Genomic DNA, 65,365 nt, shown 5'->3' with positions numbered 1-65,365 from the left:
GAAATTACAAATTACCCTAAAGCTTGAGTAACCACTCAAAAACAATTTCCAAATCCCTTGGAACTTATGAATCGAATCCCTCGATTCAGAAACGCTCAAGATCCCCTCAAGCACGCTAGTTGAATCCCTCTACTAGCCAGATTCGAAATCCCTTCGAATCAGAACAGAACTTCCCACAGCTCTGCAACAAGCTCCCCCTTCAACAATGGCGAACCTGCAAAAATCAAGAAAGAAAGAAAGACAAGAGAGAAAAACAAGAATCTGTTTTCTCAACCAAAAATGAACAACTAACAGAGAAAAAGGGGTTAGGTTGTTAGAAAGAGATTATTATATTTATAGCAACCCTAACACCTAACAGATTAACAACACGACCAGCTAAACAGAATTAACATGTTTCCAAATATACTGACACAAGCTGACGTGTACTCATTAATCTACAGCATCGAGTAGATGAAACTCAAGACTAAGTAGAACGAACAGAGACAACATATTCACAAACAATTCAAAGACTGATCAACAAACTCTGTAGATGAAACAACATAGACATATTTTGACAACCATAACAAAAAGGCTGTTACAGTGTTTTTATTTAATTTTTTAAAATATATTTTCTTTAACAAAATAAACTTCCTTTAAAAAGAAACACTCACATCAAGGTCACTAGTCTCCACTTTGATATTTTTTGAAGTTTTAATATATATTTTTTTACAATTTAGTCCCTTTCTAAAATATTTATATTCTTACCCTTAATTAAAAAAAAAATCTCCAACGAATAGAAATTATGTATCGGCCAATAACTTTGACTAACTATTACTAAAATAAGAGAATGTCACACCATATCTTATTATATTTAATAATAATAATATTTTTTTAGAATTAAAAAAAAAATCTGTATTTTCAAACTTCATAATAAATGAAATTTTCTGTATCATAGATTTTTGGTTGAATGGTGGATAAAAATAATGTCATAAAACTGTCCACGTCAGATGGATTATGACGACTACGTCACGTCTGCTTTATAAGACAACCACTTCCTAATTTTATTGCCTTGCCACCACCGCCCTCGGGTCTCCTCTCCCCTCCCCTCACTAACTCACTCACTGCTTTATTATTTAATGTTTATTATAAAACTATTTACAGTTATTAATTAATGTTCCTGAAACTTTCAATATTACAAAAATTAATTGACAAAAAAAGTCCGTGAGACCTCCTATGGTTTTTTATTTGAGGCAAAATCTGTTACTGTTGTCTCGTGTCGTTTCATTGTATGCAAGATATCAAAGGCAGGCATGGCATGGGACTATGGGAGGGAGTGAATTAAGCTCATAATTTTGCTGGTTAAATGTACTTGGATTGGACCCTCGAGACCCGAAAGCAGAAGCCCTAGCTTCTCAACTAGGGGTATGGGTCCATGTAAGCCCATCTTTGTTTGTGTACTATTTATCTGTTGGGTTGGGTCTTCAAATGGGGAACAAGAGCGTACTTGTGTTAATTTGTGACATGAAAAATGGTCCCAAATGATACCATAATAGATGTCGCGTTTCTGATTCAAATGGATACTTTTGTATATTCTGGATATAATTTTGCTTAAAGTAATCTTACAACAATTTGTTAGAATTAATATGAAAGTAGACATATGAACAATTCTATATACATGTAGGCGGAATTAATATATGAATGAACATATGCAAAAAAGAATCGAATATTGTATACCTCCAGCCATTGCTATTGATAACCTCGATCTAGCTTTAGATCTACAAAAGAAAATAACAGAAATTAGAACGAGTACACGGGCTTCCAAGCTCTCACTAACTCTTTTAGATGGAGTTACTGAAAGTCAGAATGAGTAGCGAGCTTGGGGACCGGTACTCTATATTTATAGAGTGAGACCTACCATCAGAGTCTCTGCCACAGATTGAGATATTTCCTCAATCAGTTGGGATATGAAAAATCGGGTAACAACAAATCAGGTAACAAACAATGTTGACCATTAATTAGAATATTTTGTCAATAAATTAAATATTGACTTTAATATATTAAATCAATTAGTTGATTTTATATACCAAATAAATAATATTCTAACATTCTCCCACTTGGTCAGCATTTAAATTAATGTATTACTTAAGCCCGACGATCATCCCTGTTAGATAATAAACACATGAATCATGGCGATAGGTCCTCTTTTTATGACGAGTATTATCTTCCATGTATTACAATATATTTATTACATAACAATGTAATTTATGTGGTTATGTACTTAAACGAATAAACCTTATGTTTATTCAGGTCCTATGAAAGTAAAATTTTACCTTATGTTTATTCAGGTCCTATGAAAGTAAAATTTTCTCAAATAAAATTAAGATGCGCATAAATATGAGAAAATATCAAAAATGAGAGTTTCATTGATAATAACTTCAGTTTGTACAATAAATTTACATAAGGGAACCAAGTCCCATGTTCACTACATGATCCTTGAATTTATGAGGTGGCAAGCCTTTCGTCATAGGATCAGCAATCATCAATTCAGTGCTAATGTGTTGAATGACCACTTTATTTTCTTTAACACGTTCTCTCACGGCTAAGTACTTGATGTCGATGTGCTTGCTTCGACTACCACTCTTGTTGTTCTTAGCCATGAATACAGCAGCTGAATTGTCGCAGAACATTCTCAATGGCCTAGATATTGAATCTACAACTCTAAGGCCTGAAATGAAACTCTTTAGCCATACACCATGCGATGTAGCCTCAAAACACGAAACGAACTCAGCTTCCATAGTAGAAGTAGCAGTCAAGGTCTGTTTGTTACTCCTCCATGATATAGCTCCACCGGCAAACATAAACACGTAACCAGAAGTTGATTTACGTGAATCAGTACAACCAGCAAAGTCTGAATCTGAGTAGCCAACTACTTCCAGTTTGTCGGTTCGTCTGAACATGAGTTTGTAATCCTTAGTACCCTGAAGATACCTCATAACTTTCTTTGCAGCTTTCCAGTGGTCTAATCCCGGGTTACTCTGAAATCTTCCTAGCATTCCGACAGCAAAGGCAATGTCGGGTCGTGTGCACACTTGAGCATACATCAAGCTTCCAACAGCAGAAGCATATGGGATGTTCTTCATTTCTTCCTTTTCAAAATCATTCTTTGGACACTGGCTCAAATTTAATTTATCACCCTTAACGATAGGAGCAACACTTGGTGAACAATCTTTCATCCGAAATCTCTCTAAAACTTTGTTAATGTAGGTTTCTTGAGATAGACCTAAGATACCTTTGAATCTATCTCGATGGATCTTAATGCCAATGACATAAGACGCATCACCCATATCCTTCATCTCAAAGTTCTTTGAGAGAAATTGCTTCACCTCATGTAGCATGCCCTTATCATTGGTTGCAAGAAGAATATCGTCCACATATAAAACAAGAAAACAAATCTTACTCCCACTGACCTTCTGGTATATACATTGATCCATGACATTCTCTTCAAATCCAAAAGAAGAGATGACATCATGGAATTTTAAATACCATTGGTGGGACGCTTGTTTTAAACCATAGATGGACTTCTTAAGCTTGCACACCAAATGCTCACCATTACTAGAGGAGAATCCTTCTGGTTGTTTCATGTATACCTCCTCCTCTAGGTCACCATTTAGGAAGGCAGTTTTCACATCCATCTGCTGTAGCTCTAAATCGAAATGAGCAACTAATGCCAGGATAACTCTGAGGGAATCTTTCTTAGATACCGGAGAAAAGGTCTCCGTGTAGTCAATTCCTTCTTTTTGAGTGAATCCTTTAGCAACGAGTCTCGCTTTGTGTCTCTAAATGTTGCCTAATGAGTCTTTCTTTGTTTTGAAGACCCATTTACACCCAATAGCCCTCGCCCCATTAGGCAACTCAACAAGATCCCAGACTCCGTTGCTTTTCATAGAATTCATTTCTTCATTCATGGCATTGTACCACAGTTCCGATTCTTTGCTATTCATAGCTTGTGAAAACGTTTCTGGATCATTTTCGGCTCCAATATTGTAGTCAGATTCTTGCAAATACACAATGTAGTCACTAGGTATCGCCGATTTTATTATCCTAGTGGATCTTCTTAAGGCTACACCAGCAGGCTCTTGAGGAGCGGGTGGTTCAGCTTGTTGTTCAACAATTATAGGCAACTCTTGAACAACTCGATCCATTTGAACTTCATCATTGACTTGTGGATCTTCAACAATTGGCTGTGGTGGTTCAACATCCATTTGGACTGCAGGGGTGTTATCGACCACAATCAATCTTGCTCTTGAGGTGGAGGGTTCTAAAGGATCTTTCTCAGAACCTAAGTCCTTGGATTGATCACTCCCACTAATCAAGGCATTTTCAAGAAATTTTGCATTCCTTGATTCCACAATCCTAGTGCTATGAGATGGACAATAAAACTTGTAACCTTTAGACCTTTCAGCGTAACCAATAAAGTATCCACTTATGGTCCTTGGGTCCAGTTTCTTTTCTTGTGGATTGTATACCCTAACTTCAGATGGGCATCCCCAAATGCGTACATGTTGCAAACTCGGTTTCCAACCTTTCCATAATTCAAAAGGAGTTTTGGAGACTGCCTTGGTTGGAACTCGATTTAATATGTACACGGATGTCTTTAGAGCTTCAGTCCACAAGGATTTAGGAAGTTTAGGGTTGCTGCTAAGCATACTTCGCACCATGTCCATCAATGTTCGGTTTCTCCTTTCTGCAACACCATTTTGCTCGGGTGTACCGGGCATGGTATATTGGGCAACAATCCCATTTTCTTGAAGAAACTTTGCAAAAGGACCAGGTGCTTGTCCATCTTCAGTGTATCTACCATAATATTCTCCACCTCTATCTGATCTCACTATCTTAATTTGCTTGTTGCATTGTTTCTCTACTTCAGCTTTAAATATCTTAAAGACATCTAACGCTTCGCTTTTGTTATGAAGTAAGTAGATATACATGTAGCGTGAGTAATCATCTATGAAAGAGATGAAGTATTTCTGACCATATTAGTCCATGTCTGGACTACATATATCAGTATGTATGATTTCTAATAGATCAGAACTCCTATGGACACCATTTTTCTTAGACTTGGAGGTATGCTTTCCCTTAATGCAATCCACACAAGTATCAAAATCAGTAAAATCTAAGGTATTGAGTACCCCATCATTTACTAACCTTCTAATTCTATCAATAGAGATATGTCCCAATCTCCGGTGCCATAATGTAGAGGAATTCTCATTCATAACACATCTTTTATTGCCAGCGTGAACGTGCATAGTATTATAAGCGGTATTGTTTTGTAAATTAAGGCAGTAAAGACCATCAGACAAAATACCATTTCCAACACATTCAGATTTATTATATAAATTAAAAGATTTGTCTGAAAATGTAAAGGAAAAACCAAAAGGTACAAGTCTTGAAACGGAAATCAAGTTTCTAGAGAAACTTGGTACATAAAATGTCTTTTCTAACTTTAAAACAAAACCGCTACTTAAAACTAAATGGCACGTTCCTATAGCCTCCACATGTGAGCCCATCTTGTTTCCAGATAAGATGCTTTGCTCACTTCCCACTGGCTTCCTTAGGTTTTGTAAACCCTGCAAGGAATTTGAAATGTGAATTTTTGATCCAGAATCAATCCACCATGTGTTAATATTAACATTAGCCATATTAGATTCATAACATACGAATGAAATTGGATTACCTTTGTCGTCCATCCATTTCTTGAACTTGGCGCATTCCTTTTTCGCATGTCCCTTCTTTTTGCAGAAAAAACATTTGATGGAATCCTTCTTTATATCGCCTTGGGGAGGCACTTTATTTTTCCCCTTGTCCTTCTTGGATGGTTTGCGTTTCTTGCCTTGGGTGGCCATGTGAGCACTTTCACCTTGTTCCTGCAGGAGCCTTGCTTCTTCTTGAGCACACATGGTTATCAGTTCATTGATAGTCCATTTGTCCTTATGTGTGTTGTAGGAAATTTTGAAAGGCCCATATTGAGGTGGAAGATGGTTAAGGATGTAGTGGACCAGGAAGGTTTCAGGAATGACTACATCGAGTTTCTTCAGTTGAGCAGAAATGTCCCTCATCTTTGAAATATGTTCTCTAACTCCTTTGACACCGGTGAGTTTTGTGGATGAGAACTGGTGGATGAGGTTGTTGTAAAGTGGTTTGTCCGAAGTGTCGAACTGCTCATCGATCAGTTTGATCAAGTCTTTGACTTTCTCAGGTTGCTCCACCGATCCACGCATTCCCAGAGGGATCTTGGACATGATGAACATGATGCTGAGGCGATTGGACTGCTCCCATTTCTCATATAGTGCGATCTGAGCAGCAGTGCTAGTCGCAGTGATTGCAGCAGGTTCGTCCTTCCTTATTGCGTAGTCCATGTCGGCGCAGCCTAAATGAAGAAGAACTCGTTCCTTCCAGATTTTGAAATTATCACCCCTAAGCTCAGGAATTTCGGTAAGGATTTCAGCAAAACTAGAGGATGATGAAGAAGCTGCATGAATAGGATTACAAACTTAGATTTAGAAGATTGAGGCTTAATGAAGTCATGTTTTACCAATGTATAACATGCTGAAGATTGAAATTTTATTAAACAAAAGTTGCCTGTGGGCTAAATTTTTAATTTAATAAAATTGGATGTAAATGATGATAGATTATTCAAACGAATTATTTGGGATAAAGTAAGGTTTGAAACTTCTATCTTTATTAAACTTTATGATAAAACTATTAAATTAATTATCATAACTCCTGTGGGTAAATTAAGAAAATTAATTTAATATATTATCCTAATTAATTATATAAATATAATAAAATCCCTATGGGGTAAAATTGTTATATTTATATAATCAATCACAATTTTGTCCATTATGTGATCCTTTCAAATTAATATATAATTTTATATAATTAAAGATGCTGTGGCTACTCCCTAATTATGTAAAATTATATGGTTCACTAGACATTATGTTTTAGGCTCTAGGAAGACCTAAGAACAATTTCGTTATAACATAATAGGCAATCACAGAGAGTAGTGCTCCTAGTGTGGTCGTCCGAAGATCATTAAAAACCGTTCTAGATTGAGCATTTGTCTCAGTTTCATGCGTTCTTATGTCAACCACAAAATTGTTTATGAATTATTCATAATTTTATTCACCCTAAATGTTTTATGAATATTTTATGAATAATTTATGGAGATTAATGTGCTAAATATTATTCAACCTATCTTAATGTTTTGAATATAATCTAAATATATCTAGCACAATAATGAAATATATATAATGTATTTAAAATTATAAAGGCATACATATAAAATTAAAGATAATTATACTCAAAATAAATTTTGCATGAATAAGAACAAAATAATCATACAAATTAGTATAATTAATTATATGTACGAAAATACAATAATTCCATATATATACTTAATGGTAGAAAAAATCATGCTTAATAAGACAATAACATCATTTACTGATTTCGTGAATTAATAAAATAATTGCACAAACTTAATTGTAAAAATTTCTTACATTCTTAAAATAGCACAATTATTTAATATTGCATGAATAAAAGAAATATGCCATACACCAAAATCAAGTAAGTGCACATTTTAATTAATTTCCAAATATATAATTTACCAAAATTATATGTTTTAATTAAATTGGCAAGATAAAATTTATTGTCCAAATTGGTTCGAAATTCATGTCTAAAGAGATTCATGACGTTAGATTGATTAAACAACAACAAAAAATCGAAATTTAATATCAAAATTGTTTTTGGCCATAACCGGGTACATGAAGGTTGCAAAACTGATTTTGGATTCTCAAAACTTGATTTGGAAACATAGATCATTAGAAAAAAAAATCTGAAGGATTTCTAATGGTACTTATGTGGAAAATTAGTTTTGAAACAAAAAATCAAAAAATATGAGACATTAAAACTCTCTATCAAAATAAAAATAAAAATAAAAATTATGAATATGGCCCTCAAACAATATATAAAACTATATACACGAATATATAATATATGTGTATAGATGAAGACATAGGCACATCTATAAATCATAAAAAAATATATGTGTATAATTTGTTTATATTGCCAAAATATGTTAGATATAACATATATGTAAACACAAAACAATACAAACACAATAAAATTACCAAAAGAAATTTTGTTAAATGTAGGCCAACCAAAACCGAAGATATATGTATATATATATATGAATATGAATATGAAGGCATATATAAATCAAATAAATATACATGCAGATAAAATTAGCAAGGCAGAGATGTAGACTGGCGACTGATACCAAATGTTAGAATTAATATGAAAGTAGACATATGAACAATTCTATATACATGTAGGCGGAATTAATATATGAATGAACATATGCAAAAAAGAATCGAATATTGTATACCTCCAGCCATTGCTATTGATAACCTCGATCTAGCTTTAGATCTACAAAAGAAAAGAACAGAAATTAGAACGAGTACACGGGCTTCCAAGCTCTCACTAACTCTTTTAGATGGAGTTACTGAAAGTCAGAATGAGTAGCGAGCTTGGGGACCGGTACTCTATATTTATAGAGTGAGACCTACCATCAGAGTCTCTGCCACAGATTGAGATATTTCCTCAATCAGTTGGGATATGAAAAATCGGGTAACAACAAATCAGGTAACAAACAATGTTGACCATTAATTAGAATATTTTGTCAATAAATTAAATATTGACTTTAATATATTAAATCAATTAGTTGATTTTATATACCAAATAAATAATATTCTAACACAATTTACAAATATCAGTATGAATACAGGCCCGATTATAATCGTGCACGCTTTTACGCACTATTATATAATGAATGGTATTATTTTATATAAGTATATTTTAATTTTGTTTATATGATGATGTATATTGTAGTCAAAATAAATTTTTTTAAATTTAAAAAAAATTTAAATAATTTCAAGTGTAAAAAATAAGGTCTAAAATAAAATTTACACGTGTGATGATACTAAAAGTTTATAATTCTTATTCAACATTTTATATTATTCAATTTTTTTTAAAAATTTGCAGGAAATTCATTGTGACTACAATAAATATCGTCGTGTAAAATACTGTAATTATAATTTATATATGTGTGTAAAAATATATGATTTACCTTAATAACACATAAAAAGTACATACTATTGTAGTCGTGAACTACATATAGTTCACAATTTAGTATTTGTGTGTGGAAGACTGGGATTTAAATCACTTCTTAATTTGGGGGAAATTTATCTTGAAAGCTAATCACGTAATCAGCTAAGAGAGATATTGAACATCTCTCGTCTTCACATTGCTTGAGAATTGCATTGACAAATAATATTCAAATTAACTATAGTTTTTAAGTATTTACACAAAAGTGAAAAATATTTCAAATAAACTATGCAATAGAATTTTTCAATAATTTTAAATTAAGTTTTTTTTATGCATTGATTGACATCTTTTGAAAAAGTCGCAAAGTGAGTTGTTTTTGGTCTAATAATCACCGCATATTATATTTCAGCAATAGTGAAAAAACAAAAAGTTGCAACTTTATATCAAAATTATTTTTATACGTATATTTACTTTCCCTCTGACAAAATATATAATTTAGGTAATTCTCATGTGCACTCCTTAAAAGGGATACACGGTGCACCCTTAAAATTTTTAGCTCGACAAGTATTTTCGGCGAATTTTTTTTATGACTATGTATATTATAGTTATTTAAAATATTTTACAAATTTTCAGAATATTTTGAATAATTTACAGTACCGAAAGTAAGGTTCAAACATGTTACCTTCCATGCGCATAACAAAAATTAGTCACGCATGCAAAAACATGTTTTGAACTTAATTTTCAGCACTATAAATTATTCATAGTTTTTTTTTTAATTTTCAGGATGCTCTAAATAACTACAATGTACACAGTCATAAAAAATAAATTCACCAAAAATACTTTCCAAACCAAAAATACCACGAGGTGCATCGATATGCCCTTTTTTGGAGTGCACCGGAGAATTCCACTATAATTTACTACTTTTATTATTCTTTTTTTCTTTGGTCATATATTATTCTATATTTTTTAATTTAATTCTATTAAATTTAATTTTACTTTCCAATTATAACCATATAGTATAATAATGTAGTCCTACCTAGCTATGTTTTTGTTTTTGTTTATAGCTAAAAACACAATATAAAAGTAAAAAATTTGACTTATTTATAACTATTATATAAATATATTTTTTAATGATTTTTTTTTAAGTGTTTGGATATTAATAAAAGAAAAAATATTATACGAATAAATTAGTAATTGTGAAAATTATTTTAATTTCAAAAATAGCTTCTTAAAAGTGATTTTGGAAGGAGGTAGATGATAGCTTTCCCAAAAAGAGAGTTCGTGTGCAAATGAGTATTAACATTATAAGAGCATTCCCAATAGCGACTCTATAAAGAATAATTCCCTATAATTATAATGAAAATTGTTGAAATTATCATCCAATAAATCCTTTAAACCAATTTCCTAGAATATAGTTTCTTTATATTTTTTATTTTCATCTCTACATTTATAGATTTTTAAGAGCTCATTTTCACATTCTTTTCTATTTTTTTATTCACTTTCTTTTCTTTCTCTTTCCAAATTTATCAATTTTTTTATTATTTTAATTAATAAAAATGTTTAAGGATATAATATTTAAATAATGTAAAAATATATATAAAGAAGTTGATATATGGTATACTGTAAAATTTTAATATAAAAAATAGATAAAGTAGAGTTTTAGTGGTATATTTTAAATGATAGAGTAGAGAAGTTGTTGGGAATGCTCGTTCGAATGGTGCTTTAAAGAAGCCAATATATAAAAAATAAAAAATAAAAAGCTAAATGGCTTAAAATATTTATCCTTTAAATGCTCTAAATGCAAAGCTAAATGTAGCTAAGATTCAAGGTGAATGTAAATATTTTTTTAATATTTTTTTCATCTTTTTTCCTTCCTATCCCATTAGCTATTTTTTTATTATTATTATTTCTTCTGTGATTTTAACTAATAAATAATATTTAAATAGTTTAAAAGAAAATATAGATAAGCTAATATGTGTAATATAAAAGTGTGAGGTAAAATAAAAAAAGTAAAATTTTAATGATGTATTTTGAGAGATGGAGTAGAGCACCCATTGTGAGTGTTCTAAGAGCACTGTCAATGAAGGAAGTAAAATATTTAATTATTTATAATATAGAGAAAAAATTGTTAAATAGTATTCCAATGGGTGATGTAAAGTTATATTTTTTTACCTAAATGAATAGTATTTCTCTATATGTAGTGAAACACTATTCATCAAGCTATTAATATTTTATTATTTTTTTATAAACTTTTGTATATATACGAGTGTGATATTATTATATTTAATTATTTTATTTATTAAAATGAATAAAATATTTTTTAAAAATATAATATTTAAATGATGTAGAGAAAAAATAGAGAAGCTGATGTATGGTATAATGTAAAAGCTTGAGGTAAATTATAAAAAATATATGTTTTGGTGATGTATTTTGTAATACACTTTCTCTATAATATTTAGCTAAAACTCACAAAAACATCTTCTATCAGCTTCTTTACACATTTATTTATAATAGATATGCACAAACTCCAATTAATACATACCTACAGTTACATAATATTTATATAACATTTTAATATTATTATTTTTCTTTATAAGCTTTCTCTCTCCCATTTAGTATATATATTTATTATTTATTTTTTCTTTTTCAATTATTTTATTTTACTTTAATTAATAAAATATGTTTAAAGATATAATATTTAAATGATGTAGAGAAATGTATACAGAAGTTGATGTATGGTATAATGTAAAACTTAAAGGTAAAATAGAAAAATGTGTGTTTTTTAGAGGTATTTTAAATGATGGAGTAAAGCATCCATTAGGAGTGTGAAATTAAGCAAATGTCAATGTTTTTAATTTTGTAGTAAAATAGTCTAAGCACCTTTTAATATTACATATTACCAAATATGTCATTTAGCAAATTACTATTTTATAATAAATATTTGAGAAATTTGCGGCATTAATCTTTATGTAGTTCATTTTGTTGCACTTAAATCCCTATATAAATTTTTTGGCGGCAAAAATCTCTGCCGTTGTACATTTGGTGCGGACATTGGTCCCTCAACCGCTAAGTGTGTCAAGCGGTACACGTGGCAGCACCCGATTGACGATGAAATTTGCTTTTGAGAAATTTGCATCATAAATACCTATGTAGTTCATTTTGTTACACTTTAATGCCTAAATAAATTTTTTGTTGCCAAAAATTAAATAAAATAATTTATTCACCTCAAAATGCCCTCATATTTTATTTATCCTCCCAATATTATTCGTAGCACAACATTATTAATTTGTAACGACTTGTTATTATTTCAATAATTACTCATTTTTTAGTATTATTTAAAGAGATTAATTTTAATCCTCTATAAGTATATTTGTCAAAAATATCATTATGACAATAAAATAAATATTCTTCCGTTCAACTATATTATATTTACGTATATATACTTCATTCATTATATATGATCAAAATAATATATATAATAAGGGATTATAATTATTAATTTTAATATTTTAATTTTATCACTCACAAACAAATATATATATAATCATAGGACAATTCTCTTATAGGGGCTTCATTTTAAGCCCTACCGGTGAGACTCTCAGTGTTTTCGACCCGTGAACAGTTTTCGGCGCGATTTTTTTTTATGACCATATATATTGTAGTTGTTTAGAGCATCCTGAAAATTTTTAGAAAATTCCTAATAGTTTACAGTACCAAAAACTAGGTTCAAACATATTGTTTTCTACGCACATAAAAAAAATTAGCCGCGCGTGCAACAACATGTTTGACTTAGTTTTCGGTACTGTAAACTATTCATAATTTTCTGAAAATTTGCAGGATGCTCTAAATAGCTACAATATACACGGTCATACAAAAATCACGCTGAAAACTATTCACGGATCGAGAACACTGAGAGCTCCATCAATAGGGCTTAAAGTAAAGCCGCTATAAAAAAATTATCATACTGAAATATATGATTACCGGTACTATAAAAACATGCCTTATGCCTATATCAAAATTTAAACCGTATATATATAGGACAATTCTCCTACAGGGGCTTCACTTTAAGTCCTACTGGTAGGACTCTCACTATTTCTCGACCCGTGAACAATTTTTGGCACGATTTTTTTTTTTATGACCGTGTATATTGTAGCTATTTAGAGCATCCTGCAAATTTTCAGAAAATTCCGAATAGTTTACAGTATCGAAAACTAGGTTCAAACATGTTGTTTTCCACGTGCATAAAAAAAAATTAGTCACGCGTGCAACAACATGTTTGAACCTAGTTTTCGGTATTGTAAACTATTCAGAATTTTCTGAAAATTTGCAGGATGCTCTAAATAGCTACAATATACACAGTAATAAAAAAAAATCGCGCCGAAAATTGTTCACGGGTTGTAAACACTGAGAGCCCTACCGGTAGGGCTTAAAGTGAAGACCATATAGGAGAATTATCATATATATATATGGCGAATTCTTCCGTCCCTCCCAGGACTCATTCCTTTAGTGTGGGGTCTATTTTTTTGCCAATTGTCCAAATTTTATAGGAGTAAGTCTTTTTTTCACATTTGCTTTTGACTTGCAATGACCGGTTGTGTGAACCGTTTGGAAAGTTACTGGTGATGTGGGTATAAAAAGTAGGGGCAAAAGAGTAATTCCCTGTCCAAAAATATGTACAGTTGAGGACTTGATTGTAAACTTAATATGAATTTAAGATATATTTACGATTTTGGTAACGTAAGCATTGTGCTTCCGCCAAGTGATTTATATTATTATGTTGAGTGAGACGCAACAATAACCACGTAAGTAAAACTGATATATATTTTGTAGTTGTTTTATAAGATTTTTTAAACTTTTTTCCCTGGAGAAGTTTCATTTATTCAATATTGGGATGAATGAATCATTAACTCAATTAGGTATGGAAAAATATTATTTAGATGGTTGATTAATTAGGAGAGTCAGTACTTGCTTGCTTGCTTGATGATAACTCTACAAAATAGAGTTATTTTACCACATTTTATGTGCTAATTGTTGCTTAATTCTTGAGTTTTTAATTGATTTATTAAATTTTAAAGTAATTTTGAATTTATTGGGCTTATTTTGATTTTATATATATTTGTACGTTTTTATAGTTATTATATTGTAATATGTTGTAATTTAATTATTTGAATTATTGTTGTGTGTTTAGTGGTAAAAATAAATGCATATTTATTCAACTTAAGTGTCAAAGCAAATTAAGTTTAAATTAATATTTTCTTTAAATTAATGAGATGTATTTGTATGTTGAAAATATTTATTTGAAGTTAATTTATACTATTTTATAGAAATTAATTTGCATTTTTGCATTTTTATTTAAAGGAAATCAATGATAGAAGTGGTATTTTTGAAAAGAAGGCAAAGAAAATGGCTCAGCCCAGCCATGGCCCAGGCCCAGTCCGCCTGCCCTCTGGCCCAGCCCGCCTATCCTCTGGCCCAGCCCGTCTGTCCCCTGGCCCAGTCCGCCTGCCATCTTCAGCTCTCCACATTTCCTCAGCAGCACCAAAGCCAGCATCACACAATTCCAACTCCCTGCAGCTGAGTCTCACTGCCCAGCCGCCACCTGTCCCATTTTCTCTCAACATTCGGCCTCTCCAGCACTTAGCGCCTGCCATGCCACAATTCCAACTCCCTCCAGCCTTCATTCCAAGCATATCTCCACAAATAGCATCACGGGCCTCTGCCCCATTCAGGCTCAATCTGGGCCCGTTCCCTTCCTGCCCAGCTGCCAGCCCAACCGGCCCAAGTCCCCAGCAGTCTCACTGCCCAACCGTACACTGCATTCACCAAAATCCTCTTGAGCCCATCAACATACTCTTTTGTCCCCTATGTCAAAATGCCAACATTTTTACCCTTTTGTCTACACACTTTTACCCCAAAATCTTCATCACTCCTACAATTTACCTCTATTTACCATATTATTATTAATTTAATCAATTTACTTAATTTAAATTGATTATTTTAATAATGTCATTTTGGCTATAAATAAGGGTTTTCAAGACCATTTGGGGTGCTTAATGTTTTGGTTACCATCTTTTTCTCCCATTTTCTCTCTACCATTCTCTCTTCCATTTGGGTTTTTCAAGAGCATTTTGCAAGTATGTATGTCTTTTATTTTGTAATTTCTACTCTAGTTACGTGCTTCTAATCTTTTTCATAAGATTATTAAGATCATGATGAAGCAACTTGTAACTAGATAATATTTATGTTGTATGTTGATTTCCCTTGTAATGCAACAAAGTCTATGGATTTTTCTTCTTCATATATTTCTTTCATCTTAAATATCTTGTATTTTAGATTGTTAGAACATATTTACACTTTGTTCTTCATTAGTGCATAAACATAATATTCTTTGTGTAAGATGTGTCATTAAATTGTATACATCCATGCTTAGAACAAAAATATTATGTTTTGCCTTATAAATAATGTTCATTGATTTATTTGTTATTTCATTAGATTGATTTACATTAAATGCTTTGAAATTATAATTTTGAAAAGTGAGGAAAAATCCTATCTTTTTATAAGAAATTTGTGCTTAAAATTATAAATCTTTTTGGAAAATGATAGTTTAAATTATTTTAACTATCACTAAAACTTGGGAATCAATATACTAATAAATATTATTAAACTTACATTTTGTGGATTCTAGTATCTTAATAATATTTTCTTTTAACACTTATTGTCAAATCATTATTGGTTCATTTTCATTCTCTTAAATAGCTTTATTTTTCAATCTTTTATTTTACGTTCATAATATTAAAACTCATCAATCTTTGGATCTAGGTTAGAATTTATTACTTTTGATTTAAAATAGTTTTCTTTTTTATTTTAGACAACTCCTTTGGGTTCGACCTCGTGCTTACACGAAAACTATTCTATAAATACGATTCGTGCGCTTGCGAGTATAAATATTTAAACATACCCGTTTTGGGTCTATCACTTGATTTTTGGGGAATAAATGAAACATCTTGATGGACTGTAAGTCAGACTTAAGGAGAGTGTTCTGGATGTTGGACGCATTGTATCTCCTCTCCCATTCGTTCCGCTCGGTGGCCAGCCTGACGTTGTCATGCACAATTCGGTTAATGTATTGCATTAGCTCAAGATGACTGTCATCAAACGACGGGAAGTTAACGATGTTATTCATTGGGAAAGGTGTGGAGTCCATTTTAGAGATAAAAAAAGGATAGACAAGTATACATGTAGGGTGGTGGAGATTGAATTGAGGTCAACACGATCCCTACACACATATATATACATATAGAGAACACAAGCATGGAGGAGTGGATCAAGTAAGTGTAAGGTGAGGTCTTCCTGTAAATGGTGGAGTTGTTAATGCACTGTCACTTATCAAAAATAAGGTTGCACATCAGTCAAAATTACATAAAGTATGCTATTATTAGAAACATAAGGAAGCAGTCACGTATTACGTGGGAAGAATTAGAATTTACGTTTCAGCACGTCATGGTCACGTGAGTTGTGAGTGGTATTACGTGAGAGGACCTTTGGGAGCACAGTACCTGAGAAAAATAAGAATGGAGACGGAATTGACTTCCATTTTGACGTTTTTTTTTCATGTATTTTGACTTCCATTTTGACAGAATTGCTATTATAATTTCTCTCAAACAAAAATTCAAACATGAGGTGGTCACCATTATATATGACCGGGCACTGAATACTCGAGTGCACCATTACAAAAATAATGAAGCCAAACAAGATTTGTTGCCTAAATAACTAATGCCCAAAACATATTGAGTAAATGTGCTATAAGAACTTACCCGAAGAACTCGACACAAAGATGCAGAGATTTATGCTTTACATTAGAAAAGTGGGCACTTAGTTCTTCAAATTCACGGCAAACAACATCGCATGTAGAATCAAACACCTCCAAACCACGTCGGAAAAAATTACCAAGCTCAATCGAAATCTCTACTGCTCCAAACAAAAAAAATTACCCCAAATTCGTCAGGGAGAAGAATGGACTAAATGGGAGGGAATTTTCCTTCCAAACAGTTATTGTTTGGGTTCGGAGGGACTTTTCATTTTGAAAGGAGAAGAATGGCCTAAACGGGCGAAAACACGAAATAAAAAAATAAAAAAAGTGATCGATTACTGTAATGCCCCAAATTTCCTAATAAGGTTTAGGACCTTGATTAGGAGGCCGGGAGGGCCATAATTGATTTATTATAGTATTTCATGAATATATGCATATTTACGTGGATTATATTATTATATGACGGTGAGTGCATGCGTATGGGAGAATTTATTATTGTGAGGGTATTTTGGTAATTTGGCCACTGTGGGCGTAATTGTATATCTTGGGTGCATGATTGTGATTAATTAATACAGCCACATTATAAGGTGAATTGGTTCGAGCTATCGACATGAGACGATCATGAGATGTAAGTGTTCGGTCTAGTCATAATGGGTTTAAGTCCAGGGCTCGGGGTGAGTCTCGGGGTGAATTTAATGGTTAGAGCATTACCGGGAATTAAAGGGTAATGGGATATGGATTATTGGTGTTTGAGAATATTGGGAATAGCGGGAATTGGAGGGTGTTATTTGTGATTAATGAAATAGGTGCGAAAGGACGGTTTTATTTTAGACCTAAGGGTATTTAGGTCTTTTTACCCTAAGAGATATATATCAGCCATTAAGGCTATAGAAGAGTAACAAAAACATAGCTTCTTTTCCTTCTCTCCCGATAGATTTTCTTCCTCTTTTCTCTTTGGATTTTCGAGCTCAGTTTGAGGAATCGAGCCAAGGAACCAAGCTTAGCCACGCTAGGGTTATGCTCCACCATTGAAGAGGGTGTGTTGCCAAGATTAAGGTGAGTTTCTAGCCACTAGAACTCTTGGTTTTGCTCTGTTTTCTTAGTTAAGTTTCAGCTGGTTTTTGGGTTGGAAACTTGGGAATTGGTTGGAGTTTTGGCTAGGGTTCTTGGGGTTTTGGTCCCTAGGACATGTGGGGATGGTTTTTGGGTTCATTTGGCACCAAAAATGGGATTTGGAAGCATTAGAATCGAGTTAGAATTGAGAAAGTCGAAGAAGGAAGTTTCAGGGATGGTGCTGTCTGGGGGTAGCGCTACAACGCCCATCAGAGGGCGCTATAGCGCTACACAGGGCTCAGTTGGGCGGTTTGTGACTCTGTCTTGAGCGCTGGGGCGCTAGAAGGGCAGCGCTGTAGCGCTCCCTGTTCCTTCAGAACCCTGTTTTGGGTGTTTTTAAGGGCTTTTGGCTTGGGGTTTCAATCCTTAAGGGCCGGGATCGAATCTACTCACTATGTGGGCATGTTTCGAGGTCCCGAGGGTGGGGTTTAGGTTAAGACCCTATCTTTGGTAATTTTCATTAATTGGAGATCGTTTTGGTTATGGCTAGGTGACCGTCAAAGGATTAAGGATCGATCGTTCTCAAAGGTCGTTCTTGTTTTAACTTATACTCGAACCGGAGGTAAGAAAACTGCACCCTGTGTATTTGTGACATGCATGGCTATTATTGATACATGTCGGTTGATTATTATGCATGACATGCATGACTGTTATTGATGCATGTTGGTTGACTGTTAAACGTGGCATGCATAGCTGTTATTGGTGCATGTTGGATTGTTGAATATATTGCATATGATGCATAAGAAACACGTGATTAGGACATGCTTTATATACTGAGTATGATATTGTTCAGAGCTTGAGCCTCTGTGGTTGCGCATGGTCCTAATTGTACTGGTATCTGTTAGTAAGCATGCTGAATACCTTGTTTATAGATATTGGACATGTGATATATGTTTAGTGGCATGGCTTACTTGTGTATGGCGCTGGCTTATTAGTCAGAATCGACAATAGTGTCAGATCCGTCTGTGAAGCTGTGACTTATTAGTTAAGTTCACCACGGGCTGAGCACTGGTCGTGTTTTACCGACCCAAGAGTCAGAGGTGGCAGTGCGTTGTGAACGCCGGGCCAAATAAAGATTAGATCTAATCGAGGTCGGCATTGAATGACTCATATGGGGTATTAATGCTGGACCGACCGGAAGGTCAATGAGAACTATAAGCGCTTGCCTGGTCTATGACCAGATGTTTATGGCCAAGGTATATGACCCCGGTGACTGTTTGTCACATGGCCAAGGGACGCTGTCCATAGCACGACTCTAGGGTCGGGAGGAAGGTTATGTTGGTGACTATTCACCATGCACCTGCCCTAATCAAACTTACGAAAGAATCACTTGTCAGTTAAGCCCTGGTGACCCTATCGTCACATGGCTGGAAGGAGCGATGCCCATCATTGTGGCTTTTGGCTATTGTCACCCATTTGCTTGGACTAATAGTCCTGAATGGTTATTATGATCGTTGTTGAGACTATGTCTCGCTTTATTGTGTTTTCTTGCTGGGCTTCGGCTCACGGGTGCTACGTGGTGCAGGTAAAGGCAAGAGGAAGCTGGACCATCCTTGAGTTGGAGAGCTTAGGTGATGATGTGTACATATGCAGCTGCTCGTCCGCCACGGCCGAGGTTTAAAGTGGAACTAGGGTTGAACCCTGTTTTGCCGCTTAGAACGGCCTGTTGTAAATATTTTCTGTAATAAACTCTGAAACTTTATTTTCGGGATCCCAATGTATAAGCTAAACGTTCTAGTGAAACGTTACATCTTAACCAAAGTTTTTAATCCCTAAACCGCTAATCCTACTTAGTTCACAATTTTGGCCAAATGACTCGGTTAGCGAGTTTAGCACTGTTTACAAGGCACACCGTAACGGTCCCTGAGGTTTGGGGCGTTACAACTTGGTATCAGAGCGAGCCAAGGTTTATGGTTCCTGAAGACAAGCTGGGCATGTACACTCATCACTGAAGATAGCTTCACTCAAGGAGTGGTAACTATTTCTGTAGCTATGTGCATAGCTGTTTGTATAAAATGTGAATCCTTTACCTGTACGTTGTATTAGGGAGCATGAGATTCTGATAAAGCCTGGCTCTTGACTATATGAATATATGCTCCGTGAATATATATGTGTGTATGACTGTGATCATATGGTTACCTGCTCTGTGAATATATATAATTGTGTTATTGCATGCTGGGGGTTAGAAGCATGGTCTGAGTATTGGAAGAGCAGGAGTTATGAGTATGTATGAATGCCATGGGCATGTTTGCAGCACTGCAAGTGGTATATGGTTGTGGTGTGGTAAGATTTATTCCGTGGGGAAAAGCCCTTGATATGTTTGTTGTGATTAATGGATTAAGTTATTGACTGCAGATTTAATTAGCAGGTTTATTCAAGGCAGATTATGAGGCCTGGTAATAGTTATATAGGGGCTGGGAGTTACAGCCAGGGTATCAGTTCTTCGTCTGCATCTTTGAATGTTCAGCGGACGCTTACAGATTTGCAATTAAGATTGCAGAGGCAGGAAGAAGAGATTGGGTATTTGAAACAACATCGGAGTCTGTTGGGTGGTACCCCTTCCTTTGCTTTGCCAGGGGTGGCATCAGTTTCAGCTCAGCCTAGGGTTGAGAATAGATGGGAATTTCTCTGTGGAAGATTCTTGCGGTTTTATCCTCCAATCTTTGAGGGAGGCCTAGATCCATTCAGAGCTGAGCAATGGATGAGCATGATCAGCTCCATTCTTGATAGTATGGGGTTGGTGGGTCACGATAGGGTGATCTGTGCTACATGTGTACTGCAGGATGATGCTCGGACATGGTGGGAGGTAGTATCCTAGACTCGAGACACAGCTGTGATGGATTGGAAAGAATTTAGGCAGCTGTTTAATGAGAAGTATTATTGTGATGTAGCTAAGACTACCAAGGTGAATGAGTTTCTGAATCTTGTTCAGGGTAATGCGTCAGTGACCGAGTATGTTACTAAATTGGATGAGTTGGCCAAGTTTGCCTTAGACATGGTACCCACAGATGTGGCCCGGAAGGAAAGGTTTATTCAGGGATTGAACTCTGGAATAGCTCAAAGCATTAGAGTTGCCCCAGTGTATGAAGTCTCTACCTATGCTCAGGTGGTGGAGAAGGCTCTTGCTGTTGAAAGTATAGTATTTGGGCAGCAGAGTGTTGGAGAGCATGGAGCCCAGATAGTGGTACCTCCACTTATTGGAGCAAGCAAGAAGAAAAGCTGGAAACCTTACCCAGAGTGCGCTCGGTGCAAGAGGCATCATCTGGGAGAATGTTGAGCAAGGGCATGTTTTGCTTGTGGCATGGTTGGACATTTCAAGAGGGATTGCCCAAGTCGGGGGACAGAGCGTAAGCAAAGGGGGATTCCAACTCAAGTGTTTATTCCATGGCAATCAGAGTCTGAGACCGAGACCAGTTCCTCAGGGATGACAGGTCAGTTTTCTAGTGCTGAGTTGGGAATTATGTTGTTTGGCTTTGGTGTCATGTTATTCCTTTGTTGGTATGTATATAGAGAAGGGTATATGGATGGTATATGTGGATCACATGGTTACGTTGTGATGAGAAAAGTAATACGGTATCGGCAGCTTAAGAGATAAGTTGGGTTATGGAAAGGACTTATCGTTGGTTCCATGAGTTAGTTATGACTGACTATGGTTGATCCAGGGTTTGGATTGGTTTAGTAACTAGAGAGTGGTCTTGAATGACAAGGAAAGTATGGTAATTCTTGAGCTTGTGAGCGGAAAATCTTATGACAATTGGCACTGTGCATGGATTTAATATGTTTATGATACCGGATGTGAGGGCCGAAGTTTGTGCAGGGAGGTGCACGAAACTCTTAGCCAGTGTGGTAGATACCACTGAGATTGTACCGGTGAGCTCAGGACAGACTGGATTAGTCTGTGGGTTTTGAATATGGGTTACCAGATGGTTTGTTAGGGCTTCTTGTGATAACAAGAGATTAAAAAGCTGATTGGGTTTGGCACCAGAGATGGAATCAAATGTGGATATTGTTTTGAGTGGCTTAGTGTAGTTCAGTGAAGTTATAGGAATTAAAGAGTTAGTTGCTGAGTAAGATGGAATCTTTAAAGGAGGATCTTGGATCTGGTTAAGACTAGTTAGAGATCAAAGTGAGAAAATCAAGTAAAGGGTTGTGTTGGTGTCAGATTAGAGCACTACGAGTGCTGAGCATATCTTGAGAATTGCTTGATGCTAAGTGTTTGTGAATAAGATGTATAGCGCATTCAAGGATTTATTTGAATGAGATTTGTGATCGTCTTGGACGATGGTATAGTGGTGTTTTCTCTGTGGAGAATTACCAAGAGTGAAGAGTGCCTTGGGGACAGGAGTGTCCATGGATAGTAAAGATATTTCAAGTGCCTTGGGGAGAAAGTGCTGGGTCTTTTATAGACCAGGATAAGTTTGAGGATTGTTATGACATTCTAGTGGTAGAGGAAGTGATTGCCTATGCAACATGTTGATTAAAGGATTTGGCCAGGACTGGGTAGAGTTTCTGGCGGGCCAAGCGGCCAGTTTATTGTTTGAGATTATTATCTCAAGAAGGATAAAAGGGAAGATGGTTAAGTGAGCCATCAGACGGGCAAGATTGAATGGGAAGCTTTAGCTGGACTAGCTAAAGGTTGTTAAGTGACAGACATGAATTTATGGTAATATAGAGATCGGACTTGGGATCCGATGGACATTGAGATTAACTGAGAGATTCTGGATGAATCCCATGCTATCCTTTTATTTGTTTCATTCAGGCATCATGGAAGGGTAACATGATATGGGAATTTTATAGCCTGAGATGAAGAGACATGTGCTAAGGCATGTGTAAAACTCTTAACCTGTTAACAAATTGAGACAGAATGTCAGGAAACAGCAAGGCCATTACAGCCTTTGGGTATCTCATAGTGGGAATAAGTGAGCGTCGCGATGAGTTTCGCGATGGGATTCCCAGGTTGAAGGATCGATGTGAAATGGGTATTAGTCTTTGTGGACTGGTAGTCCAAGTGAGTTTATTCTATTTGTAAGGATAGGTGAGTAGTACGGTTGATCAATATTTGAGTCTCCTTGTGAGAAAGATGGAGAGCCTTCATGGAACTCAGGGTCTATCTTATCAGATGAAGACTTTATTGTGACTTCCAGGTTCTGGAAGGGTTAGGAAGGCGATGGGTATATAAATGGAACTCAGTATAGTTTATCACTCTCTGACTGGTGGCAAATCAGAGAGAGAGGGTTATCCAATTATAATTGGAGGAACATCTTATAAGATGAGTGAGGAAATATATGCATGTGTCTGGATCCTGAGATGGTTTAGGGGAGTTATGAGATTGCTGGAGTTTGAATCTTGGATGATCACTTCTTGGAGTAAATGGGAAAAAAATATTGTTAAACTGGATAGTGGGAATGTGGAAATTTCAGGTAGGAGAATGTATCCTCTCTAAGATATCACCATGGGAAAAGGGGTGAGGAATTAAGATAAGTCAAGCCCTAGTTTGTTTCAGCAGTTGGATCCTGAATAGGTCTGAACAAGGTGGCTCTGAATCCGTTTTACTTTTAGCACTAGCAGTTGTATGCAGTGAGTTATGTGCTTCCATGCAGTGGGCATGGGCCGAAGGAACCTATAAGCTGAATTATGAAGATCTGAAGGTTAGGTTAAGTATTCCGGCAAGGAATAGCCAGTTCAGATTATGACATAAGTAATGAGGTTCTATTGAGCAAAATGCACCTTGGGTTAAGGTAAGGCAATCGAGATATAATGGTCAGGAAACGACTTAAGGAAATTTATGTCCAGTGAGTGGAATTCTGGTTTCGAGGTGTTGAATAAATTTCGAGGACGAAATTTCTGTAAGGAGGGGATAGTTGTAATGTCCCAAATTTCCTAATAAGGTTTAGGACCTTGATTAGGAGGCCGGGAGGGCCATAATTGATTTATTATAGTATTTCATGAATATATTCATATTTACGTGGATTATATTATTATATGACGGTGAGTGCATGCGTATGGGAGAATTTATTATTGTGAGGGTATTTTGGTAATTTGGCCACTGTGGGCGTAATTGTATATCTTGGGTGCATGATTGTGATTAATTAATACAGCCACATTATAAGGTGGATTGGTTCGAGCTATCGACATGAGACGATCATGAGATGTAAGTGTTCGGTCTAGTCATAATGGGTTTAAGTCCGGGGCTCGGGGTGAGTCTCGGGGTGAATTTAATGGTTAGAGCATTACCGGGAATTAAAGGGTAATGGGATATGGATTATTGGTGTTTGAGAATATTGGGAATAGCGGGAATTGGAGGGTGTTATTTGTGATTAATGAAATAGGTGCGAAAGGACGGTTTTGCCCTTGGTGGCTGCTAAGGTTTTATTTTAGACCTAAGGGTATTTAGGTCTTTTTACCCTAAGAGATATATATCAGCCATTAAGGCTATAGAAGAGTAACAAAAACATAGCTTCTTTTCCTTCTCTCCCGATAGATTTTCTTCCTCTTTTCTCTTTGGATTTTCGAGCTCAGTTTGAGGAATCGAGCCAAGGAACCAAGCTTAGCCAAGCTAGGGTTATGCTCCACCATTGAAGAGGGTGTGTTGCCAAGATTAAGGTGAGTTTCTAGCCACTAGAACTCTTGGTTTTGCTCTGTTTTCTTAGTTAAGTTTCAGCTGGTTTTTGGGTTGGAAACTTGGGAATTGGTTGGAGTTTTGGCTAGGGTTCTTGGGGTTTTGGTCCCTAGGACATGTGGGGATGGTTTTTGGGTTCATTTGGCACCAAAAATGGGATTTGGAAGCATTAGAATCGAGTTAGAATTGAGAAAGTCGAAGAAGGAAGTTTCAGGGATGGTGCTGTCTGGGGGTAGCGCTACAACGCCCATCAGAGGGCGCTATAGCGCTACACAGGGCTCAGTTGGGCGGTTTGTGACTCTGTCTTGAGCGCTGGGGCGCTAGAAGGGCAGCGCTGTAGCGCTCCCTGTTCCTTCAGAACCCTGTTTTGGGTGTTTTTAAGGGCTTTTGGCTTGGGGTTTCAATCCTTAAGGGCCGGGATCGAATCTACTCACTATGTGGGCATGTTTCGAGGTCCCGAGGGTGGGGTTTAGGTTAAGACCCTATCTTTGGTAATTTTCATTAATTGGAGATCGTTTTGGTTATGGCTAGGTGACCGTCAAAGGATTAAGGATCGATCGTTCTCAAAGGTCGTTCTTGTTTTAACTTATACTCGAACCGGAGGTAAGAAAACTGCACCCTGTGTATTTGTGACATGCATGGCTATTATTGATACATGTCGGTTGATTATTATGCATGACATGCATGACTGTTATTGATGCATGTTGGTTGACTGTTAAACGTGGCATGCATAGCTGTTATTGGTGCATGTTGGATTGTTGAATATATTGCATATGATGCATAAGAAACACGTGATTAGGACATGCTTTATATACTGAGTATGATATTGTTCAGAGCTTGAGCCTCTGTGGTTGCGCATGGTCCTAATTGTACTGGTATCTGTTAGTAAGCATGCTGAATACCTTGTTTATAGATATTGGACATGTGATATATGTTTAGTGGCATGGCTTACTTGTGTATGGCGCTGGCTTATTAGTCAGAATCGACAATAGTGTCAGATCCGTCTGTGAAGCTGTGACTTATTAGTTAAGTTCACCACGGGCTGAGCACTGGTCGTGTTTTACCGACCCAAGAGTCAGAGGTGGCAGTGCGTTGTGAACGCCGGGCCAAATAAAGATTAGATCTAATCGAGGTCGGCATTGAATGACTCATATGGGGTATTAATGCTGGACCGACCGGAAGGTCAATGAGAACTATAAGCGCTTGCCTGGTCTATGACCAGATGTTTATGGCCAAGGTATATGACCCCGGTGACTGTTTGTCACATGGCCAAGGGACGCTGTCCATAGCACGACTCTAGGGTCGGGAGGAAGGTTATGTTGGTGACTATTCACCATGCACCTGCCCTAATCAAACTTACGAAAGAATCACTTGTCAGTTAAGCCCTGGTGACCCTATCGTCACATGGCTGGAAGGAGCGATGCCCATCATTGTGGCTTTTGGTTATTGTCACCCATTTGCTTGGACTAATAGTCCTGAATGGTTATTATGATCGTTGTTGAGACTATGTCTCGCTTTATTGTGTTTTCTTGCTGGGCTTCGGCTCACGGGTGCTACGTGGTGCAGGTAAAGGCAAGAGGAAGCTGGACAATCCTTGAGTTGGAGAGCTTAGGTGATGATGTGTACATATGCAGCTGCTCGTCCGCCACGGCCGAGGTTTAAAGTGGAACTAGAGTTGAACCCTGTTTTGCCGCTTAGAACGGCCTGTTGTAAATATTTTCTGTAATAAACTCTGAAACTTTATTTTCGGGATCCCAATGTATAAGCTAAACGTTCTAGTGAAACGTTACATCTTAACCAAAGTTTTTAATCCCTAAACCGCTAATCCTACTTAGTTCACAATTTTGGCCAAATGACTCGGTTAGCGAGTTTAGCACTGTTTACAAGGCACACTGTAACGGTCCCTGGGGTTTGGGGCGTTACAATTACTAAGGGGTGACTAAGGGCATAACGGTACTTTGACACCCAATAAACTCAGCAACTAAATCTGACCATCCATTTTCTAAAACAATAAATCCAAAGACTCAAAATCAACATACGACGAAGTCCTTCAAAACAAGTAGAAGGATATCTATTTATATATATATATATATATGAAATATACCGTATATTTTTAATTTTCAATTTTTTTTGAGATAAAGGGTGTTGTGTGTAATTTTCCCAAAATGTTTGTGTGCAAATGAGCATTCACGTTATAAGATTTCTTTAGTCAAATCACTTACCCTTATACTGTCCAGTCTGTCTATAAATTTTTATTATGATATGACAAATCTAAGTATCAGTGCTCACCCTGTTATAACTTATAATAATACCAGTATCCATGTATTTAGTTCATTAAACTAACATACTAAAACAAACAGACCCTAAAACCATAAACGCGAACGGGAATATATACAAAATAGGAATAGGGACAGAGACAGGGATAGGGATAGGATTAGTGGGATAACACTAAACCATTAAAACAAACAAGACCCTAGTACTGGGGAAAAGAGAGAGAGAGAGAGAGTGAGGGCTTCTCGTGAACCACGTCCATCGGAGGAATTCACCCTTCGAATCGAATCCGATAAAAAGGAAAAATAAAAAAAATAAAAAGTAAAAACGACAATCAGTTCGCTCCGTATAATTTTCTCTCTATTCTCTTCTGTTCGCATCGGAAAAAGAAAAAATAAGAGAAAAAAGAAATAAAGAAAAGAAAAAGAATACTTATCGTCACCTTCACTCGCTTCTTCCATTGGCCTTGGTATAACTGAGCTCGAAAGAGAGAGAGATAGCGATAAAGATGGTGAGGATAATACCTATGGCTTCTTCAATCAGACCTTCTCTCTCTTCCTTAAGATTCTCTGGTGCTTCTTCTCGCTTCGGCGTTTCTCTTTCTTCCGTTAACCCTTGTCGGAGGCTCTCTTTTCTTCATCTCGGCAGTGGTAAATCTGGTCTTCTTTTTTCAAATATGGGATTCTTTAATTACAGTGGATTGGTGGTTTCAGATTGTGATTTGGTCACTTTCTCTATTAATTTCTGGTTCTTATTGAATTTTGATTAAACATTTTTGTATTACACATTGGTTTTGTTATAATTCAAATGAGCACTATTATGGATTATTGTTTAGCTGAAAGGGTTTGTTTATATAACTAGTACCTTAGTGAATTGGGGCTTATTTTTTGTGCAATTTGGAAAATTCAGCTGTTCCACAGTCACATGTATTTGGTCTCAAGGCTTCTATGCCGCTGAGAGGAGAATGCAACAGCTTGGCCGTGGCCGCCGCTGGTAATGTGGCTCAAGCAAGCACTGCTGCTGCCCCAGAAGATGTCCTAGAGTGGGTTAAAAGGGACAAAAGGCGCTTGCTTCATGTTGTTTACCGCGTTGGGGATTTGGACAGGACCATTAAGTATGTTGTTTTGTACTGCATAAATTGTTTTGTTAATTTCGTTTATGCTGTTATGTATGGAATAGTTTGGATGATTGGGTACTCAGTGATCTAATACAAATTGCTGGTGACTTTAGATTCTACACAGAGTGTTTGGGGATGAAATTACTGAGGAAACGTGACATACCGGAGGAAAGATACACAAATGCTTTTCTTGGATACGGGCCGGAAGATTCACACTTCGTTATTGAACTCACTTACAGTAAGCTGTCTAACAAATCTTTTTATAACAAATCTCTAATAGAATCTAAAACATTTTGAACTCTGTTGTGTTTCTTTTGTGGAACTGAGACACCCTCTTTCAAGAAAAATGTTCTTTACAGTGTTCTCTCACCAAGTTGCCAGTCCTTTCTCTGCACTTAAGGTACAGCTTATTGATATTTGGACTAATCTGTTGATGTTTCCAGATTATGGGGTTGACAAGTATGATATTGGATCTGGGTTTGGTCATTTTGGTGTGGCAGTTGAGGATGTAAGTTAAGACAATATATTTTTTTACTAGGTTATGTTGGCTCAGTTTTTCTTTAAGCATCCAGTAGACTTTTAACTGTACCTATAGTTTCTTATTTCTTGATTCTTTTTTGGATGGTTTGTTTCTTGAAGAGCTGAGATTTCATTTGCACTCCTCTGGTTAGGTTGCCAAGACTGTGGAACTTATAAAAGCTAAGGGAGGCAAAGTAACCCGAGAACCTGGTCCAGTCAAAGGTGGAAGTACTGTTATTGCATTTGTGGAAGATCCTGATGGCTACAAGTTTGAACTTTTGGAAAGAGGGCCTACACCTGAACCCTTTTGTCAAGTAATGCTTCGTGTTGGAGATCTTGATCGTTCCATAAACTTTTATGAGAAGGTGCGAGCATGTCCTGTGTTGAAACTTTTATTTACTGCTATGAATCCTGTGTTCTGTTCTTAGTATTTCCCATGCTGTACGTAGGCTTTTGGCATGGAGCTCCTACGGAAAAGAGACAATCCCGAGTACAAGGTAAATCCTATTTATATTATTGATTAGAAATTTGCTTTTTTAATTGTAAATTTGAAACATCTTTTGGTAGTGGGATCTGAATTGAACTGTCCAAGACAAAATTATAGGACCACTTTCATGTGATTGTGGATTAAAACATGAGGAGAGGGAGTGGCCATATCTGATTGATAAACTGAAGTTTCAATGTTCTGAATTAAATATTTTGTTATGTTTCTTCTTGCTGATTTATAACTATTTTGTGATATGTTCTAGTATACAATAGCAATGCTAGGCTATGGCCCTGAAGACAAAAATGCTGTGCTGGAGTTGACATACAACTATGGTGTTACCGATTATGATAAAGGAAATGCTTATGCTCAGGTATAAACCTGATCTTGACCCTCTTCTATCACCCCTTTTCACTGAAAGCCTTTTTCTGAGATGTGTTTATCGTAAGTTCTGCTTGATCGGCGTACATTACATTGTTTATTTTCATATTAGTTTGTTTGTACTATCTTGGTACTATCATCTGCTCCATCATTTTTTGTTCTATTGTCGCTATGTTTGTTTCTTGAGAATTTTGTTGGGGTTTTATACCAATTGTCCTCTCTTTTTTCTCATCAGTCGACTTTCAAAGTCCTTTACTGATATTTATCCCCCCTTAAATCATGACAGATAGCAATAGGCACGGATGACGTCTATAAAACTGCAGAAGCAATTAAACTTGTTGGGGGGAAGATTACCCGGGAACCTGGACCTTTACCTGGTCTTAACACCAAAATTACTGCTTGCCTTGATCCTGATGGTTGGAAGTCGGTATGGTTTATGATTCTAAATGATCTTTTGCTTTGCATTCTTGAATAAGATGATGATATTTCTACATGTATTTATTGCTTAGCTATAACAGTTAGTCAGTAGCTCGTGGAATTATGAAATAAGCATACATATATACAAAATGGTCAATTTTGGCAAGGCTTCAGTCTCATTGGATCAGTACCTTGTTTACGACTGTATACTATTTTTGACTTTATTCGGCTATAGGGTTGAGCAAATAATGGGCACCGATCAGCTTCTGTTGATTTTTCTCTCTAAACCCTTTAAGACTACATCTGGATTCAATTGGTTCTTATTCCCAGTCTTTTCTGACTCTGCAGGTTTTTGTAGATAATGTTGATTTTCTCAAGGAGTTGGAGTGATGTATAACAATGTTAAGCACAGTAAGCTTGCAATACTGAAATGGAAGCCTTTGATCAGAATAAGTTCTTTTGACGCGCTTCCCAGTTGAATCAGCAGCAGCACCCACCCATTTTGTAGATAATTATATTACAATAATAATGACTATAGCACCATTGTAAGTTGTAACAGAAATCTTGCAATAGCTTTCCAGCTGTCCTTTCATGTAGTTTGAGATAAATGACACAATCTGTTTAAATTGTTTTCAAATGAATAAATATGATTAATTTTGCACATTTTTTTCGTGAAAAATATTCTCACACAAATACAATTCAATTCTACTTATTAGGGTAAATATTAGATAGAAATATTTGTGGTATCATGTTCAATTATTTTCTTAAAAAAAGTTTTATGTTCAATTATTTATTTATTTATTTTTGGGTTTATAACATTTTGGCATTTGCACATTTACTCATTTGGATCTTGTGTTTTTTTAAATATATTTTTAGACCTCATATTTTTTCATACCCTTCACAATTGTTCCATGAACTTAATTTTGGTCATATTATTTTTCATCATATGATGAAAATACTCGTATTTCTATAAATTAGTTAATTAAACAACAATAAAAAACTTACTACTAATAAAAAATAAAAATAAAATTTTTAATTATTAAAATATATTGAAATTAATTAACACTTTAGAATCATTTTAATAAACAAAACTCAAAATTAACACATATTCGTGTTTTTAACGTACGACAACGTGGCATGAATTATCATGTCGCTTAGCCTTTTTGGGAAGTTGGAACCTAATCCATGAATGTCATTCTTATCACTCTCGGAGAGGATATTAGACTATTAATGAGTGCTACCTCCAGAGAGCCTAGTCGATAGGTGATCTTCAAAAGCTCCTCGAGGCATGAGCAACTTGCCAAAATACCATGAGTCATTCCTCCAGAGTAGGAGAACAATTGCCAAGTGTCAACTAGGGAGACATTCAGAACCATAAACACTTGTTTGACACCTAGTGGCGGCAGAGATTGTGATGTCGGTTCCATATAAGCGACAAAAATGATCTCCCATGACGTCTTCTGACATGGAAAAACATGCAACTACCATTCTGACAAGTTCAGGAGACACTATTTCAATAAAGCAGTGGGCTTGACATCCTCGTATTGGGCCTACCAAATATATAATGGGGCCCACCAACATATTTAATGTAGTAAATCTTCATTTATGTATTAACTAATCTCATAACGAGAACAATTATTGTAATCAGTTCCAATAAATGAACTTAATCCCCTCAGTTGCCTATAAATAGGGATAGGACATTACTTGTAAAATGATCCGAACATTCAGAGTGAGCAAAAACGTTGCATGAGTTAAAAGAGAACTTGGAGCTTTGCAAGTTCTTCATCTTCAATACTAGTGACTAGTGGACTAGGGCTAATTAATAACATGAACCATGAAAACCTAGTGTTTGATATTTCTTTTCTTTAAGTTTTTTATTTATTCGGTAGTTGACGAAATAGCCAATCAATAACACTAAAACCTAAAATTAAAACATTAATAAAAGTTATTCAAATCCCAATAAAAAAACAAATAAAATGAAATTTATCTTAAACCAAAAACTCAAACAAATTCTTCTTCATCATCTATTCTCATGCAATAGAGGATACTTGGTCATAGAGGGTCGTCGAAAATGCACTAGGCAATCAGATCTAGCGTCGGGAGGCAGAGCTTGGCGTAGGTAGCTGGATCAGGTATCGCTATCAGGCAGCGAATTCGACGGCGTGCAACTAAATTTGCACATACGATTCTTGGATTTGGAGGTGATGCTCAACAAACTTGGATAAAGAGGTCGTTAGACTAATTAGAGAAAGCAAAATAAGAACATGAGAGAATAGAAAATAAGAATATATATATTTTAAAATTTTGATTTTGGAAAAATAAGAAAAAGTTCTTATAATTTATTATTATTATTAGAGTTTATATCTTTTTGGACCATGTGTTTTATTCTATTACCTGTTTGTACTTTGTGCTTTGTAAAATGGTTCAAATGGATCATGAAATCCGATTTTGATGAACAAAAAATTGAATATAACAGTACAATTGTTAGACAAAATAATTGTGTTTTTGTTCTGAGTTGTTAGTTTGGTCAATTATTTATAATTTTAGTTAAAAAAACTTTGATCAAAAATGGGTTTAGGGGTCTGTTTGACCCATTTTACAAAACAAAAAGTTCAAAAAATTATTTGTCAAAACACATGGTCCAAACAACTAATGAGACAAAACACATGGTCTAAAAATGTATAATCCCATAATATTTATATAGGTTAGATTTGCTTTAGGTTTTATGTAATGGTTTACGTTTACGTTTACGTTTAATTTTGATTTTTGTTTATTTAATTTATTTTTAAGTTTTAATTTGTTGTTTTTTATTTCAATTAAGTAATATTATACCCATATTTTGAGTATATTGGATGGTTCACAAGACTAGTTCCGGCAGAACCTTTCACTGAAGGACAATACACACTAAAGAACTAAGAGTGACTAAGGTGCATGATACGTGTGAAATTGTCTATTTCAAAGTCATTATTCCTCCGTCAAAATGCACTTAATTATTTATTTACAAGTTTTAATTACTTTAGTTTATGTTTTTAAGTGAAAAATGTTAAGTTGTAAATATTTCACCCGCAACATTTAACTCAGTAATACAAGTTTGGAACTTTAAGTTCAACTTTGATATTCTTCAAACTATTTTTTAAGACTTTTAAAACATGAAATTTATAATTTTTTTTTAGTTTTTTCATAATATTTAATCATCTAATTTTGAGTTATATAGAGACTTGGGACAAAAATATTGTTAATGGGCATTGAAGAATCATGAGGTTGTGGTGATTTCGTTTTATTGTAAAATTGTATGCCATTTGGTCGAAATTCCCTAAAAGATGTCGTTTTTTAAATTATTATGTCGTTTTACTAAAAAGTTTTGGTTTCCCAATGAATGTCGTTTTCTGTTATTTATGTCGTTGTATTACAAAATTGTCGTTTTCTTTTATTGATGTCGTGTTTTATGAATAGTGTCGTTTCTAAAAATTTTGTCTTTTTTTTTTTTTTTTTTAATTATAGTATTTAAAAACCGAGCATGTGCTTTTTTATTTTTATTTTATTTTTCTAAATTTTTCAGTGAGTGACTGCCCTATATATGTATGCACACATACTGCTCAAACCCTAAACCCTATGCTCTTACTTCAATTATCTTGCCTTTTAAGCGCCGCGCACTGAAACCCTAATTTAACATTAGCTGTAACTAGTGTAATCGTCGACTCAAGTGAGTTTCTTTTCGGTGTTTTTGGGGTTCTTTTATTTAACAAAGATGGATTCAATTTTTTTTTTCGTAATCGTAGAAAACATACATCGGGTTGTTCTTTAATATGATCAAGCTTTAACTGGATTATTGTTTTTCTATTGAAATTATTGCATTTCTGTTAAACCCTACTTCATATATGACATCTCCTCCTTCCTGCGTTTGAGTTTCAGAGTCTACTTGATTTTTAGCAGTTTAGAATCGTGGAGGTTCAAATGATGAATCTTTAATTTGGATGAATGCTTAGATTATAATGTCTGGGCATTTTGAATCATTTTTTATTGAATAGGAAGATCTGATGTCTCTCCTCGATTCTTTATATCTTTGCATTACAATTTCTATATGACATTCCAAATTCCAATAGTCATTTTCAATTTTTTGGGATTTAATATCCGATAATATTTGATTTTATCTTTGAAAATCAGACTTGCTGTGGATGATGAAATCTAAAATTTACAGTTATCCCTGTCTGACTTAGTGCTGATAACTTGTAATCTGACACAGTTCTTGCTCTTTTTGCTATTAATTTTATGATGCATCTCATATGAATTCTTAGCCGTTAGATTCATTTCCCGTTTCCTTGTATATAGTATTTTCAAACCCTAATTCTTATTAGCCATTTCCTTGGTCTTCTTCTTTCTCTGTTCTTAGTTTTTTCAACATGGCCAGTGATGCGATTCTATATTGCGACTGAAAGTGCAAGGTGTCAAACTTTGTATAAATGTCGAGATTCATGAACTAGGACGGTCTGAGGCTTTTTGTTTTTTCATTTCAACTTGTTTTTTTTAGTATTTTCGTGGATTGGAATTATTTTCCAATTTTTATTTATATAAAGGAAAAAAATTGAATTGCTGTGGGTGATGAGACTATAAATTTACAGTTATCCCTGTCTGACTTAGTGCTGACAATTTGTAGTCTGACACAGTTTTGATCTAATTAATAAATATAGATTTTAGTTAGTATGATTTTCAAATTAAATTTTATGCGTCATTTATTTTCTATTAATACTTCTCTAAGAAATAGTAATTTTATGGTAAAAAGGTTTAACTGAGGATGTATCTGCTTTAGGATGAACTTAGGATCGGAGAAGACTAACCATTATAAAATTTATATTTTATAATATTAACTTTTTGATCAAAAATATTTATTGAACTAGACATTATCAACATATAAATCTTAATACGTTTGTAATACAACAGGAATTATTATTTTTAGAATGGGATTGTGTTGTTCTAAGTTGCTGTAGAAATTAAAAAGGAACGAAATTACCGAATGATTGTCTGGGTTGAGTCGCGGATTAGGTCGCTTTCTTTAAGACGTTTGCGGCACTGCCCAGAATTCGTGCAAGCAGACTATCAGCCCCGTCGTTCCCAGGATAAAACAGCCCAGTCTTCACTGTGATCGGACCTCCACTGCACTGTAGAGACCCGTCGTAAACTACACCCTTAATAAAGACGTTTTTATTAAAACGTGGGAGAGGCATGGCAGTTACAACCCTGAAAAATCTGAAGAGATTAAGTCTTCAGTTTACCACTTATTAACCATGTTTTTATTAAATAAAAAAATATTTAATAAATAATTTTCTTTTAGAAAAAATAATAAGGTGCACACCAACCAGCCCGGTCGGACGGCGGTGGCGGCGCGCGTGTGGTGGTCAGGTGAGCCTTTGTGTGACTCCTCCCTCTCCCACAAAAGTGGGTACCCCTTGGGGCACAACCCCAAGGCTGAAGTTCACACTCTATATACCCTTACAAGAGAGTATTCTAAACCAATGTGGGACTCTTTCTCTAGGGAGTCATTAAAGCACCTTTTCTATTTTTAATAATTCATACTCTAATATATTAACAGTTCCAACAATCCCCCACTTGAATTATTTAAAAAAATATATTTTTCATCGAGCAGTAACCTAAGAACAATATGATTGAACATAAACAAAGGTATCTTTCGACTTGAACCTTTGCATAGTGAATGCAATTTAGAATATACTAGAGTGACACGTAGTTTTGAACTCTATCTCTAACATTGCACCACGCACAATCTTTCCAGGGTGTAGTCCAAAAGCCCGTGCTTTAATGGCCATGCACGTCTATCCCAGTATAGTGAACGCTCTAGAAATTTGCCCTAAATTTCATAGGAAGCGGCCCCACTTCCACATTCACGTAGGTGAGTCTATCAAGAGTACTCCTGTAGCTCAGTACTCCACTCCACATAGAGTATAGATCTCATTAAGAGTTTCGATTAACTCATCCTTATGTCGCTTCAGGAATTCATGCTTCAAGTTAACTTTAAGTAATAGCATGATTTGTCTCATATCACATCATAACTTGTTATTACCCATTGAACCTATTTCTTGGGATCTCCAGTCTATAGGTCGGGTTACCATCATGTGTGATTCATCATTCTAAGGGCAATAGTCCCATTCCTTTCGATGTTTTAAGGACTTTCTCTCTAGCTAATCCTTTCGTCAAAGGATCAGCTAAATTTTCATCAGTGCGTATATGATCCACTCTCACAGCTCCAGTAGAGAGGAACTCTCTAACAGTACTGTGCTTACGTCGTATTTGACGTCTTTTACCGTTGTAATAACGGTTCTGAATTTTTGCAATAGCCGCGGTACTATCACAATGGATCAACACAGCTGGTATCGGTTTTTCCCATAAATGAATCTCAGCTAGCAGGCCTCTCAACCATCCTGCTTCTTCACTAGCAGTAGCTAGTGCTATCATTTCTGACTCCATTATAGATTGAGCCAGAATAGTCTGTTTCTTAGACTTCCATGAAACAGCTCCACCAGCTATGCTAAAAATATAGCCGCTGGTTGCCTTGGAGTCATCTGACAAGGTGTTCCAGTCAGCATCGCTATATCCTTCAAGGACAGCGGGAAACTTTTGATAATGCAATCCAAGGTTCATAGTTCTCTTAAGGTACCTCATGACCCTTTCTATAGCATGCCAATGCTCAACACTAGGTCTACTAGTAAACCTGCACAATAGTCCCACAACATAGGCAATGTCGGGTCTAGTACAATCAGTGGCATACCTAAGACTGCCAATGATGCTCGCATACTCAGTTTGTCTTACACCATCACCAGTGTTCTTAAATAGCTTTACACTGGGATCATAGGGTGTACACGCAGGTTTACAGTTAAAGTAATTGTATTTCTTTAAAATCTTCTCAATGTAATGAGATTGATCCAAAGAAATTCCCTTTTCAGACCTAGTGATCTTTATACCAAGGATCACATTCGCTTCTCCTAAATCTTTCATGTCGAAGTTTTCACATAGCACAGATTTTACATTATTTATGACATGTAAGTTCGAACCAAAAATAAGCAAGTCATCTACATATAAACATATGATGGTGCAAATGTCATTTTCAGATTTATAATAAATGCATTTGTCACTTTCATTCACTTTAAAACCATGTGAGATAACTAGATTGTCAAACTTTTCATGCCATTGCTTAGGTGCCTGTTTCAAACCATACAAAGATTTATCTAATTTGCACACTTTATGTTCTTGACCATGGATCACAAATCCCTCAGGTTGGTCCATGTAAATCTCTTCTTCTAATTCACCATTTAAAAAAGCAGTTTTAACATCCATTTGGTGCACAACAAGATCATGTAAAGAAGCTAAAGCAATAAGCACACGAATAGATGTTATCCTTGTGACAGGTGAGTATGTGTCAAAGAAATCTACATTTTCTTTCTGTCTAAAACCTTTGGCAACAAGACGTGCCTTGTACTTATCAACAGTACCATCAGGTTTCAATTTCTTTTTCAGAATCCATTTGCAACCTATTGTCTTACATCCTGGAGGTAAATAAACTAAATGCCAGGTTTTGTTAGACTCAAGGGAGTCCATTTCATCATTAATGGCTTCTTGCCACAGGTCAGCATCTAATGAGGTCATAGCTTCTTGGAGGTTCGAAGGATCCTCCTCTAAAGTATATGCACAAAAATCAGAACCAAAGTCTTTAGAGACTCTAGCTCTTTTACTTCTTCTAGGTTCAGTTTCATTCCCCTCATGATGCTCAATGTCCCTAATCACAGGCATGTTACTAGATGATGCACCCCCACTATTTCTCAATTTAAATGGAAATCTATGTTCATAAAAATCAGCGTCATTTGATTCCAAAATAACATGGTCTTTCAAATCAAAGAAACGATATGCTTTACTATTAACAGCATAACCAATAAACACACATTCATATGCTCTACTAGCCAATTTTATCCTCTTAGGATCAGGAATTCTAACATATGCTAAACAACCCCAAGTTTTAAAATAAGAGATGTTTGGTTGTTTATTTTTCAAGATCTCATAAGGAGAAATTTTGCTTTTTGATTTTGGAACTCTATTAAGCACATAGCAAACAGTCAATAATATTTCTCCCCACCAATAAGATGCAGCACCAGAATTAAGCAAAATAGCAACAATTGATTCAGTAAATGTTCTATTCTTCCTTTCGGCTTTGCCATTCATTTCAGGTGAGTATGGTGCAGTTCTTTCATGTATAATTCCATGTGAGCTATAAAAATCAACAAACATGCTCGAATCATATTCAGTGCCTCTATCACTACGAAATCTCTTTATCTTTCTATTAAATTGATTTTCAATTTCAGTCACAAAAGATTTAAACATATCAAGAGCATCACTTTTATTTTTCATCAAGTACACATAAGTAAAATCAGAACAGTCATCTATAAAAGTGATAAAATAGCGTTTTCCATTTCTGGTCAACGTCCCATCAAGTTCACATATATCAGAATGAATTAAATCTAGAGGCTCAGTTTCTCTTGTCACAGATTTATGGGGTGTTTTTGTGATCTTAGCTTGGCTACAATAGTCACATTTTTCAAAATCATTTAAAGATAATTTAGGAATTAAGCCTAAACTACTCATATTCTTGATTATGCGCTTGTTAACGTGACAGAGTCTAGCATGCCAAGTATTAAAACTACACAGCATATAAGCAGAAGCATTCACTTTATTGACATCAACATTCAATTTAAACATTCCCTCAGTTGCATACCCTTTCCCTACAAATATCCCATTCTTAGTTAAAGTAAACAAATCAGCCCCTATAGTCTGTGTAAACCCCGCCTTGTTGAGAAGGTAGCCCGAGACCAGATTCTTTCTCATCTCTGGAGTGTGCATGACTTCCTTAAGAATCACAGTTCTTCCAGAGGTAAACTTTAATTCCACATCACCAATACCAGCAACAATCGTAGTGTGCGAATCTCCCAGCAACACTTTCTTATCCTCAGTAGCAGCAATATATGTCTTAAACATATTCCGATCATAGCAAACATGGCGAGAAGCGCCAGTGTCTACCCACCACCCTTCTGATCCACCAACAAGGTTGATCTCAGATATCATAGCCGTGAAAGGCTCTTCAGTTGTCAGGTTAGCCTGCGGAGCAGAGCTTGGCCTGTTCCTGCACTTGCGTGCAATATGACCTGGTCTGTTGCAAACAAAGCACAGAAATGGAGCAGGTTCATTCTTATTATTAGGGGGTTTTGCTGCTGTCTGTTTTGGTTCCTTTGATGGTTCCAATTCTGAGTATTGTTCCGAGGTTGATTGTTGCGGCTTGAGTTCTGCTTGCGATTCTGATTTTTGAAATTTTTCCCATTGGGTTTCAGAACCGCAGTGGACCTTTTGTTAGTGTTGTTGTTGCTGGATACAACAAGCACTTCTTCTTTCTGGTCCTGTTTACGAGCTTCCTCCTCAATACGAAGGCGAGTGATCAGACTTTCTAGTGAAAATTCTTTAGTTTTGTGCCTGAGAAAATTTTTAAAATCTTTCCACGCAGGGGGCAGTTTGTCAATAATCACAGCAACTTGAAATTGTTCATCTAAAGACATACCTTCAGAAATTATTTCATGAGCGATTTTCTGAAGTTCATGAGATTGGGCTTCCACTGACTTGTCATCGGTCATCTGAAATTTGAGGTAGCGACTGACAGCGTACTTCTTGGTTCCAGCCTCCTCAGTGTCATACTTCTTTTGCAGTGCGTCCCAGATTTCCTTGGCATTTTGGTCAGAATTATAATAGTCATACAAGTCATCAGATAAACCATTGAGAATGAAATTTTTGCATAAAAAATCATTTTCGACCCAAGCATCTAAAGCCTTAGTTTGTTTCTCTTTTTCATCGTTGTCTTCCTTTTCAGATACAGTAGGCTTATCAGTAGTGAGAGCGGTGTTAACCTTTTTGATTGTGAGGAAAAATAACATCTTCTGTTTCCATCTTTTAAAGTGGTTACCCTCAAAACGAAATGGTTTGTTTATGTCTACAACACCAGAGTTATCATCGGTAGTCATGGCAGAAACTAAACGTCTTAAAATTGTTGTTCTAAGTTGCTGCAGAAATTAAAAAGGAACGAAATTACCGAATGATTGTCTGGGTTGAGTCGCGGACTAGGTCGCTCTCCTTAAGACGTTCGCGGCACTGCCCATAATTCGTGCAAGCAGACTATCAGCCCCGTCGTCCCCAGGATAAAACAGCCCAGTCTTCACTGTGATCGGACCTCCACTGCACTGTAGAGACCCGTCGTAAACTACACCCTTAATAATACTACTGCTCCGATTTTTTCTTTAATCGTAAAGAGAGTTTAATTTTTTTGTGAAAAGAGATGATCCTTCTGAAAAGTAATCGCACCTTTATAAAGAAAAATCAATTTTTTAATTAACGGGAATAAAGACGTTTTTATTAAAACGTGGGGAGAGGCATGGCAGTTACAACCCTGAAAAATCTGAAGAGATTAAGTCTTCAGTTTACCACTTATTAACCATGTTTTTATTAAATAAAAAAAATATTTAATAAATAATTTTCTTTTAGAAAAAATAATAAGGTGCACACCAACCAACTAGCCCGGTCGGACGGCGGCGGCGGCGGCGCGCGCGCGTGTGGTGGTCAGGTGAGCCTTTGTGTGACTCCTCCCTCTCCCACAAAAGTGGGTACCCCTTGGGGCACAACCCCAAGGCTGAAGTCCACACTCTATATACCCTTACAAGAGAGTATTCTAAACCAATGTGGGACTCTTTCTCTAGGGAGTCATTAAAGCACATTTTCTATTTTTAATAATTCATACTCTAATATATTAAAAGTTCCAACAATCCCCCACTTGAATTATTTAAAAAAATATATTCCAACAGATTGTCTTAATGTTATCTGTAGTTAATATATCATCTCATCATATTTGTCAAAAAAAAAAAAATCTCATAGAAGCTTTTTTAAGTGCGAGACGTTTTTCTTTTGACAAGTAAAAGAATTATAATTTAAAGCTTTTTTTAAATGATGATGTATACTATTTTTAACGTAGGTAAGACATCTCCAACCAATACATCAAAACAAACCTCAACTTCAAAAATGCCAAATTTTCCTCTCAAGCACTATTAATTTGATTCAAGGGTTAAAATTACCCATATATCCTAGATCTAATTAATAATTACATATGTATCCTTTATTAAATATATTAATTCAATTATTCATATATTAATTTTTGTTAGTTTTAATTTTTAAATATATGTGATTTTTCATAAATATGGTTTTTATGTTATTCCTATGAAAAATATTGGATTATATTTTTCTTAATTTATATGGGAAAAGTTCCTAAAGAAAATAAAAAGTAGAAAGTCTAACTAACTAAATATAATAAATTTGATTAGATTAAAATTATGACCTAAACTAATTTTTATACAAAAATATGAAAAACTAAAACCATAAGTTTATCTCAAAAAAAAAAAAAAAAAACCATAAGTGAAAATTTTTAGAAAAAATCATAGAATAATTTTTTTTGAAAAAAATTTATATTTTTGCGAATTTTATTAAAAAATTCATATAAAATGTTATTCTTTCTAAAATATACACTAACATTATAAGAATTATTTATACAACACAAAAATTAATATTTTTTGGGAATACAATAATATTAAAAACATGAAAAATTAACAATAATTAAAAAAAATTACAACAGCAAATACAACAAACATTTGTTTATTTATATTAAATGTAATGTTTATTTAAAAAAAAATATAATGATTAATTTTTATAATGTAGCAATTTAAGTTAAGTTCATTAATATTTTTTATTGATTTAAAATCATTACTTAATTATATATTAATGTTAATATATACAATTATTATTAGTTAAAGGGTTTATACTTTTTTGGACCCTGTGTTTTTTCTCATTACCTGTTTGGACCATGTGTTTTGACAAATTACTTTTTGGACCATATGTTTTGTAAAATAGTTAAAATAGAACCATAAACTCAATTTTGATGAAGAAAAAATTGAATATAACAACACAGTTTTTAAGCAGAATGATTTTATTTTTGTTCTAAATTGTTAGTTTAGTAAATTATTTGTGATTTTAGTTGAGAAAATATTGACTAAAATTAGGTTTAGGGTTCTATTTTAAGTATTTTACAAAACATAGGGTCCAAAAAGTAATTTGTCAAAATACATGGTCCAAACATGTAATGGAAAAAAACACAGGGTCTAACAAGGTATAAACCCTTAGTTAAATCATTTATTGATGATTAAAAGAAATTAAAAAATTGATATTCTTTTTTTAATTAAAATTTGAAGTGAAATTTGAAATAATGATTGGAGATGAAACAATAATTTGAAGTGAAAAATAAAGGTTAGAGAAGGCCTAACGTCAATAAATGATAAAAAGACACATTGGAACAACTATTAAGTGAGTTAAAATTATTTTTTTTTTTCTCTTTATAGTAATTAATTTTTTGTTTCTTTCTCTTTTCTTTTTTAGAATTTAAATGAATAAAAAAATATTTTTTAAATGTTGTAAAGAAAATATAAAAATGAAATAAAGGTGATATTATGGTATAATATAAATGTTTGGTTTGTCACAAATTTCTCCAATGTATATTTGTAAAAGTATGCAAAATTTAAATTTTGGTCATTTGATATTTATTGGAAATATATAAAAAGTAATAATTTTTTTAATATTTTATTGTTGATATTAAAGATAATAATAAAATAATAAAGTAAAAAATCTAATAATAAAAAATATATAAAATAAATAAAAAAGTGTAGTATTAATAGTGATGTAACATATAGGGATGCATCACTAATTTATCATATTATTTGACAAGTTCTAAAATTTTGATGATATATTTGGAAAAAATAGAGTGTAGCATGTCCTCTTAGAAGGTAGAAAGTTCTAGTTGAGTGTTCAGCTGCACAAAATAGAAGTCCTAGAGCTCTTTCTCTTTGTTAAAGAAGAAAAGTGGGAGGAAGGAAAGATTTTGGGAGAGAAGTGAAGGGAAGTTAAAAAGTGGAGTGGTTTGGTAAAAGTAAAAAGTAGAGTAGTTTGCCAAGAGAGATAAAATATAAAGGAAAATTAGAAAGAAAAAAAATTAGGTGGCAAATATTTTCCCTCTAAATTATCGAGAAATGTGAGGAGAAAACGTGTAATTTTGTAGAAGATGATTATATGCTAAATTAACATTCAAAAGTTGAGTGATGTAAAAGTAAGTGTCAAAATATTTTTTTCACTTGGTTGCTGCACTTGGTTCAATTGTTATTCCTTTGAAACCTTACACTATATAGACTTTAAGAGCATTCTCAATGAAAGAGGTAAAATATTTAATTTTTTATAATATAGAGAAAAAATTGTTAAATAGTCTTTCAATGAGTGATGTAAAGTTATATTTTCTTACTTAAATGAATAGTATTTATTTATATGTAGTGAAATACTATTTATCAAGCTATAAATATTTTATTATTTTTTATAAACTTTTGTATATATATATATATGAGTGTGATGCTATTATATTTAATTATTTTATTTATTAAAATGAGTAAAATATTTTGAAAAAATATAATATTTAAATGATGTAGAGAAAAAATAGAGAAGTTGATATATGGTATAATGTAAAAGTTTGATATAAATTATAAAAAAAAATTGTTTTGGTGATGTATTTTGTAATACATTTTCTCTATAATATTTAGCTAAAACTCACAAAAACACAATCTATCAGCTTATTTATACATATATTTATAATAGCTATACATAAACTCCAATTAATCCACATCTACATTTACATAACATTTACATATCCTTTATATAATATTTTAATATTATTATTTTTCTTTATAAGCTTTCTCTCTCCTATTTAGTATATATATTTATTTTTTATTTTTTCTTTTTTAATTATTTTATTTTACTTTAATTAATAAAATATGTTTAAAGATATAATATTTAAATGATGTAGATAAATATATAGAGAATCTGATGTATAGTATAATGTAAAACTTAGAAGTAAAATAGAAAAATGTATGTTTTTTAGAAGTATTTTAAAAGATGCAATAGAGCATCCATTGTGAGTGCTATAATAGAGCGAGCACAAATTGGCAGTTCCAAGTGATGTTTGAGCGTTTTGGAATCCAAAATTCAATTTAGTTCCTCAAGAATGACATAGCTAAGGGGACTAAGGGCGGCCATGGTCTCCCATAATTTTTTTTTTATATTTTTGTATATTATATTAAAATATAAATTAATATAAATATATGTAAAAATGTATATTAGCTCCTTCTAAAATTAAATAAAAAATTATACATTTTATATTAGTATAATTTTATTAAAAAAAAAAATGGCCCCTCAATATTTTAGTCTTGACTCCATTATTTGTTCAGTCTTACTCTTTAACAGAAATCTAGCTGAATTTAGCATGCCAAATGGTGAAAAATAATACAGGATTAAAGGAGAAAACTTGAAATTTGGGAAGTGAAAGAAACATGATTTAAGTAGTGCACACCAGAATCTCATGATGTGCATCATGATGATACTTCTTGATCTCCCTATGTGTACATTCACTTACACTAATTGTATTTTACTAAACAATACCAAAATTCACACTTAGCAAATTTCAAAATCATTTTTAATGCTCGTACAGCTAGCAGCAGATTACAAAGTAATAAAATAATCAATTATTTTAAGTGAAAAATAAAATAAGTTTATAAATATATTAAGAAATTATATTTTTTAAACAAATACTTTATTTGTCACACTTTAATAATAAAATTTTATTTCGGTAAATCAATATTTTTATATAATATTTTAAAATAAAAAATAATTTTAAGTAAATAAAATGGTGATAATACTATCTTATTAAAATTAATTTCTACCATAATTTTGTATTTTTTAAATCACATAAATATAAATGCAAGTAGATATTTAAACAAAATACAAAAAAATAAAATGATATATAGTGGAAATTAGATTCTGTACCTATTTTAAATGATCCACTTTAATTTTTACCCACTATTTTTAACTTTTATTTTAGTACCAAAATTTTCAATTAATGTACCCATTATACCCCTTCAATTACATGTTTTTTTTTTCTCCTTAAACACACTACAATTAGAATGTATTTCAAATTTAACTATAATATGACACATATAATATACATTACAACAACACTTAGAATCATGTGCTCAAATAAGGGTAATTTAGGAAATCTCATGATAATAATGGGTAAAGTTCAATTAAATATATTTAGTGTCTAATTTTAGTTAACTACTCCTAAAAATGAGTAGTTTTCAACTTTTCCCTGATATATACCAGCATTTAATACAAAAAACAATGGTAAAAGTATGAGAATTGTTAAGGGGTATCACTGGTGTCCAGACACCACAAAATTGTAGCATATTCTTATGGTTGCAATTCAATATCGAATCCAATTTATTTGAATTTAATAAATATTATGATATCTATTAATCATTATTGTCACCTTATTCAACTCAAAGTCACATATAACAACACTCTAAAAGTATTTAGGCCCATGAGTTTCTTATAAACCAGTAACAATATATGAAACAAAGTTTCTAATCAAACAAAAACACGAGAAAGAAACATGATTGAGTGCTATCAGACCTTCCACTGATCTTCGAGTAATCTACAAAAACAATCATAGATTTAAAACTACAACTCATACTGTCACCCTTTATTATTCTTAAGTCTCAAGAGCTAGGGCACAACAAAATCAATTTCAACGAAAAGAAGACTAAAAGTCAAACTTAAAGAAAGATACCTCACTAAAATGGCAATGAACGAACCATAGCATTGTGAGATATTGACTTTGGCAACGACCAAAAACGTTGACTAAGAGCATCTCCAGTGTTTGCACTAGGCTACGATGCCAATCTTGGGAACAATGCAAAATTTAATATTTTATTTAATTACTGTGACTTTGACTATAAATAACAAATGAAAAACAAAGCAACGTTGCCAACAGTGGGCAACGTTGCCAAAAATTAAGATTAAATATATATTATTTTTGTTGACTTTGAACCACTTTAACACAAGCATCATTTTTAGCCACGACCATTGCTGATGCTCTAAGAAGCACTATTGGAAGCTATAAGTGACTATGAAACTCATCTAGGGTTTTATTAAAAGACATTTATGTCTCGATAAAAGTAAGTGTGGAATGAAATTAGTATTCCACTATTTCTTAGGTGATGCAAAATTGGGTGCACACGGGTCGGATTTTCGAGTTTCGGGTGCATCGGGTTTGGGTTTTGTGGGTTTCGGGTGAAGGAAAGTAGTACCGAATTCTATCAAAAAATTTCGGGTTTTGGGGTGGTTTTGAGTATCGGGTTGAGTTTGGTCGGGTTTCGGGTGAGATTGGTCCAAAAATGGGCTTTGGGCCGAAAATGGGCATTGGTAAAAAAAAATCAAAAAAACCATTTTTTTGACAATTTTTTTTAATTTATTTTTGTTTTTCACATATTTTTTTAAACTTTGTTGTTAGTTTTGTAATGTTTATTTTTTTTTTACAAATTGGGCCTTAGTAATTTTTTTTTAAAAAAAACATTAATTTTTTCAAATTTTTTTTTTTAGTTATGTTCAAGTTCGTGTAACACCCGAACCATGTTGGGTTCGGACCGGATTTCACCCGAAGTCGATTTTGCAAAAAAATCGGGTTTTCAGGTTGCAGGTCAGGCGAGTTTGCGGATTTTTCAGATTTTTCGGGTCAAATGTTCACCCCTAATGCAAATTAGACTAAAATAGTCAAATGTGATTTTCATTGGAAAGTCTAAAGTAACTTCCGGGAAAAGGCGGCAAAAGTACTAAATGTTTAATAAAACTTGTCATTTAGTACCCAATTTTTTTCGCGAGAAAAGTACCTAATGTCAAGTTCTGTTTGCATTCATCGTTACCTGCTTTAACGAAGTTGATTGGCAGCACATGTGGCGTATTATGATTGATCCACTTTATATATTTTTAAAAAATAAATTTGAAAAAAGAAAAATTTATAAAATACATTTACATTTTTTTTAAAACATATTTAAATCAATTAAAAAAATTAAAATCAATCTCTATCTCTCTCTCCCATCTCTCCTCTCTCTTGTTTCTGCTTCTCTTCCTTTCTTATTTTTATTGCTCGGCGAATTGATCTATGGAGCTTGGTCAGGGTCCTTGCAGGTGGCGACGAAGGCAGACGAGGTTGTTGAGCATACGCAATCGAGAAAGAGGCGGGCGAAACTGACCACGCTTCTCACGGCAGCGAAAAAGATGGCTGAACTCGACGGCCTGGGGTTGTCGTGCATTTGCGAAAAAGAGATTTGTATGCATCATGGTTGGGGTGGTCGAAGCGAGGGGCATCAATTGATAGGTAGAACCGCCATTGTTCGAGCCATGGGGAAAAAAAGAACGATAAAAAACAATAGAAGAAAGAAGAGAGGCTAACATCTTAACTATTAAAATTAAATTGTTTTTTTTTTGCTCTAGATCTGAGCTTTTTTTTATAATTGAAAAAATCAACAGAACCCCAAAATTATATGACTGCTGATGATGATGATCTTGTGTATATACATGGTCGAATCCCCAATAAGGTTAGTTTGGGGGTTATATCTAATTAACATATTATTAATGATGTTGGAAGTGCTTCAGTGGATGTTGTAGAAAGAAAGTCGTTGACGTTGATGACCACATTTCTAATTTATTTAATTTTATATTTACTTCATGTTATCCCTGATTTCCGCCTTTGACACGTGGCATGACCCAACGGGTCTGTGGACCCTCAAAAGAGTTCCGGGCCCATCCTGAGCCCAATGAACGGGGAAGGAAGGAACCCTAATAGCCTAAACACTATCGAGCCCAACAACATTCAATGGGCGCGAGCATAATGAAGGAATCGGGACTGAGATGCAGGCTCGACTCATTCTTCCCGGCAACGACCTACCTACATCCTCCGGGATGCTAATTAAGGTGGCAAACTAATTGTTCATTGGAAACATACCTTATCAAGAATCCAGGGGAGATCTCCAGCGTCACGATGTTTGTAATGCCCCAAAATCCCTAATGAAGTTTAATGGTTGGATTAGAAGGTCGGGAGGGCCATAATTGATTTATTATGCCATTAAATTATTATATGCATGTTTATGTGAATTATATTATTATATGTTGATAAACGCATGCATGTGAGTCCACATTTCATCATAAAGGCATTTTGGTAATTTGGCCCATTGAGGGCATATTTGTATATTTTCATGCATGTTGGTGAATTATGAATAAGGCCACATTATAATGTGGATTTGTTCGAGCTTTTCGGCATGAGACGATCCTTTAATACAAGTTAGCGGTTTGGTCATAACGGGGTTGATTTCGGGGCTCGGAGTGAGTCTCGGGGTAATTTGATGATTAGAACATTACCGGGAATTCAAGGGTAATGAGATATGATTTAATTAGTATTTGAGAATAATGGGAATTGGAAGGCATTAATTATGATCAACGAGATAGACAGGAAATGATGACTTTGCCCTTGGGGGCTGTTAAGAAGTGAGATAGGCTTGGGGGTATTTTGGTCTTTTGACTTAAGGTTATATTCATCAAGTGGATGGTTGTAGAAAGCTTAAGAAAAACAGAGCCATTTCCTACTTCTCTCACGATCATCATTCTCCTTCTCCTTCCTTTGAAAATTTGAAGCAAGTTTGGGGATTCAAACTTGGAGATTGAAGCTTGAGGTTTTAGGCTAGTGTTCAGCCATTGAAGATGATTCAATTCGAGTTTAAGGTAAGGTTTTAGTTCAATTTTCTGGTTCCTTGCTCTGTTTTTGTGTTAATTTTGAGATTTGAGTTTTGATCATAAGAATGGGAATTTGATGAAGTTTTGAATGGTTTAATGCTAAGGTTTTGTTGGATATAAGGTGGATAAGTTGTGGTAATAATTGGAAGCTTTGCTTTGTGGTATTGGAAGTGTTTTAATATGCTTTTGAAATGAGTTCGAAGAGGAAAAACAGGGGTTTTTGGCCGAGTTTCAGGTGGGGCCGCGGCCCAAGCTTTATGAAGATGAAGGGTGGTGCTGAAGGGCCATTGTGCCGCGGCATGGGGATGGCTGGCCGCGGCGTGTGCTGATGGCTGGAAGGTGGGCGCCTCTGTTTGGGGAGGCGGGCCGCAACATGGGGGAAGGCTGGTTGTGACCCTTAGTGGCATTTTGGGCAGAATTGTGTTTTTAGCGTGAGGATTCAAACCTTAGGCCTCGGGATCATTCCTACTACCCGGTTGAGTAGGATTCAACGTCCCGGATGCTAAGTCTTGGACCATGAACTTTTTATTATTCATTTTATTGATGGAATCCCATAATTGGTTATGACTAGGTGACCGCCAATGAACTAAAAGGCTGATTGTTCTCAAGGGTCATTCTTTTTCTATTTCTCGCTCGAACTAGAGGTAAGAAAATTGCACCCCATATGTGACATGCATGGTTATTCATGAGGCATGTTGAGTGTTTAAATGTGGACATTGATTGCATATCAAATGCTTAGCAAATCTTGTTTACTTGTGAATGGTACTGACTTATTAATCAGAATCGGCAATGGTGTCAGTATTAACTACGAAGCTACGATTTACTAGTCAAGTTCGGCAGTAGTACTGAGCACTGGTCGTATGGTATTGGCTTAAGAGTCAAAACGGTTTTAGCGTGTTTAACGTAAGCCGAAAAGATTAGATCTAATCGACATAAGCATTGAATGACTCATCATGAGCATTAATGCCTGGCCGACCTAATGTTCGATGAAAAACAAAAGTGCTTGTCTAGTCTAATGGCTAGTTACTTAGAGTCAGGGCCAGAAGGCCCAGGTGACTGCATCGTCACTCGCCAGTCACTCATCTGGTTTAAGTTAGTGACTCTGTAATGCCCCAAATTATCCGATGTGGTTTAATGGCGGGATTAGTAGGCCGGGAGGGCCATACTTGTTTAATTAAGTCGTTAAATGATATTATGCATGTATATGTGAATTATATTATAATATGATGCTAAATGCATGCATGTGGGTTCACATTTTAATTACAGGGGTGTGATGGTAATTTGGCCCGTTGATGGTATAATTGTATATTTGTAAGTATGTTGATGATATATGTTGAGACCACATTATAATGTGGGTTTGTTCGAGTTATTTGGCATGAGACGATCTTGGATTATTGATTAGCGGTTTAGTCACAACAGGTTTAAGTGCGGGGCTCAGGTTGAGTCTCGGGGTGATTTTAATGATTAGAACGTTACCGGGAATTAAAGGGTAACAGGATGTAAACTATTGGTGTTCGGGATTATTGAGAATAGCGGGAATTGGAGAGCGTTAATTATGATTAACGAGATAGGAGGAAAGTACCAAATATGCCCTTGGGAGCCTTTTTAGAAACTATTAATTGACCTAGGGGTAAAATGGACATTTCACCCCTAGGATAGATAAAACCATTGTTGGCTGAAAGAAGGTAGTAAAAACAGAGCAAGTTTTTGAGTTCCCCCATACCTTCTTCTCTTCATCTTTCTTTGTGATTTTTGAACCAAACTTGAGGATTCAAGCTTGGGAAGCAAGCCTTGGGAGTTTAGGAGTGTGTTCCTCCATTGAAGAGTATCATAAGATGAGCTTTGGGTAAGTTTTCAACCATAGAATTCTCTGGTTTGCCCTGTTTTGGTTTTGTTTTGCAGCTGAGATTTCTAGGGTGAATTCTTGGTTTTGTTGGGAGTTTTGGCTAGGGTTCCCATGCTTGAGATGTTTGGGGTGTGTTAGGATGGTTTTTGGGTTCATTTGGCATCAAGAATGGGATTTGGAAGCTTGGGAATTAGGTTAGAATCGAAGGAGTTGAAGAAGGTCGATTCAGGGGAGTGCTGGTCTGGAGGTAGCGCTATAGCGCCCACCCTAGGGCGCTACAGCGCTCCTCAGGAGGCTTTTTGGCATGTTGGTGGTTCTGAGTATAGCGTTGGGGCGCTAGGGGTTGAGCGCTGTAGCGCTACCCTGTTCCTTCTAAGTCCCGTTTTGTAACGCCCTGGATAGCCAAGACCGTTACCCTGTGTGTTTATAAAGTGCCAGACTTGTTAACCAAGTCATTTAAATGAAATCGTGTTACTGAAACTATAAAGGAACTAGGGTTAAAAGCGTTTTGGTCTCAAAAGTTACGTTATCATTAAGAAACATTGTTTATTTATACGGGATCCCAAAAATATCAGTTTAACGACCATTTACAAAAGTTACAAGGTTCAAATACATTAACCAGCCATACTAAGGAAAAACAAGCAGTTAGGTAATCCCTGTCCTGTCACACTCCTCGACCATGGTGATCGAACAATTGGCTATGTACATTTCACCTCGGAGCTCTCCACCTCAGGCTTGGTCCAGCTTGCCCTTGCCTTTACCTGCACCACGTAGCACCCGTGAGCCAAGGCCCAGCAAGAAAACACAACAACAACAGAGCATGAACAATTAACAGTCAAGTCAATAACTCACATTGCACCACATAAACTCAGATATAGCATCATCCAATATAATCAAGTATTCCACATACTAGGTATTTCAGTTCATAACATTTACAACTCACAAACGATAACCAGGCCTAGCGCCCTCAGGCTGCTCCCTCTGTTATCCCGTTGTTCTTGGCTACCAGTGGCCAATCCGCGCCCTGTGCGCTAAAATCATGTACGGTACCCTTAGACCGTTTTTACATGTCCCATGGAGTAATACCAACATTGACACGATGCCACTCTCGGGAGCACTTAGTCCCATCACAATCATACAATCGAATGCAGTTTTCTTACCTTTCAATTTACTAGTTTCTGATGCCACGAAGCCGCGAGCATGGTCCTCTACCCCGAGCCTCTCCGAAGACCTAGTCACAATGCAAATGAAATATCCTTTGTCACTAATCAATCCAAAACTACTTCCCGGAACCATTCCCACACTCTCGGAACCCCCATATCCCTAAAACAATGCATCGAAGACATCCCCCGAACCCCTGGAGCAAAGGCTCAAAATTGAAAATTCTAACATCCTGAAATTGGTCTAGCGCCGCGGCGCCCAGCAAGTTTGAGCCGCGGCGCCCAGCAAGTCAAAGAACTTGCTCTGCCCAGAATCAGCCTTGCGCCGCGGTGCGCTAGAACAGCACCGCGGCGCTCCTTCGCAAGCCCAGAATTCTGGGTTTTTCCCCTGCGTTTTCCCGAACCCAAAATGCTCCAAATCACCCCAAACTTATACCTAAGCCTCAAAACCAACTCAAAAACCCAAATAAACCTTTCAACAACCTACAAACATTATAACCTAGCTCAATTACACAACCACCCACAAAATTCACACTTAAATTTCAGTTTCAAATCCTTGAGCCAAAGCTTAAGAAAAGTGCCAACCAGCCCCTTTAGATTCTTAAACTATAACAGCTATGAAAATTAAACATGATACACCCTTACCTCAGTCAAGAACCCAGCTTGAATTCTCCTTAACTCTAGCTTCAAATCATCTTCTCTTTTGGATTATTCCAACTCTGAATTCATGCAAAACCAGCCACCAACTTGCTTCAATTTATGCTTATCCTCTAAAAACCAAACTTGAAACTTAAACAAATCTTAAATAAATCTTTACCTCTGAGTATTCTTGGCCTAAGCTTGATTGATAGCTTCAAACCTCCCTTGATTCACCTTCCAAGAGCCAAATTCAGCTTCCTCCTTCTCTTTTTCTTCTGCTCTATATCTAGGTCTCCAAAATTTAGCATAAACCAATTGCCCAAAGTATTATACGTGATTGCATTTTCCTTGGCTGAAACTTATCTAGACCATTGCCAAAAGTCCACTTTATCCCTCCACAATTATCCCTTTCTAACTAAACCTCAAGGGCACACTTGTCCTTTTACTAGCTTTACAATTTTACCACTTTCCAGCAAAACCTGTTACTCTCTATGGTTACTAACAGTTATGCAGGTTACCAAATCATCAGTTACCACTATCTAGCTTTCTAGGACCGTCTCGGCACGTGCATCACATTGAAGTCACCGCACCCACGTGGTACAAATCACATATCATAATTATCACTTAACATAATACACATAATCATTTAACATGCTTAAAATCATAATCATGCATCTTAATCATAAAAATCACACATAATTCCCATTATGCCCTCCAGGCACACTAATCAAGGCCCTTAAGCCTTATTAGTGAATTCGGGTCGTTACACGTTTTGAGTGTTTTTAAGGGTTTTTGACTTGGGGTTTCAATCCTTAAGGCCCGGGATCGAATCTACTCACCGTGTGGGCATGTTTCGAGGTCCCGAGAGTGGTGCTTAGGTTAAGACCCTATTATTGTGGATTCTCATTAATGGAGGTTATAATTGGTTGTGATTAGGTAACCGCTAAGGAACTAAAAGATCGATCGTTCTCAGGGGTTGTCCTTATTATACTTCTCGCTCGAACCTGAGGTAAGAAAACTGCACCCTGTGTATATGTGACATGTGTGATTTTACTGAGACATGTTGGTTGATAAATGTGGACATGGATTGCATATTAAATGCTAATGAATGTTGATTACTTGTATATGTATTGACTAGTTAGGGACACTGACCTAATGAGTCAGAAAAAGGCACAGCGTCAAGAACGCCGAGCCACATGAAGATTAGATCTAATTGATATCAGTGTTGAATGGCTCTAAGGCATTAAAACTGGACCGACCCTAAGGTCGATGAACTTATAAGCGCTTGGCTAGTCTGAGACTAGTTATTCGGAGCCAGGGCATATGGCCCCGATGACTGTTTGTCACATGGCTAGGGAACGCTGTTCCAGGGTTATGACTGTAAGGTCATGGGGAAAGGTTATGTTGGTGACTATTCACCATGCACCTATCCTGGTCAAACTTATGAAAGGCTCACTTATCAGTTAAGCCCGAGTGACCCTAATGTCACATGGATAAAGGGGGCTGTACCCACATTTGTGACTTTTGCGACTGTCACCTATTTGTTTGGACTGTTGGTCCTGAATGATTATTACGATCATTGTTGATATTATATCATGTTTTATTATGCTTTTCTTGCTGGGCCTTGGCTCATGGGTGCTATGTGGTGCAGGTAAAGGGAAATAAAAGTTCACCCAGCCTTGAGTGGAGAGCTTAGGTGGTGATGTGTACATATGCGGCCGCTTGACCACCACGGCCAATGCGTTCTCAGAGGAACTAGGGGGTTTACCCTATATTTTGCCGCTTAGGTCAGCGGGATTGTAAATTTGAAATTGTTATCCCCATTTCCTGCAGGGGCTTTGGGCCTTCGCCCTGGCCCACGGTCAGAGGACCAGCTCGGCATATGGGCCCGGCCCAAGGTCCCTTGGTTTGAATATTGCCCAAGGGGACTGGTACGGACCAGGGACTCCAGATTGGGCCCATTGGAGGGGTCCGAAACGTCCCTCCGGGTTCGTCCTCAGCAAGAACGGTCCCGGCGATGTCCAGAGCGCCCGGACCGTCGCGGCCTACGCGTTCCTGTCCCGGACCCTGGTGTTGTCCATGCCTATGGTAAATGGAGCGGGCCAATGGTAAACGGACCTGGATCACTTCCTCCCCGGTTGAAGGGCTAAGCGTCCAGGATCCTGAAGCCGCCTCATTTCGCGTGGGCATTGTCCCCCACTTTTCGCCTGCAGAAAGGGTCGCCTCGGGATTGCTCACTGATGTGTCAGGACTGCGCAGCCAAGTACCCTGACTGGTCTTGTCTCCTGAATCAGCCTCGTGACTCGAAGTGGTCAGAGCCAAAGCGTCGTTTTGTCGGGCGAGGCCTGTGTCTCAGGTCAACCAATTGGGCCTTAGCTGGTTTGAATTTCGTGTATTGTATACCTTTTTGTATTGGGCCTCCACCAGATAGGCCCCTTGTACCCATTTCTCTGATGGGCCCGGGTCGGATCCGGCCCAGACCCGGGATTCCCCCCAGCTTATAAATATAAGCTGTAGAATAATGAAAAAAAAGAGGAGAAAAAGGAAGAAAAAACTCTGTTCAGAGATTACTAGAAAACTCCATTGAAAAAGCTTCTTCTAGCTCTAATACATAGACTCGTGGACTAAGGCTAGTTAATGCCCCAACCACGTAAAAACCCTGTGTCGATTTTATACTTTCATTATTATTATCAGCAAATATTATTCATTGATAGAGTTGCCGAAAATCTCGGTTAACAGAAATAGTAATGACCATTTTGTACTGAGAACAACTTGTAAATGTTTTGATTAGCTCTGCAGAGCAATATTTAATGAAAAATATCCATTCCTTTTTATTAATTTTCCACCTTAACCTGTTAATCATACTTAGAGCACGTTTTTAACCAAAGGACTCGGGTGGCGGGTCAAATTTCTGGTTCACCGTAACTGTTCTGGGGTAACCAGGGCGTTACAGACTCTATGGTCACTCATTTGGTTTAATTAGCGACTCACTCATCTGGTTTAAGCTAGTGACTCCATGGTCACTCATGTGGTCTACATTAATGACTTACACATCAGTCACTTATCTGTTTAGGGCTATAAGCTTTGTATGATTATTATAATCATCACCTGATATTATATATATGCAGTAATGAGTTTTCTTGCTGAGCCTTGACTCACGGGTTCTATGTGGTGCATGTAAAGGGAGAGAAAAGCTCACCCAACCTTGAGTGGAGAGCTTAGGTGGCGATGTGTACATATGCGGCCGCTTGACCACCACGGCCAAGGTGTTTCTCAGAGGAACTAGGGGTTAACCTTATTTTGTCGCTTAGGTCGACGAGATGTAATTTTACACTGTAATGACCGTTTTGGATTGTAAATAACTTGTAAACGCTTTTATGGGCCCATATACAATTTTATATTTTAAATAAAATATATCCTTTCATTTTGATCAAGTTTTTCACCTTAGCCTATTAATAACACCTAGATGCACATTTATAACCAAATGACTCGATTAGCGAGTTAAGCACGATTCAAAGCTCATAGTAACAGTCTTGGGGTAACCAGGGCGTTACAATGTCCACCTTGGCAAATGAACCCGGGTCCTGGGGAACAAACCAGGACTTCGGTAAATGAACCAAGACATTAGTAAACGAACCCGGACCAGATGTCCAGATTGGGCAAGCCTAGTTTTCCCTGATGCTGACTTGTCCCCACGAAATCCGGCAGTTGGTCTCCTCAACTAACCTATAGAAGAAGGTATGCACAGAATGTACATTATTCCTAGGAAACAGTACTGCCATTACTCTGACAGATCCTGTCCCCATGATCCCTTTAGTAGCCCACGCGGACTAGTTCGTGCTAACATACAATGGGCAGCTGTAAGTGTAACACCCCACGTCACTATGGCTGCTTCCTGGAATGACGACTGGCCCTACAAACCAACAAGAGTCTTTCCAGCGTACTTTGTCCTCACTCGCACGCTTCCTGAGAAAACTTCCCAGGAGGTCACCCATCATCAGATTGCTCCAAGTCAAGCACGCTTAACTTTGGAGTTCTCAAGTGATGGGCTACCGAAAAGAATCGGTAAGCAAAAACTCTACTGAACTTGTAGAAAAACTCCATTATCAAAACTCTCTAAAGCCTAATATTAGTAACTCGTGGACTAAGGCTCATTAACGCCCCAACCACGTAAAAACTGTGATTGTTCATCTCTAATTCTTTCTTTCCAGCTCTTATTTCATAATATATTTATAGTTTCCGAAAAACTCGGTAAACACTTTAATATTTTAAAGTATTTTAATACTTTTTTTCTTTTATAATGAATTACTTTGATTTTTTTGAAAAAAAAATATAAATTAGACCAATTATAATATGCTACATGTCCAGTCAATTAACTCCGTTAGAGCGGGTACCGACGAATGCAAACAGAACTTGATATTTGGTACTTTTTCCGAGAAAAAAATATTGGATACTAAATCACAAATATTGTTAAAACATTATGTACTTTTGCCGTTTTTTCCCCGTAATTTCCAAATGTTCTTTCAAAAACAATTTTTTCTTGTATCTTTCATACGTATTGGTAAAAAAACTTAGTAGATTTCACTTAAATCATTCATAAAGTCTAATTTTTAGGACAAGACATGGCAATGAAGAAAAGTTATCAAATGAGAAAATAGCATAATGTTAATGTTATTAATAATCACAACACAAGATATAAAATAACCTGCCACAAATAAGCCAGAGAATTTGTATCAAAATTTATTCTATAAATCCTCTTATGTTTATGATTTCAATATCCAAATGTAAACTTTTTATTTTCTTTGGAGTTGTAATTTAATTAGTGATAACGTCAAGTTTCAGCAGCATAAATAGTTTTTTTTAACAAAATATATAAAAATACACATGAAATTTATTTAAGAGTACCACTATAGTAGTGAGTATTTTAAATCACTATCTATAAGTACTTTTAGTATATTCAATATATGGATAAGTTCCAATTGTATTTTTCACGGTGTGTATAATGTAGTTATAAATGACTCCCCACAAATTTTTAGGTTATTCTGAATAATTTAGAATGTCAAAATTAGGATTCAAACAGCTTGTAACACGCGTGCGTATTTTAATATTTATACGCACATGCAATAAGCTATTTGAATCATGATTTCGACATTCTAAATTATCCAGAATTTTCTTAAATTTTGTTAGAGATCCCTTATAACTACTGTTTGGGGGATAAGGTTAATAACATTGGTTTTGTATTACAACTCAAAACAATAATAACAAGTAATCTAGCTCTAATATAAGATAATCACAACGTAGATAAACACAAATAGGTAAGTGTAGGGTGAACCTTTCTTGAAGAACAACATTCAAACACAAAATCACAAGTCTATGATTTTATGTGAATCACAAAAGTTATAAGGCTTGACATAAATGAAGATTATTTGTTGTCCAAAAATCTCTATTTCTAGCCTTCTCCATGGAATTGCTTGAAGCTACTACAATAGAATGAGAATGAGATTCACAAGCCTTGATCTTTCATACAAGTCAAGCTTTCTTGATGAAGATCTTGGATAGAACTAGTAATATTGAAAGCTAGAGAAAGAGAGAGAGAGAGAGAGAGAGAGAGGTGAGTGATCAAGTCACCAATTAACTCAAATGAACCATTTAAATAATATATGAACCTCATTAGACTCAACCAATGAGATTATGACATTTTAATTTGAATTTTGGAGGGAAAACACGTCACTGTACGGATTTATACGGACAACCCAGGTGATGCGTCGTCTGGTCTACCATTTTGTGGCTGAGAGATGCTTCGCCTCCCAGAGGCGACGCATTGTAGATGGCACTGACTTGGCTCTCCAAGAATTATCTCAAAACATCCACAAATGCTCCTAAATTTTCTCAGTACTCTTATATACTCTAAAGAAACACTTTGGACCCAAAAATAATATTTATAAATGTCTATACCGAAAGTCAACTCTCACATGTTGACTTTCGTGAAATCGTTATGGTTTTTGCACCTTTTCGTGTCTAACCAATTTCACCATGTATTTAACCAATCATAACAACTACATTATACAACTTAATGTAAAAAAATAAAGTTGCAACTTATTCATGTACCGAAAATATTAAGGAGGTGTTTGGTATGAGAGTTTGGTTTGGTGGGAATGAGAATGTCAAATCTAACCCATGTTTGGTAAATTTATTTTTAATGGCTTGAGAGTTTGTGTTTCCAAGTGAGTTCTATTTTTTTGCTTGATTTGAGGGTAATCTTAACCCCTTTAAATACTTGAGTTTCACATTCCCTTAATCTAAACACCCTCTAACTCTACTCCCACAAACTCAAATCTCATACCAAATACATCCTAATGGTGTGTTTACTTACGAGATTAAGGAATGAGAATGGAGATTCAGTTTCATTAGCCTTGTTTACTTCCCTAATTTTTGTTAGGAATATAAATGAAATATGTGAGTCCCGCACCAATTTTGAATTGAGGAATAGGATTGACAATCCCATGAGATTGGAGATTGTCATTCCCAATCCTACTCAAATTTGAAATATCATTTTTGTCCCTATTTAATTAAAGTTGAATAAATGAATTTTTTTTAAATACTTATAATATATATTTTAATATAATATATATACATATTAATTTTTAAAATATTTATAATATATATTTTAAGATAATATATCATTTTTTTAATAAAAGAGCATATATAGTCTATTAAATTAATAATTTAAATATTTAATATTTAATATTTAATTTAATAAAATATAATATAAATACATTAATCAAATATTTTTCAATTTTCATTAGTGTTTTATTTAAAATTACTAATTTATTTTATTTATAATATATTTAAAAATTAATAAAAAAATAAATTAATATTATAAGTTAAAAATATATTTAATTATAATATTTATATAAAAAGTTTAGCATATAAAAAAGTTTTTCTTTGATTAATACTATTTTTGTAATTTATGAATAATTTATTCCGATTCTAAAGTAAAATAAACACATTAATAAAAATATTTGTAACGACCCAAATTTATTAATAAGGCTTAAGGGCCTTGATTAGTGTGCCGGGAGGGCATAACTGGATTATATGTGATTTAATGATTAAACGCATGTTATATTATTATTTGAATATCCGTGATGCATGACTGTGTATTAGCAATAGTATGCATGTATGTAGGCCCTGACGAGGTTAGAAGGGTATAATCGTAATTTTGGCCCATTGAGGGCATAACTGTATATATTTGTGATAAATTGATGAGAACACATTATTATGTGGATATATTTGTAATATGTGACTCGAGGCAATCCTAGTGAGCAGTTTAGCGAAAAAGTCACGGCGGAGATTTATACCCGACTCGGGGCGAGCCTGGGGGTATTTATGAGAATTTAGAGAATATATTAGAGTTTATTTTGATTTTGAGGAATATAATTGGTGATTAGTTAGGTGTTGGGAAGTAAGCGGTAAATATTAGAGACACTCGAGGAATTAGTGGGAATTGAGTGTAATGACCAAAATGCCCCTAGGTGGATTTAAAGGCTTAGGAATTATGGGAGGGCAAATTGGTCATTTGGCTTATAAGGGATAAGAGTTAAGAATGCTTTATGCCTTAGTGGAAAGTGTAGAATCTGAAGGAAGTTAAAAGAAAAGAAGAAGAAAAAGAAAGGAAGAAAACAAAGGTCATTTATTCTCCCATTCGGTTTAGGTTTCTTCCTCATTTCCTAAAGGAATTTGAAGCTAAAACTCAGGGAGAGTCTGGGCAGGAGCTTAAGGCTAGGGTCCTTGGCTTGGCTTGAGGAGTTAGTAGGAGTAGTCCATCCATTTGAGGTAAGGTTTAAGGTTGCTTTTTAGTTTCTGGTTCTTAATGTAAACATGGATTTTGAGCTGAGTTTTGATGGGAATTCTAGGGAGTTAAGGCTGAAGCTTTGAGGAGGTGTAGGCTAAACAAGTGTGGAAGATAACCTAGTTTGAGCTCATCCATCAAAGGTAAGAAACTCTGGTTTAAGTTCTGTGATTTCAATTGATTTATGCTGAGTTTTGAGCACTAGGTTCAGCCATGGTGAATTTTGTGTTTTAGGGTGCATGTGATTGAATTTCTTATGGTTGGGTCATTTGGGGTAAGTTGGAGATGTTGGTAGGCTTGTTTTGAAGTTTGGTTGAGTTTTGAGAAGGTTTGGCTTGGGAAAATTCGAAGGAGAAAAAGCTGTGCAGGGCTGTGTTGTGACTAGCGCTACATCGCTAGTCACTGGGCATTGCAACACTAGGTCCTAAAGTTCCTGAGCCTTTTGGCTCTGTTTATAGCGCTATAGCGCTCTCCTTAGGGCGCTGTAGTGCTACCCTGTTTCCAGAAATGAGTTTTTGGGTTATTTCTAAGGGTTTTTGCCTCGGGGTTCGGGGTTTGATTCCACCACCCCGTTTAGTGGAATTAGGGCTTCCCGAGGGCTCGAAATTGGTCCCGAGGCTAGGTTTTGGATTTGAGGTTTGGTGATGATTTTGATCTGTGGCTGTGACTAGGTGTTCGATAGGGCTCAGACGGGATCGTGCTTGAGGCTCGATTTGAGCAAAGCTATTGAAATCTAAAGGTAAGAAAACTGCACCTGGTTATGTGTTTATGATGGGACTAAGAGCTCCCTATATCTGTATGATGTCATAGATGGTATTATGCCATGGGACATGCGATAAACGGCCTAAGGGTGCCGTAAATAATACTTGTGCACAAGGCGCGGCTCGGCCACTGGTAGCCGAGGACAGCTTAATATTCACTAAGCTCGGTTTAAGCGGGCTAGAGTCAGTGGGATAAATAGAGGGTGCGACCTAAGGGCGTTAACCCTGGTTATCATGTGTGAAATGATTATTGATATGAACTGATATACTTGGTATGCTGAATACTTGAATAACATGAATAATTTGACTGTTGAGTGCATGTTTATACTGTATGAGATACCTTGTTGTTTGCTTGATAATTATGCTCTGTTACTGTGTTTTCTTGCTGGGCCTTGGCTCACGGGTGCTACGTGGTGCAGGTAAAGGCAATGGCAAGTTGGACCAATCCTGAGATGGAGAGCTGCGGGGCTGAATGTACATAGTCAGCTAATTGGCCGCCACGGCCGAGGAGTGACACAGGATGCAAAATGCTTAGTTGTCTTTTTTCCTTAGAGTAGCTAATCACTGTACATTTATCTTAAAATTTTGTAGATTGTCTTTTAACTTTACTACTTTTGGGAACCCATGTAAAAAAAATATTTGTTTATAAGAAATGAAGCTTTTGAGGCCAAAATCTTTTAACCCTAGTTCAACTGCAGTTTCAGTGACACGTTTCAAATTAAACGACTTTATTAGCAAGTCTTGCACCTTTATAAACACACAGTGTAACAGTCTTGATTATCCACTACGTTACAATATTGGTGATTCCGATTTCAATTCTTACAAATTAAGTAAACAATTTATTAACTACTTATACAATTGAAAGTTCTGATTGAACATCGTTATTATGATCACGTGTAAAAACACCCTAAAAGGAAGTAACTAAAGATAGTGGTAAAAAACAATGACTGCCCAATAATTTTCATTTATTTAATAATATTATATACTTCTATTTTATGTCTCACAATTAATTAAACCCTAAAGCCCTTTTCCCTCTATTTCTCTTCTTCTACCTCTGCCAGGCTCTGTTTGGGCCCGTGTGCATTCACCTCCGAACCTAGCCTTGTCGTCGTTGGTCACCTAACGCCGTTTACTGTTCAATTCAGCGGTGCTCTAGTCGTCTCCGCCAATCAATTTCCCTTGCTTATCCCTGAAAATCAGGTTGGTTATGGATATTTCTTGCTCCACCAGTTTATTCTGTAACAAGATTTTGTTGTCTTTTGTTTAAAACCTATGTGTAACCATTCTTTCGAGCTTAAACTTTCCCTTGAATCTGATATTGATTATATCAATAATATACATTGCTTTCTAGATTTTCTTGTAAATTTAGGGTATCTCTAATTTGCATTGTAGCTTCATTAACTTGAAGACAGAGTGACACTATGCCTATGGTTGTTATGTTGTCATTTGCAATTTGGTACAAAAGAATGATGAAATCTATGCCTTTTAGCTACTATTTTCTATATTGGAATGCATCTTGTTGGCTTGGCTTCAGTAGTATGTAGAAAAGCATTTGAGTTTATGGAGAATGAATACTTGAATGAGGTTGACTGCAATATTTTGGGAATGTTCTCAAGAGCTTAAGTTGCTAGTTTATCAAGTGTGTAAAGCTTTTTTACTGCTACGGAAGCAGGGTTCAAAGCTTTATACATGACTCTTATAATAGCTTTGGATTACAATTTTAGTTTCAAGTGATAATTTAGTCTGATTACAGGAGTGGTTTATGCTCCTAGTAGCAGCAGCAAAACTTTACCTCTTGACCAGGCTTCTTATGCTTTGCATTTTTATGTTAAAAGCTTGGCGTTATGTATAAACATTTTTTCAATAAACATGAATTGAATTAAGCAGTTATAAAGCAATAATCTTTTGGAGAATTGAATTTTGTAATGCTTTGACTTAATATATTGTTTTTGATTTATTATAATATATTTTTTTAAACAATTTTAACTTGTTTTAAGCCTTAGAAACTTAATATGTAGTTGTTTAAAATTAGTTCAATGTTGTCATTTACTAAACACAATATTGAATTCAAAATTATCCTTTCTAATATTATTTTTTATAATCCAGTCCAATCCTGTGTACGTGCAAATTCAGAAAAGAGAAAGAAAAAAAAAATGAAAGTGGAGAAGAGAAAAGGCGAAGAGAAAGTTGAACAAAAGAAGAAAAAACACAAGGAGATATTCCCTTACGGCAACTACAGAAACTACTATGGCTACCGTGTAATTCTTCCCTTTCTCTCTTAATTTTTGTAATTGTTCTGTATACGTTTTTGAGTTCAAGAGTACATATTTTGGGATATATATAAATATTATCCAGATTTTTGCAATCGTGGAGTGGTTTAGTGTGGAAAATATCTACGACCCAATTGGCTCTTTAGCTTTATTTTTTGAACCTTTAGTTATTGTTTGGTTATATGGGCAATGCTTTAATTATGATATGCTTGGGAGTATTAGTTTTTGAAAGACTAAAGTCCCTAAAGTAATTGTGAAATAGTGATGATGTTTAGTTTGTTTGTATATAATGTTGCAGCTAGGTCAGGACATAGAAGAAGATCCTAGACTAAAGGTCATGAAGAAAGAATGGTTTGAAGGCAAAAATTGTCTTGACATCGGCTGCAACAATGGGATTATAACCATTCAGATTGGTAATTACTCTCTAAACTCACTCAGTCCTTAGTCTTGAATTAAGGTAATAACTATTGAGTTAAATATGAAATACATGGTCATAACAATTTTTTGTTTAACTACAGCCAAAAAGTTTCATTGCCAAAGCATTCTTGGAGTAGACATTGATTCGAGTAAGTTTCTAATTGTGATTAGGTCGCCTTTCATTATTATTATTGTTGTTGTTGTTATTATTTTTTATTTATTTATTTCTCTCATGCATTTACATGAGTAATCTTCGTATTTAGGCTGAAGCTTCCTTCATTAAAGTTGACAGAACATGTGTTGGTCACTAATCATTAACTCTTTAAACTTTATCCACCAGATCGCATAGAAGATGCATATTGGCACCTGAGAAAATTTGTAAAGATAGACAGTGCTGAGAAGTTGCATGGAAAGGATTCGAAATCAAAGGTTTATGATGATGAAAACGGTCTAGGGAATAAAGTCACAACATCATCAGATGATGAGACCAAACAGAACTTGAAGAATAGTACCACTCTGGAAAAGAATCTATTTGACACAGTATCATTCCGGCAAGAAAATTTTGTCCAGAGTCGACATCCTCAGGAGAAGTTTTATGATACAATTTTATGGCAAGTTCTTATAGGATATCAATAAAACATGTTTATTTTTAGGCAAATATGAGAAAAAAAATTTGGGACTTGCTTAACTATTGATTGATAACTTCATGCGTGTGAGAATTTTATTATTGTAGAATATAGTAATAAGGCTCAGATACTCAAGTCTTTGTTGTTGCTTGACCTTATTGTGACGCAATACTTGTTTTGTAATTAGTTTGTCTCCCGCAATACAGTTTAAGTGTTTCAAAGTGGATTCATCTGAATTGGGGTGATGATGGATTAATTACACTATTTTCAAAGATCTGGAGGCTGCTTAAACCGGTATTTTTTGTCTTCCCATGTCTTTTCTCCTTTTGTAAATTATTATTATTATTATGAACTGTTAATGGAATTTACTCAGGGATATTAATAGGAATACAACTTTCTTTGATATCTGAAATGAGTTTGGAGTAGCATTTATTTACTTATTCTCTTAAGCAGGGTGGAATATTTGTGCTTGAACCACAGCCTTGGAAATCATATGACAACAATCGTCATGTATCCAAGGTAACAATACTTGTTCACTCCTTAGGTCATGAGTATTCATGTCCATGCAATACTGTTAGGTGTGATCATAAGCATAATCTGAAAGAACAAATCAAAATTTTGCTTGAGACCTCAGACACGAAAACTGAGTATCTAACAGCAAATGGAGATCCAAAAATCCTACAATATGTGGTCCCATTTTTTCTTGTCAATTAGTTTTATTGTTGTCGGCCAACTAAAGGCTTTACAAGATTTAGAAAATAAACAATTTTTGTTTCTGCCTTTGGCTTTCATACAAGTTTAATGCTGAGTATTAATGTGAAGTGTGAAGTAACATTTTCACTAGTTGCTGGGTTAGGCATTTGAATATGTATGTTTTTTCATTTTTTTCTTCTTCTACTGCTTAAAATGTTATCACCATTTGCCATGTTTTGTAACTTTGCAGACAACTGCAGAAAATTTTAAGAAAATTATTTTTCGTCCAGAATGTTTTCAAGAGTTACTTCTTGACAAGGTATGTAAAGCTTGTATTTACACTATTGTGAAGTTTTTTTATACTATAGTCAGCTGCAAGGGGCCATAGACACTTTTTAATAAGATGGTTGATTAATGGTTAAGCAATGGTG

The 65,365-nt window shown here is 35.2% G+C and overlaps 3 protein-coding genes, 1 long non-coding RNA gene and 4 other non-coding genes across 8 annotated transcripts in view; 7 read left to right on the top strand and 1 right to left on the bottom strand.

Annotated features, from left to right (window-relative positions):
- Nucleotides 1-5,114: 5,114 nt before the first annotated feature.
- LOC133797080 (uncharacterized) lies at nucleotides 5,115-8,787 on the bottom strand. The gene is made up of 3 exons (XM_062234871.1): nucleotides 8,423-8,787; nucleotides 5,714-6,508; nucleotides 5,115-5,606 (listed from the first exon to the last, which is right to left on the bottom strand). Exons 1-3 carry the CDS (start codon nucleotides 8,430-8,432, stop codon nucleotides 5,572-5,574), a joined length of 840 nt encoding a protein of 279 aa, XP_062090855.1. The 5' UTR covers nucleotides 8,433-8,787; the 3' UTR covers nucleotides 5,115-5,571.
- Nucleotides 8,788-27,182: 18,395 nt separating this feature from the next.
- On the top strand, nucleotides 27,183-30,535 carry LOC133797079 (probable lactoylglutathione lyase, chloroplastic). Its single transcript, XM_062234869.1, has 9 exons — nucleotides 27,183-27,604; nucleotides 27,864-28,068; nucleotides 28,185-28,309; nucleotides 28,515-28,579; nucleotides 28,743-28,955; nucleotides 29,040-29,087; nucleotides 29,340-29,447; nucleotides 29,742-29,882; nucleotides 30,221-30,535. The coding sequence occupies exons 1-9, from the start codon at nucleotides 27,463-27,465 to the stop codon at nucleotides 30,260-30,262; spliced, it is 1,089 nt and encodes a 362-aa protein (XP_062090853.1). The 5' UTR covers nucleotides 27,183-27,462; the 3' UTR covers nucleotides 30,263-30,535.
- A 2,854-nt stretch (nucleotides 30,536-33,389) lies between these two features.
- On the top strand, nucleotides 33,390-34,502 carry LOC133793765 (uncharacterized). The gene is made up of 2 exons (XR_009874940.1): nucleotides 33,390-33,575; nucleotides 34,263-34,502. It is a non-coding gene; the product is annotated as an uncharacterized LOC133793765 (long non-coding RNA).
- Nucleotides 33,838-33,913, top strand: LOC133799182 (small nucleolar RNA snoR64a). The gene has a single exon (XR_009876376.1). It is a non-coding gene; the product is annotated as a small nucleolar RNA snoR64a (small nucleolar RNA).
- Nucleotides 34,040-34,117, top strand: LOC133799167 (small nucleolar RNA R38). Its single transcript, XR_009876363.1, has one exon. It is a non-coding gene; the product is annotated as a small nucleolar RNA R38 (small nucleolar RNA).
- Nucleotides 34,276-34,366, top strand: LOC133799183 (small nucleolar RNA snoR20a). The gene has a single exon (XR_009876377.1). It is a non-coding gene; the product is annotated as a small nucleolar RNA snoR20a (small nucleolar RNA).
- Nucleotides 34,461-34,538, top strand: LOC133799168 (small nucleolar RNA R38). The gene has a single exon (XR_009876364.1). It is a non-coding gene; the product is annotated as a small nucleolar RNA R38 (small nucleolar RNA).
- A 27,401-nt stretch (nucleotides 34,539-61,939) lies between these two features.
- The window catches only part of LOC133797078 (probable RNA methyltransferase At5g51130), a 3,897-nt gene continuing 471 nt past the window's right edge, over nucleotides 61,940-65,365 (top strand). Inside the window, exons 1-8 of the mRNA XM_062234868.1 lie at nucleotides 61,940-62,128; nucleotides 63,035-63,186; nucleotides 63,497-63,611; nucleotides 63,717-63,764; nucleotides 63,956-64,226; nucleotides 64,448-64,535; nucleotides 64,695-64,760; nucleotides 65,185-65,253. Of these exons, the coding sequence (XP_062090852.1) occupies nucleotides 63,082-63,186; nucleotides 63,497-63,611; nucleotides 63,717-63,764; nucleotides 63,956-64,226; nucleotides 64,448-64,535; nucleotides 64,695-64,760; nucleotides 65,185-65,253 (762 nt within the window). The 5' untranslated portion in view covers nucleotides 61,940-62,128; nucleotides 63,035-63,081. The remainder of the gene's footprint in view (nucleotides 62,129-63,034; nucleotides 63,187-63,496; nucleotides 63,612-63,716; nucleotides 63,765-63,955; nucleotides 64,227-64,447; nucleotides 64,536-64,694; nucleotides 64,761-65,184; nucleotides 65,254-65,365) is intronic.

Source organism: Humulus lupulus, chromosome 8 (genome assembly GCF_963169125.1).
Source record: "Humulus lupulus chromosome 8, drHumLupu1.1, whole genome shotgun sequence".
NCBI lineage: Eukaryota > Viridiplantae > Streptophyta > Magnoliopsida > Rosales > Cannabaceae > Humulus > Humulus lupulus.
This window is presented reverse-complemented; position numbering and strand designations above follow the sequence as displayed.

Coding starts and splice junctions, on each gene's coding strand:
- LOC133797080 (XM_062234871.1), bottom strand. Junction 5,607..5,713: donor GAAATGGATGGACGACAAAG/GTAATCCAATTT, acceptor AATTCCTTGCAG/GGTTTACAAAACCTAAGGAA.
- LOC133797079 (XM_062234869.1), top strand. CDS start 27,463: ATGGTGAGGATAATACCTATGGCTTCTTCAATCAGACCTTCTCTCTCT. Junction 27,605..27,863: donor TTTTCTTCATCTCGGCAGTG/GTAAATCTGGTC, acceptor TGGAAAATTCAG/CTGTTCCACAGTCACATGTA. Junction 29,088..29,339: donor GAGACAATCCCGAGTACAAG/GTAAATCCTATT, acceptor GATATGTTCTAG/TATACAATAGCAATGCTAGG.